This window comes from Pongo pygmaeus, chromosome 13, assembly GCF_028885625.2.
Source record: "Pongo pygmaeus isolate AG05252 chromosome 13, NHGRI_mPonPyg2-v2.0_pri, whole genome shotgun sequence".
NCBI lineage: Eukaryota > Metazoa > Chordata > Mammalia > Primates > Hominidae > Pongo > Pongo pygmaeus.
This window is the reverse complement of record NC_072386.2, coordinates 55,637,225-55,709,313: the sequence shown is the minus strand read 5'-3', so window position 1 is coordinate 55,709,313 and position 72,089 is coordinate 55,637,225. Positions and strand designations below refer to the sequence as shown.

Sequence of the window (72,089 nt, the reverse complement as noted above, 5' to 3'; positions counted from 1 at the left end):
GGTTGGCCCTTCTAATCTCAGATCTAATCCTGTATGTCCTGATGCCATAGTGTACAAACATCTGACACTTCTGCCCCACCAGAGAGCGCCTTATACTACCGCATCTCTGAACTCTACAATGGCTCCCAAATACACTGTAGGTTTTTCCACTCTTTGTCTCTGATCCGTCTGTCCACTCATTCTCAAATGCTGTATCAGCCAGAGTACCAACTGGGAAAATGTAGCACACCCAAAATATTGTCCAAAGGGATATACATATAAAGGGAAACTTTCACAGGAGGGGGAATGCAGGGAGGAGAACCTCAAGGGCTGATGCAGTAACATAGGGTCAGCCACAGTGGAGACGTTACCGCTCATGTGCTGGAAGGGAAAAGGGGAGAGTATTTACTGGGACTCAAAAAGAGAGGTTCCCGTAGGGTCACTTTGAGAGGAGCCATGTCCTTTGATTTAGAAACAGCCAGCCTGAAGCAACTTCTCAAGGAATGAAACCAGCGGAATAAAATATCCTGACCTCACTCTCCTCTTCCACCAATTGCCTGTTTGGGCTACCCATTGACCATCATAACTTAAAGCCAAAGGGTTCAAGAACCTGTCAATATGATTCATCCAGGTCAGAAGTGTGGGATTTGGAGGGGCAAACAGGATGTCTAGCACACATGCCTTTTCCTGACATTTCCACTGCACGTTTCTGCCATCCATTCTGGAAGACAAAGCCCACATGTTACCTCTTAGTGCTACCTCCAGGTCTCCCTAGCTAAGACAGTTACTCGTGTCTCCCATAGTCTTTCTCACCCCTTGTGTCTGCATTATAAATGGTGTACACTCAGGGTATGTTCATCTCCCTATTTATTAGACAATTAGTCCCTTGAGCACATACACCATCTCTATTTATATTCACAATATCTGCACCTGATGCTAGGGAGTTTTTTGCACTGAAAAACATGTGGTTGAAGAAATAAGTGAATGAATGAGCCATCTACAATAATTGGTTCTACATAGATGACACTTTCCATTAGCTCTGAGAACAGGGCATCTTCTTTCACACAGGGGTGTCACATCTTTATACAGGTTTTTATGCACTCAATTAAAAAAATTTTAAGAACCAGACGACTAAATTTTTTTCTATGTAAACTCACCCAGACTTGATTAACCATGAACAACATCCACCTTAACTGGCCATTATATTTACAGAAGAAAGTCTCCAATAAAAACTCCTATTCTTACTCGTCATCCTCCTAAGGAGATGTCAGTGTTTCAAGATGAGATTTCATGTCACTTCTCTTCTAGAAGCCTTAGATAACTGGGATATGTAGAGTTTAATATGATTCTCATATGCAATTAATAATGTTTTTTCAGGCCGGGTGTAGTGGCTCCCATCTGTAATCGCAGCCCTTTGGGAAGATGAGGCGGGTGGATCACCTAAGGATAGGAGTTCGAGACCAGCCTGGTCAACATGGCAAAACCCTAACTCTATTAAAAATACAAAAATTAGCTGGGTGTGGTTGCAGGAGCCTGTAATTCCAGCTAGTTGGGAGGGTGAGGCAGGAGAATCGCCTGAACCCAGGAAGTGGAGGCCAAGACTCTGTCTCAAAAAAAAAAAAAAAAAAAAAAAAAAAAAAAAAAAAAAAATTTTTTCAGCAAAGCTGTGGATTCAGCTCTAGCATAGGTATCTGTTCAAAGCTATTTTTCATTTAATTTAACATTACATATCAGTAAACCAGCAAGTTAGCAGCAAGGAGATTTGTGGCCACATTACAAACAAAATCTTTCTGAGGAAGAGGATTCCAACTAAGAAACTGGGTGTTCCTAGTGTCCACCAGTCAAATAAAAACTGTATTCTCTCCTTTTTGCTGTGCTGATTAAGACAGACCACTAATGAAACAAAATTATGAGTTTAATCCCAATGTGAGGCAGGTAGTTTTGTGTTTATAGATTTGAAATGTCTGAGCTAGAAGGGGTCAGAGAGGTCATTTAATTCAATTCCTTCATTTTATAAATTGGAAATAACAAAAAAAAAAAAACCAAAATGAAAGTCAGAGGAGTTAAGTGACTAGCTCCTTGTCATAATTATGTCTGCAGACTGCTTTTAACCTTGGATCATCACACAACCCATCACTTTTGGAGAAAAAAAATTTCAAAGCACACCTCTATAATGGTGTGCATCCGATGTTTCATCATTAAGCGAGAAGGATAACACATTGCTCTGGGGAAAGATTTTAAGGGCTTACATACAATGGAAAGAGGTACCGAAGCAACATCCTGACCATGTTAATTTCCTTTTGACTCCCTTACATCTTGTTTCTTCAATATGTCCACTAATAAAGGGGCTCATAGCCTCCACACATTGTGCTGCTTTAATGCTTTGAGAGTTCAATAGTAAGCAATGACAAACATGTGATGCCCTGGCTGTTTCCTCTGAGAGTGCATTGGGCCGAAAAAAATGTTCAATCATCAGCAAGCTTCCTCTTTCCTGCACCTGCTGACAAACCCCAGGAGCACCTGTCTGCTGATGGACGCTAAGATCCACAGATAATGCTTTAATCTTACTTTAGCTACAAGGAAGCATGGCTAGGTACTCTATATATCATTCATTTTATTCATACTCTTTGCTTAAGGTGATTTTAATGAGAGAGAAGAGAGGATAGGAAGAGAGGGAGAGGGATAAAGGATTTCTATAGAGGATCTGGAAAAGGAAAGGGGGTTGTGAATTAAATATTTTATTGTCCTGGTCTGTCAGTTTTGTAATTTTGAGAATTTTTTTAAACCATTTGTGTCTCAGTTTCCCTATCTATAAAATGGGACAGATTGGACTAGGTGAATTTAGTTAAAACCCTTTTTTAATTATAACACTCTGCATTTTTCCTTTAGAAAAGAGGATAGCAGCACTAAGTCAGATTCTTCCATAGGTTGCACTGATGACCTGGAGGAGGAAACGCCTTGACTCTAGTTTCCATTTTAATAAAGGGAACTGTAGCTATTCTGCAGTCCTTCTCTACCTCTCTTAACCAAGCACTAGGTACATATGTTTAATGACTTTTGTTATTCTTTTAAGGCTATATTCACACTAGAGTAATGACTTGGACAGCAACAGAAGCCTATCAGATGATACAAGAAAACAAGGAGTGACCTGCAGAAAGACAATAAAACCTTGGCTCTGTAGACTGCAGTGTCTACAACACACACTGAAAAAAGTAAATGTCAAGTGCCATATTTTGGGCTGCTTTGCCTTGTGCATCATCTTGCTCACCATGCAGTTTTTAGCAATTGAAATCAGTTGGCCTTTTCTGTGTAATACCTACATTTCCATATCTGCTATCTTGGCAGGCCTCAGTCTCTTCTGGCGAGTAGAACTAGGTATCTTCCTCCCCACCGCCCACCCTATACTATTTGTATCTACTCCCTAGCCACGGAGACTTCTGGTCTTTGGGTAAGGAGGAAGGAGACATTTTGAGGTAGAGATGCCCGGGGAAGAAAGAGAGATAGGATGAAGGCCACAAAGATGATGACATGGGACAGGCCTTTCTGAGCCTGCCCAAACCTGTCTTCACTCCTGTGGGACAGAGTAAGGAATTGAGGAGACTTAGAAAGACACTAGGAGGCTCTAGGCACAGCACTGGTACATACATGCTTGAAGTCAAGTATGACGCAGAGCTGAGGAAGGGGATGTTTTGCCCACTCTTCCCAGGATTCTGCCTGTTTGGCACCCTGACCATATAGACATCCTGTTACAGAAGACAGTCTTGATTAACACCAGGCACATGGGCAGCTACAAGGCACCTCATGAGCCCAGCAGAGAAGAACATGGGCACATTAGTCGCAGAGGTCATGGAGATAACGGCCAATGTTCGGGCTGTGCAGCAAGACTGAGGTGCTGCCATTAAACAGATCTAGGCTCAGAGCTACTAAAAATTGGCAATTAATGTGATCTCATGTATACACGGAAGCTGCTTAGTGCTTACCAAATGTTCTATGAATGCCCCTACATTTCCCAGTTTTATTTGTAATTTAGTTGCACCACAGGACTAGTTTAAGCCAGTGAGCTGTGGGCAGAAGTCAGATGTGCAATTTCTGGGTCAAATGTTAAGAGCTGGTGTCTTTCCTCCATCTCTGTCTCCCCTTTCTGTAGGAAATCATAGAGACCAGGCATTGGAGATGAAGGATCAGTAGATGGATAAGGCTGCTCTCCTTGAATCACATGAGACTTAATGTGAACCCAAAATAAGCCTTTCTTGTGTTAAGCCATTGAGATTAAGGAGTTATTATAGCATATGCTAGAAATTAAACTATTACAACTGGGTGCCAGGCCTGTAAAGGCAAGATCCTCTTCTCTTTGGAATATAATTCCTGCCTCAATATATCATCGGCACCCAAGTTCCATAAATTTTACCTTTCCGGAGTCTCCATTCCCATGCCACAGTGTGTTAGGGACCTCATACAATAACCTCCTAAAACTATTCTCCCTACCTCCAATCTCCCCCTACCTGTAAGTCATTCTTTATCCCACTATTGGAATTATCTTTGTAAGACATTGCCTATAGTGTAAAACACAACACATTAGATACACAAAGTCACCTTGGAGGAGCCCAGGAACCAGGGTGGCAGGTAGATGGAACAGCCTCTCAGCACGTGTGTCACCATTGTCTCTGTGCATGTCTGCCGGTGGTCCTACTCTCTGGATTCTGAAGTGACTTCCTTGATCACTGCAAATAACTTTCTTGAGTTCAGAGATCAGGAGTCCAAATTCTAATTAAGTGAATCAAGACAATCTCATATTCTAACTCAATTAAATATTTAAGAAAATAACTTCAATTCCCTGTCTCTTCTTTACATGAATATTTTTCTCACTGAAACAAATTAAATTCACACTTGGTATTTAAACTTTTAAAAGTGTTTTTAAATAACGATTTTGGTTTTTAACACAATCTTTAAGCATGTCTGCATTCGAGTAGCTTCAGACAGTATGCAAAGGGGGAGGGCAGTCAACAACTTGTTTTTAAAAAATAGGTCTATATGTATATATATGTGTGCATGTATGTACACAGGTATGTGTATATACATCCACGTGTGTGTTAATTATTGCCATGCCAGCAATGATCTTGCTCCTCTCTGTATAACCTACTGTCCTGCCAGTGATAGTCCTTCCTAAGACTGCATTTCATTAGCATATGTTTAAGAGATGACTAAAATAACTCACTGTGCTTCTTCTCACACTGCAGATGTGTGTGGCCTGCCTCTGTGTAGTGTCCCTGGGGGGCATTTATGGGCCATATCTGTATTTGTGGCTCTGCCTCTTTGTCCCCTAGAGCTTCTGATGTGCTTTTGCTCAAAATGGCTGATGGCCAGCTAAGCCAGTCCACCATTGTCCCTCCTCAGCTGCCTGTAGCCACAGCCACTTGTCATGTGGCTTAGTGTTCTACTTCAGTGCATCCTTGCACTACCCATTTGCCCCCTTTGGTTTGGCAGTAACTGGCTGTATTTTATCAATTAAATGTAGCAGGGCTTTACACAGCACTTTCCCCCCCTTCTGAGTCACTCTGCATGAAAGAGTGGATGAATCAGAGATGACAACACAGTTTCAGGCAGGAGCTGACTGGCACAGAACAAAGGGACCATGCCATACTTTAGGGAGGTCTCTTTTGCCTGGTGATTTGGCCCCTTGGGGACAGGCTGTTTCTTGTTTCTGAGTCAGTGACAGTTATTTTGTTGAACGAGAGGTGTTCTATTCAGTCCCTGGTGACATGAAATCAATGAATCTCAAGATTTGGGGCAGGCTCTAGGGCTTGCCACATCAGAGGAAAACACTGATTAAGAATTAATGTGATCTGGGGAACACCCAAATCCAAACAATGGCATTAACACAGTGCCAATATGTGGCTGGGCTACCCAGCAGCATTCCGGGATCCACTGAGAGCTGGGGCTCTTTGATTTCTAACCTTTGAAGGGTGCGGGGGGAAAGACTTGCTGGAAAGCCTTGATTCATGCTGTGGGTGGTGGTAATAAGTTCAGGATCAAATGACCACTTCATCTTCAAAGACTCCTGAGGCCACGCAGCACTGAAGGAGACTAGGGTAGGAAGTGTTATTTTAATAGTGATTTGATCAAGGGCTCAAGTAACTTGTTCTAAGTGCCTTGTGCCAAGTGGATAGTGGATCTATCTTCTTTGTATAGACCCCAGAACTGTCCAGCTGGAGAAATTCCAACTCAATTTATCAGGAATTGTCCTAGGACTCAATGAAGAAGCTTCCCTATTGAATACGGACATGCTTGTGAGCACCTAAGTAACATGTCTTCAAATATCTATTACGCACACCAAAAGTGTAAGCTCACATATCAAATGTCCTCTCTTCCTCCTTCCACGTGCTTTTGAAGTGATGTCAGATTCTTTGGAGATCCATGCTTTCCTTTCTGACTTTTGAACAGCTATAAGTGAACAACAGAGGTCTCAGAAAATGGTCCTGAAGTGGCATTCAGGATACCTTTTCATTCTGAGGAGGTGTAACCAGGCCATCACTGGAGGATAATTTTATTGATGTAACATTCTTCAGATAAGTTGCCTTCATTCTTTATGGAAGACTCCTAGTGTTTTTTAAATTCTTGATATTATGCCAGGAGGAAAACATCAGATAGATGCTTATATCTATTAACATCCCTCTTTGATCACTTGCTAATCTCCTCCTCCAGCTCAAGACTGGCTGTGGACATCAAAGAACAAGAAATAGTAAACACTGGGATCTGGTAATCCTGACCCCTGTGCACTAGGAGGACTCTTTGAAGAATTTGGAATGGATTTGAGAAATGTTCTTTCTCCTTCTTTTTCTAATTTCATTACTTTAAGAAAGCAACTATTTACTTGACTTTCACTCAGTTTTCTCATCTGAAAAATGGACGGGTTAGGCTGGAAGGTCTCTAAGTATCTTTCCAGTTCTAAACATTCTTAGCATTTTCTACTGAGCATTATTCCTCAGTTGTCACGATCTGCAATATTTACAACATTCTTAAGGCAAATAATAAAAACTGAAATTGTCCTCAGGACTCTTCAATTTAAAAAGCTTATTTATACATGTTATTTCATTTTTCTTCTCCCAGAGTCATGTCCAGTAGGTTGCATAGGTATTACTATCTTTCCCACTTACAGATGGAGAAAGTGAGGCTCAGAGAAGTTAAATGACTGGCCTCAGATCCTGCCTCTGAGAAGCAGAATAAGAACTGGAATCAAGTGATCTAACAGGCAGAATTGAGGCTGGCTCTTCTCTATGCAGCTGCGTCTTGGTTGACAGAGGTTGCCTCTATCAATCTTGTCTATTTCTTAACTTTGTGGGAGAGCATCATGACCTACTTGATCATTTTACACATGAACTAAAACTTGATTGTTAAGACCCTGGGAAATTATAAAAGGGCTGCTAAAATATTCCATAACATCAATTCACTGTACAGTCTGTCAATGCCATATTGCATCTTCACTGCCAGCTCTTTTTGTTAGGTTTTGTTAGGTGGGGGAGGTGGAGAAAAAGCTAAAGCTATCATCTTATTCCCTCCCCTTTAGCAACTGCCTGCAGCCTCCTGGGCTTTCCCTTTAAAAACAAAATCATCCACAAGGCAGAAGCAGTTTGTCATCTTAAGACCTTTGGAAGAATTGCTTGGAAAATGAACTTTGACAGCTCTGCAGGCACACTCCTGCAACAGGCTGCTGCACTGTTCTCCTCCATCAACCTTGCTTTCTTCCAGAACAAAGCCTCAACAGTTGGAGAAAGAGGGGCTTGAGCCAATATAAATAACCACGACCTAAGCACAGGCCTAGGAGTTTACTCTAGGTTTCTCAATGCTTTGCCACTTAGAAAAGATTATTTAGGGAAGAGAGGTGGAAAGTGATTATACCAGGGCTTGGATAAAAGTTGGGCACCAAGTGGGTCAGCATGCAGAGAACTGCCCTCGGCTCAGGCTCTTGAAATGGGGGATAAGGTTTGATCTCAGGCATGCTTGTAGAATAGAAAGTAGTCTAAAATGTCACTAGTCCCTAAATAGTCTAATTGCAAATCTGGACTCTGAAGTCAGCACCAAGAGTTCTGGTCTGCAAAAACAATCTGTGAGCTGAGCACAGCTCTGCCATTAAACTTATTTTTCTGGTCTTCCCTTTTTTCCCTCTCATCTGTGAAAGAAAGGTTTTCAACTAGCGTTCAACCAACGACTATAAGCATTCAACCAACAACTGTAAGACACTGTGTGCCCTCCACTGTGCCAAACACTGATGATACAAAATGGATAATAAATAAGCTCATTTGTTAGTGAATTAATTTCTGCATGTTTTGTTATTGTCAGGCATTTTGATTCTACATGTGTTTTAAACTCCACTATCATCATTATTGTTTAAGACAGTCTATTGTAATTTAAAATTATCCACATTTTTTTTTCGTTTTCATTGATCTTTATTGCAGCCTGCATTTCTGTAATTCCTTTTGAGTTCCACTCTCTTCTTGCCGAAGAAACCTCCCTTCCTCTTTCTTCTCCCTTTTCTAAGTGCAGCTCTGCAAGGGTTGAAATCCTTTCCATTTTTATTTGACTAGAAAGGTCTTCATTTTACTTTCATTTTGGAAGGCTATTTTCTCAGGTGATAGATGCTAGAGTGGCATGCATTTTCTCTCTACACTTTAAAGATGTCATTCTTTTGTCTTTTAGCTTCCATTGTTTCTCTGGGGAAGTCTTCTGTCTGCCTAATTTTTGCTCCTATGGTATAATGAGTCTTTGGATCAGGCAGCTTTTAAAATTTCCTTTACTGTTTGGTAGTTTTATTATGATGTGTCTAGGTGTGGTTTTCTTTATATTGAGCCTGTTTATTAGAGTACATGACTTCTTGAATCTCTCAAAAGTTTTAGAAAATTATCAAACATTTTCTCTTCCAATACTGCTTATTTCCCATTCTCATATCTCCTTCTGTTACTGGGGGTCCTTGCTCCCAGAGCTCCCAAGATGGTGGTGGGCCACTTCCAAGATGGTGGCAAGCCTCTTGTTCTCTGACCTGGGGTTCTTGGCCTCATGGATTCCAAGGAATGGAATCTTGGGCCATGCGGTGAGTGTTATAGCTCTATTAGAAGCCTTGGGTCATGGAAGAGAACCGTGAAACCCAGGGACTAGTGTTCAGCTGGATTAGAACGAACCTGGGCACTTAGCTGTGCAGGAATAATGGCAAGCCTTTAGCCCATTTGGGAGCGGCAATGGGTGCCTCGCTGGATCAGGAGCACAGCAGACACCCTGCTGGATCCGGAGGGGTGGAAGTCAGCAGTGGGTCTGTGACAGCGGCAAACAGCAGTGGTGGATGGTGAGCGAAAGCTCAGCTCCAGCCGTAACAAACACGGACCAGAATAGTGTGTAGTTGAAAGACTCAACAGAGTGAAAACAGAGCTGCCATAAAATGGGAGGGGACCCAAAGTGGCTAGCCATTGCTGGCTCGAATGCCTGGGTTTATATCCTGATCATTGTCCCTCCCTCTGTGCTCTCAGGTGATAGATGATTGACTATTTCTTCACCTCTTGTTTTTGCCTAATTCGCATTTTAGTGAGCTCTCTTTCTTTACTACCTGATTGGTCGGGTGTGAGCTAAGTTGCAAGCCCCGTGTTTAAAGGTGGAGGCAGTCACCTTCCCAGCTAGGCTTAGGGTTTCTTAGCATAGAAAATCCAGCTAGTCCTGTCTCTCACTTCTGGTATTCCAATTATAAATATATTAGACTTTTCCCCTGTATTTTGTCTCCTGCTTTTTTTATATTCTACATTCTTTTTCCATCTCTGATTTAGCTTGGATATTTACGACTGATGCAGCTTTTAGTGAAGTAAACTTCAGCAATGTCAACCATCTGTTAAAATACTTATTGAGATCTTAATACCATTTATATAATTCTCATTTAATTATTTTAAAAAATAGATTCTAGTTTTTGGTAAAATTCTCCATCTTATTAGTTTTCCTGAACATGGTCAAACTGATGTTTGATAATACCAGTATCTAATTCACTCGTGGGTCTGTTTCTCTTTTCTTTCTGCTTTGTCCTATTTTTTTATTCCTAGTAAATTTTAACTGCTTGCTAGACACATTGCATATGGAAAATTGGAGAGGCTCTGAATGATGTTATCTTCTTCCAGAGAGAATTTACCCTATCCTCTGGCAGGCTGCTAGATGAGGGACACTTCACTTCAGTACAATTAGGAACCAAGGAAACATCACGTTACTCCTGATTTTGCCCTACTCCTAGAGGGTTCCTTCAGATGAGATCTTGGGATGCCTAATAGGGTCTATCCTGGACAATGATTTTGGTTTCCCTGGGACTAAGAGACTGCTAAAAACTACACTTTGATTTTCAGACGGTATTAACCTGGTTTTTAAGCCATTCATTCAGTCATCAAATGCCTTGCAGGGTAAACCACCTTCACTTCTTTGCATGTCCCTTCTTTCAGAGCCTGGACTACACAAGTCCTGGATGCACTGGAAGCCACAAACTTGCAGTTTTTTCCTTCCTAGTTCCAGAAGGTTGCTGAAAGCTCAGCTGGCTCCTGTATCTCTTAGATGCCACCCTCTACCTGGCTTCTGACCCATGACAAAACATGCCAAAAAACTACACACACTCCGAGGTGAATGTTGGGGTCACATCAGCAAACTCCCTTCTTCCTGGGGTCTTGGCCCCTTGAATCCTAATTTTCTTGGTTATTCTCTGATGTTTTCAAGCAGATAAATATTTTTAGTACAACATTTCTTCATCCTTGGTTTTGCTACAAGCTACTTCATAGAAGGAAAACAAAAAGCAAAGGAGTACCTAGAAGCTTCCAAAATTAAGTATCAGGAGTGTGTGTCAGATTATGAAAAGTAAGCATTTCTATAAATGTTTCTGGAAAAGAGAAACTTTAAGCAGGATTTTAAAGAAAAGTAGACTATTAAGCGCAAGCCATAAGAGTCTTCAGTAAGGGAAAGCATATATGCACACAAGTAGATGCTTGTCATTCATTTTTCAAAGAAATGTTTATCCAGTTCTTGCTGTATGTCATCCACTGGGATACATGCTACCTAACACACGATAAACCTTTTGGAGCTTACAGGACATGGGGTAATACAGAAGTAATCAGGAAAGTAATCAGGAAATGACAATATGTTATAATAAAGTATGTCAGACAAGGATCTGTTCGTTGAAGCAATGGGGCTAGGTAGAGAAAAATACAAAAAATGAGAAGGTTAATAAAGTATTAGTGAGAGCAAGATAGCAAAAAATGCAGTGGGGTGGTAGGAGGAAATAGGTGATAGAAGATTATGCCTAGAGGATGGCTTGAATTTGTAAGGCAGGCAGTACAGTTGCACTCCAGGTTGAGTAGGGAAGTGTATCATAGCATCATTGTCTTTAAGAAAGGCTATTCCTGATGTAAAATTTTTGGATAGACTGGCAACCAAACTAGAGAACCATAGGGGTGAAGCCCCTTTGATGCTCAGAGTACAACAAAGGCATATCCTGTATTAGTACTTCCCTTACCTAGATTTGTATGAATACTTTGGGTCCTATTCTATTTTAAAATGATGCTAAAATGTCCAGAAGCGATTAGGCCTCTGGCTAATCACAGAGCTAAAAACTGTGACCTTCTTAGTCCTTTGCTCCTCTTTCTCTTCTACTCTCTACTTCATATTCCTTTCCCTTTTCTCTGTCCTCACTTCTTCCCTCTTTCTTCCTCATTCCTATTTTTTTCTTTTTTCTTGCTTTATTACTTTCATTAGAAGCATCATCATTTGACTAGTTTGAAAACCTCTAAGAAAAAATATTCTGGGAACATTTTTATCACTCCTGGATCTTTACAAACAGCACAGGCATGGGTTAGTTGCAGCCCTCAGGATTTACTGTCTTTCGCACTCCATTTTCTTGCTTGGCTAAAAGAACAGCTATTTTTGTGGTGCAGGTTTACCCTGTCTCCGTTTTTCTGTATCCCTAAAGAGAAAGTGTGATAACCGAGGCCACACTGTGATCCCTTCCGAGGACTGACTGCAGCCAAGTTTTGAGAATGTGTCCTCTTGGGTCTGTGTCAGCAACTCACTCAGCTCTGCTGGGAAGAGCACGCCAGGGTCACTCACTGTGCATTAACCTCAGTGGCTTGCTCGCTCCATCTCTCATCAGCTGTTTCTTTTCCGTGAAAAGCACACACAGTTCAGATAATTAAACACTTGTGGGGTATTTTACATTTTCAAGAATCAATCAGCAGTGAATTATTTTTGAACGTGCTCATGCAACGTACTCCAAGTCTCTTAGCTATATTTTGCAAATGAACAGGAGTGGATTTATCATGAAGCAAATGAGGCTTAAGTTGGCCTCTTACGTACAGGGGCCCATTTCAAGGCCCCAGGAGAATCCCTGGTGATTTCATATTTGTAATTTGTATTTTTTGTTAATGATACTCTTCCTTCATCCCCAACACCAGTTTTACAAGCTTGAGATCCCACAGTAACTGAATCTACCCCTGGGAAAACTAAGATATTCTCATTTGGAGAATTATAAAATGAGAAGTAGCAAGAATCTCTTTCTTGTTACCAGGCTAAGTCTTATCATCATGTGCATCAGATATTGCGTTGCCTTTATCACTGATTTCAGATGGACAACTTTCGCTTTGTGGGCAGTTTGTTTCTCATATGTAGGCCAGCTCACTTTTTCTAAAGATCTGTCTTCAGAGTGATGGTGACAGGAATGTGCCTTCTGAACCCAAACTACAAGGAGCTTAATTGATCAAGGGGCCAGCAGCTGAGCTCTGAAAATCCATCGCCTTATTTGTACCAAGGCAGTGCTTCCCAGGAGCTGGCTGCTCATGCAGCAAGAATACTAAGGCAGAGCTAGTCTGGGGAGATGTAGGATTCTTCTGACGGCTGGTTTTGACTTAAGGACTCCCTGACAGTATTGCTGAAACCTCCTTAAACTTCATGGCAGTTTAGTAGATGCTTCTACTTAATTTTTCTTCTGTTTCTCCTTCACTTGGGGTCAGACTTGTATAATGGTCTGATGGCTTTCCCTGGTTTGTCCCCATTTTCTGTCACACAGGCATTTCCCTTAATAAAATTCTTATACTCTGAATCCTGTCTTAGTGTCGCTTTAGAAAATGCAAACTAACACACTGAGTTAATAGGAAAAAATAGGACTGGATGTTAGAATGCATTAATCAAGTCCCACTGAATTTTCAGGGATCTTAGTAAATTAAAATTTGAAAATAAAAATACTCATTGTCATGACCTCCCCATCTTTCACTTTTGCCCACACTCGAAATTTCCTTTTTTCGTATCTAACTAAATCTTGTTTATAATGGGAATCCCAGCTCCAGTCCATCTCTTCCATAGAACCTTGATTTTCTCTCTTCTGAGTTCTTATGGTCCTGGCCCTATGAACTTAAACATCACGGTAATTCTTGATTAAAGGGTCAATCAAATAGTCAATCTTCAAAATCCCCCAAGGGCTAGCTCAGGCTTACAACTTCTATATGCCCTTCTTCTGTAAAGCTTATAGACTAGTATTTTAAAAATTATGTTCCAGTAATAGCAACAGACTATGTATATTTTAAAAGAGAAAGGGTCCATGGTAAAATAAATTTGGAGGAAATACCTACTATGTATATGGCCATTTGTCAGAGACTTAACTGCACACCAGTGCACTAAAGACTTGGAAACAAACTATGGGAATGGTTTCAACTAACTCCGTGTTCCCCAAACCTATTTGATATTGCAAACCTTTTTCCATAAAATTACTGTTACCACATGGATTTATTTTTTAACAACACAATTTGAAAATATGTGTTGATATTTCTGAAGCTATTTCTTTCAGAGGTGCATTTGTATTAAGTCACTCTCTGGATATATTGAATAGAGGTAAGGAGGAGGCAAGTCAATTGGCAACATTGGCAGGTGGGGAAGCTTCTGGACCTCAGCCATGAGACCAAAATGAAAGAGGGCAGGGTAGACTAATGCCAGGTGTGCAAAGCAGGGGCTGGGAAAGCAGGTCCAAGAATGGCCTGAGCTTATTCTTACCAGTTAATGTTTAAAGGGGACAGTGACAGGTTATTTTTCTTTCTTTACAGGAATCACATAATTAGCACCTGTAGGGAACACCCTTCAAAGATGACCCAAGAGCTTCTGGTCAACTGCTTTCCTTTGTAGGCTTTCTTAGCATTTATACAGTTTCCTTTCCAGCTAGATTACAATCCAAGATTAGGGAAAATGTCTTACCATTCTTTAATTTACCTCGGTATTTAGTATTCCTTCATTCTTCCAATAAATCTTTATGATGCTACTACTGTGTGCCAGGCAATGTTCTTGGTGATGGAGATGCAGCAGTGAACCAAACCCAACAAGGTTCCTGTCCTCATGGAACTTACATTCTTATTGGGTAAACAGATAATAAACCCAATAAGCTGAAATACAACAAATATTAGTGGCAAGTGCTATAAAGAAAATAAAGTGGGATAAAGGATTAAAGAGCACATCAGAGACAGAGTAGATACCGAATAAATATTGATTGATTATGTATGACTTTTGAATTGCTTCAGTGATTTTCTGCAGCCCTCAAAGAGAATTTAACAGGAGGAAAGTGCCATTGTGACTTGAGTAGGTGTGATCATTTTTTAAATGGTGGCAAAACCTCAAAAGTGGGCAACAACATTGAGGCCTTGTTTCTGCTATTCATCAGCAGGCAAACGTTCTATCTGCAACTGTCAGAACTACATATTTAGCACAGTTCCTCTTACTATTAGCGTCTTCAACATGCTGCTACCTTCCCCACATCCTCCTACCCATTACCCCCTTGTAATTACTGCAATAATTTCAGATTAAGATGTTAAAGTCCAAAATGTTTGTGAAAAAAAATTGGCAAGCTGTCACCTCCAAATACCCAGCTGAGTTGCCAAATGAATAATAACGCAAAAATGCTTGCTGGAAAAATAATAAATAAAAGATTTTTGTTGTGTAATAAATCCTTTTCTATAAACCACCCCTGAGGAAACTGGCTCTAGGCTTATCACATTTTCCTCCAAGTAAGCGGGCCATTTTATTTCATTCTTTTCTACACTTTATTTTTTTCCAAGAGCTGCTGTATAGTCCTACCCCATTGTTCTTCATGAAATATGAATGCCACAGGAGTGTATGGGGAGAGATGCCAGCTACATTGCTGTTGATAGGTGCCACTAGTGAGTAGAATAAGTTATTAGTTCAGAAAGTGGCAGCCGAAGAGGAAGCGTGCATTGTGGGAAAACAGAGTTATTTTATTAACCATTAGCCAAAAGAGAAGACTTAAAAAAAATAAAAAACCCCGAGAGGCTGGATTTAAGGGCATCCATCTTGCCCATTGCAGAGCAGCTCTGTTCATGAGAAAGGGGAAGAACAACACAAACCACTTGGGCTGGATTTGGATATTCGTGGAAGCCTCCATTATGCTTGGGGCAGACCGTGGGCAAAGCTGTACCTAAGACTCATGTCACAGTTGAGGAATCGGCGAGGCATGACACATAATTAGGCAATAACTAACACTCTGCATATACTACGTTGTCTATATAGGATTGCCACATATATTGTCATCTCATTTGATTCATCAAATAATCCTAGGAAACAGGATTATTTTGCCTATCTTAAAGATGACGCCATTGAAGTTTAGAGATGTTAAGTAATTTTTCTAAGGTTACATAGCCAGCAAGTGGCCGAGCTAGAATTCAAATCCAGGTCTCTCTGACTCCCTAGTTGGGGCTTTAGCCACTCTTCGAAGTTTCCCACTCTTCTTTCCCAGACTCAGAGGAGGCGGCAGAATCTGACAATAGACAATGTACATCCTCCTCGTCCCCACCTGCCCCACGCTCCTACACGAGGCAAGCATTGTGAGCAATCAAGGCCGCTGACACTAGGTGAGGCCAAAGAGGCCTGGGTGAACTGCTCATCACCTACGGGGCATGTTCACCTGCAGCCACAGTACTGGTATGCTCAAAGACACAAAAGGCCCCAAAGATCCAGGAAAGTTTAGCATCGAAGAAAAGTAGATGTTAGAAAAATCCATGGAAGGCCAGGTTAAAAATTCTACTAAGGAGGATCATTGACGGTTAGTGGAGTGCTAGAGTCAAGTATGAGAAGAAAAGAGGATGGCAGGAACCCGTCCTAAAGAATGTTTAATGATAGTTTATTGGAAAAGCAACTTTGGCATGGGACCAATTGGTTTAAAAGCATAGTGTACAAAAACAAAACAAAACATAGTGCACATGAGAAGTGAGACATGCTGGTAGAGAACAGGAAGTTCAGGCTTCTGAAATGAGACATCAGAACTGGTACATTGTGTGTAAGTCAGGTTAGCAGCCAAAGAAACAGCCAGGGAAGGTTGCGGGGGGAGATACCTAAGCTCCACCTTCCTCTCACCTGATTGGGCCTTGAGTGGCTGGGGGTGGGACTAAATTGGCAGATGGGCATTATCTTGGATGTGTGGAAACCAACCCGAATATGTTTTGAGGCAGATTTTCTCCCTCCTCCTTTCCCCCAGATAGTCTATGTGCTCTAGTTTCCAGAGCCTCCACCTCTGTGCCATGCCTAAATCTTTCCTCCTATTCTGAGTCCTAAAAACTCCCCAGGTCTAATGCTAGTAGAAATCCTACTTCTTCACTGCAATAATTTTTTTTTTTTTTGAGACGGAGTCTCACGCTGTCACCCAGGCTGGAGTGCAAGTGGCATGATCTCCGCTCACAGCAAGCTCCGCCTCCCAGGTTCACGCCATTCTGCCTCAGCCTCCCAATTAGCTGGGACTACAGGCACCCACCACCACACCCAGCTAATTTTTTTTTTTTGGTATATTTAATAGAGACGAGGTTTCACCGTGTTAGCCAGGATGGTCTCGATCTCCTGCCCTTGTGATCCACCCGCCTCGGCCTCCCAAAGTGCTGGGATTACAGGCTTGAGCCACTGCGCCTGGCCTGCAAGAACTTCTCTCTACGTTAGCAAGAAACAAACACTTGAGAACTAAGTTATACTGCTGGAGGAACGATGAACGTCTCCTTACTGCCGATTATGTTAACCTTCCCAATGACTTGTTTTCACTTTTTAAATGGAAGCTTGTTAAATTAAAGGAATGCTTTCCTAATAGTGGGATTATAGGAGAGAAGTTTTTTTGAGATTGTGGTGATGGGGCAGGAGCTGTGATGTAAATGGGGTCCCTTAAAACTATTTGGTCTTCTTGTTCAGATTTTGATTCAGCTCATGTCTGTCAAGCCTTTAAATAAGCACCAAGCCCCAAGCTGCTTGTCTTCCTCCCCACCATGATCAAGGTCTAGAGGATAGAGGTGGTTTCTTCAAAGTGAGAAAATGTTTATTTCATATTGTTTTCAACAAGACTAAATTGGAAAAAAAACCCTCAACGTCCTATTAGTGATTTCTACAGTGCTGGGAATTACTGGCTTTTTAAGTCCTTGTCCTCTACTGTAGAAGCTGCCTACTCATTCCAATTGCCTGATGTTTGCTAATTAAGCATCGTTAAAGGAAGAAATTAACTCATTTGCTAAATGCCACCTAAGTTTCTCTGTATATTCAGAAAAAGCATTAAATCCAATCCTGAGACTGTAATTTCAACCTAATTCAAACTCTTGCTTGCTTTAGGGATCAAAATAGTTATGCTGCAGGTTTACTAATATCAACAGTGGCACTGATGACAATAACGAATGATGACCCTGACAATGATCATGATGCTGAACGCTGTTTGTTACTTTTTAAATCCTTTGTTTCAAAAACTACCAAAAATTCTCCACATTTTTAGAAATCTTGTATTGAAGCATTGTCATTGGTATAATTTCTGATCAAATAAATCCATTGCTGAGATGTTTATACAGTATTCTCTGTGCAGAAAATAATAAATAAATATAGATAAGAATCTGATACAGATATTCAGGATGAGACACTTTTTAATTGAGAAAAATAATTGGAGAGATTTTCATTCATTGCACATCTGTTTTCAAATCTATTTACTGTATTTGTCATCTCCCTTTCTCCTTTCATCTCCTTCTTCTCTCCATTGTCCTGCTGTCTTTTTCTTTCTTTGGTTCTCCTCTCATCTTTCACTCTACTTTTCAGCAAACAAATCAGGGAAAGAAACAGCTTCCTAGATAATGAATTGTATTTTAAATCTGGTTTGTTTTCAGGGACTGTAGTCCTGACTTAATGTATCGAACGAAGCTCCAGGATTTAATCAAGAAAGGAGGCCATCAGGAAAAAGAAAATCAACTCTGAAGGTTAGCTGAAAATAATTTGCATTTTGGGAGCTGTGCATTAGGGATGTTTGGTCCAAGCTCTTTCATGCGGAGATAAAATGAAAATGATGTGCTTTATTACTTTAAAAGTCATACCCTTCTAATAACAGGGAGAATAGGAAGCTTTTCTGATTTATTCTGCTGAACCATCACTATCTGGAGTCATTTGCACTCATGGACCATTGGGAGAACATTAATTGACCAAAAAGAGGCTGCTGTTATTGTCGAGGCAGCATTGTGTATCCTTCTGAAATGGCTGATCCTGACCTGGGCTCTTGACTTTGCCCCCTCAGACTCTAGCTTTTAAGGGACTGGATGGATCTACTGCCAGAGGTCAAGTAGTGCCAGACTGAAAAGCTTTATCAATTCCAGAACCTCACTAAGTACCTCCTACTAGGAAATTTGAATGTGAACACCTTGGTAACATCTCAAACATGCACTTGGGAGCTTTTGCCTATAATTCAAAGCAAACCTAAAAAGAAATTATTCCCACTGTGTTGCAAAAATTGAAATGGAAAAAGAACTGTTGATTCTAATTCCTCAACCCAGGATTTCAGATGCCAATAATGATTGCAAAGAATGAACACTGAGTGCATCTCAGAAACTTAATTGTTTTCTTGTTATTTAACATTTACAGTAGTAAGAGTGTGTTGGCACTGCTGGGCTTCTGTAAAGAGCCATTCCTGAAGTCCTCAGTGTTCCCACAATGACGGCTGCACATGTGAAAGGTTAGGAATCCAGGAATACTAACATGGAAAGTAAATTGTTCTTCCCGTTTCTTTTCTGTGCTGCCCTAGAAAGATCTTACACCTCTTGTCCTTTAAGGTAATAGCACTAGTTCCCATTCTTTTGGGTTCCATGTATATTAGGGCATCCACATCTACTGTTAAAAAAAAAAAAAGGAAGAAGGATTTTGAGGAAGACCTTAAAGGAAAGGGGGTATTCAAAGAAGAAAATGCTTCAGGGCAATTGGGGGTTTCCTTCAGAGCAAAAGAGAGATTAGAGGAGAGGTGGGAGAGAGATAGGGAAGGATTTACCTGATGAATAACCCAGAACTTGGAAGTGATTCTGGGTAGGTCTCTCAAAACAGGAGAAAATTATTATATTTAAAAAGTGGGTGGCCCTTGAAGAAGAATCACTGGAAAATTCAGAAGCTACCTAGGTGCTGAATCATTGCTCTTCTCACTTCATTTTTGCAAGAATGAATAATTACACATTCACCCCATTGCCTGTGCCCGGGAATGATGTAATAAAGGACTTCATTTTGTTATATGCAGGACTGACCCTGGCTGTGCACTGGGGCATCTGCTGGCTCCTTCAAATTTATCCCTTATGTATGTGACCCACCCTTTGCACACCCAACTTTGCTGACTATGCATAAAGCCAAAAAAGAAGAGGGGTCCTAGTTACCTGAGGTCTGTGTTATGTATGGGAGAGTTAGGGGTAGAGGGAAACTTGGCCTCTTCTCTATCTGGGGGCTGCTGAATACTTATCACACCCACAAGGGAGGGTCAGTAGCTAATGACCCCTGTGTTAAAAATGAAAAAACTGAAACCCTAGATTGTTAGCCCGTGACTTGCTTTACCTTTGCCTTCTGTTCAGGAGGGATTTAATTCTGCTTAAAGTAAATGGCAACCACACAACCTGCCATGTTTTTGGACCCCTTGGTCACCTAATTTTCCCATTAGCCTTCAGTCCTGTTGGCACAATGAGGCTGGACACTGAGAAGCCACATGGGACGGTGAGAGAGAATGGGAACCACAGTGAAATGTGCATTTTTGGGGAGACTCAATGGAGTGACCCAGAGCCAGCTTATTGCATCTTAGAAAGTTATAGGACAGAAAATTTATATCCTGTAGGTTAGTCTGAAAGTGGGGGAACAGACTATAAACTAGGAAGTCAATGAAGTGCTTTTGAAAAAATATTTGCTGAACATCTTAAGGCGTAGGTTTCTGAGAGTAGGGTGAGTGTTTTTATTTCTTCCCAGATACTCTGCCTTTAAATGCAGATCTAGCTGTCTGCCGTATGCCATCTGAGACAAAGGTTAATTTCCAATGCTTGAATTACCCACACCACTTTCGGCCCTTATCCTGTAGGTGGAATTTGTGAAACATCCAAATAGTCAGGCCTCTGAGCTCAAGCTAAGCCATCATATCCCCTGTGACCTGCACATATACATCCAGATGGCTTGAAGTAACTGAAGAATCACAAAAGAAGTGAAATTTAAATGGCCTGTTCCTTCCTTAACTGATGATATTCCACCATAAAAGAAGTGAAAATGGCCGGTCCCTGCCTTAACTGATGACATTACCTTGTGAAATTCCTTTTCCTGGCTCATCCTGGCTCAGAAAGCTCCCCCACTGAACACTTTGTGACCCCCACTCCTGCCTGCCAGAGAACAACCCCCCTTTGACTGTAATTTTCCTTTACTTACCCAAATCTTATAAAATGGCCCCACCCCTATCTCCCTTCGCTCTCTTTTCGGACTCAGCCCGCCTGCACCCAGGTGATTAAAAGCTTTATTGCTCACACAAAGCCTGTTTGGTGGTCTCGTCACACCGACACGAGGGAAGTTTGGTGCCGTGACTCGGATCGGGGGACCTCCCTTGGGAGATCAATCCCCTGTCCTCCTGCTTTTTGCTCCATGAGAAAGATCCACCTACGACCTCGGGTCCTCAGACCAACCAGCCCAAGGAACACCTCACCAATTTTAAATCGGGTAAGTGGCCTTTTACTCTCTTCTCCAACCTCTCTTACTATCCCTCAACCTCTTTCTCCTTTCAATCTTGGCGCCACACTTCAATCTCTCCCTTCGCTTAATTTCAGTTCCTTTCCTTTTCTGGTAGAGACAAAGGAGACACGTTTTATCCCTGAACCCAAAACTCCGGCGCTGGTCACGGACTCAGGAAGACAGTCTTCCCTTGGTGTTTAATTACACTGGGATGCCTGCCTGATTATTCATCCACGTTTCAGGGGTGTCTGACCACATGGGGACACCTGTCTTATTCCTTCACCCTTAGCGGCAACTACCGCTTTTCTGCGGGGCAAGAACCCCTCGACCTCTTCTCTCCGTCTCTACCCCTTTTCCACTTTTCTGGAGGGCAAGAAACCCCCAACCCCTTCTCTCCGTGTCTCTACCCCTTTTCTGCTTTTCTGGAGGGCAAGAACCCCCCGGCCCCTTCTGTCTGTGTCTCTACCCCTTCTTCACTTTCCTGGGGGGCAAGCACTCCCCACCCCTTCTCTCCATGTCTCTACTCTCTCTTTTCTCTGTGCTTGCCTCCTTCACTATGGGCAGCCTTCCACCCTCCATTCCTCCTTCTCCCTTAGCCTGTGTTCTCAAGAACTTAAAACCTCTTCAACTCACACCTGACCTAAACCCAAACGCCTTATTTTCTTCTGCAATGCCGCTTGACAAACTCGACAGTGGTTCCAAATAGCCAGAAAATGGCACTTTCAATTTTTCCATCTTACAAGATCTAAATAATTCTTGTCCTAAAATAGGCAAACAGTCTGAGGTGCCGGACGTCCAGGCATTCTTTTACACACTGTCCCCTCCCTAGTCTCTGTTCCCAATGCGACTCGTCCCAAATCCTCCTCCTTTCCCTCTCACCTATCCCCTCAGTCCCAACCCCAGGCGTTGCTGAGTCTTTCTAATCTTCCTTTTCTACAGACCCATCTGACCTCTCCCCTCCTCCCCAGGCTGCTCCTCGCCAGGCCGAGCCAGGTCTCAATTCCTCCTCAGCCTCTGCTCCTCCACCCTATAATCCTTTTATCACCTCCCCTCCTCACACCCGGTGTGGCTTACAGTTTCCTTCCTCGACTAGCCCTCCCCCACCTGCCCAGCAATTTCCTCTTAAAAATGTGGCTGGAGCTAAAGGCATAGTCAAGGTTAATGCTCCTTTTTTGTTATCTGACGTCTCCCAAATCAGTTAGCATTTAGGCTCTTTTTCATCAAATATGAAAAACCCAGCCCAGTTCATGGCTCGTTTGGCAGCAACCCTGAGATGCTTTACAGCCCTAGACCCTAAAAGGTCAAAAGGCCGTCTTATTCTCAATATACATTTTATTACCCAATCCACTCCCGACTTTAAATAAAGCTCCAAAAATTAAATTCCGGCTCTCAAACCCCACAACAGGACTTAATTAACCTCACTTTCAAGGTGTACAATAATAGAAAAAAGTTGCAATTCCTTGCCTCCACCGTGAGACAAACCCCAGCCACATCTCCAGCACACAAGAAGTTTCAAACGCCTAAACCACAGTGGCCAGGCGTTCCTCCAGGCCCACCTCCCCCAGGAGCTTGCTACAAGTGCCAGAAATCTGGCCACCAGGCCAAGGAATGCCTGCAGCCGGGGATTCCACCTAAGCCGCATCCCATCTGTGAGGGACCCTACTGAAAATTGGACTGTTCAACTCACCTGGCAGCCACTCCCAGAGCCCCTGGAACTCTGGCCCAAGGCTCTCTGACTCCTTCTCAGATCTTCTCGGCTTAGCGGCTGAAGACCGACACTGCCTGATGGCCTCGGAAGCCCCCTAAACCATCATGGATGCCGAGCTTTGGGTAATTCTCACAGTGGAAGGTAAGTCTGTCTCCTTCTTAATCAATATGGAGGCTACTCACTCCACATTACCTTCTTTTCAAAGGCCTGTTTCTGTTGCCTCCATAACTGTTGTGGGTATTGACGGCCAGGCTTCTAAACCTCTTAAATGCTCCCCAACTCTGGTGCTTAGACAATAATCTTTTAAGCACTCCTTTTTAGTTATCCCCACCTGCCCAGTTCCCTTATTAGGCCGAGACACTTTAATTAAATTGTCTGCTTCCCTGACTATTCCTGGGCTACAGCCACACCTCGTTGCCGCCTTTTCCCCCAGTTCAAAGCCTCCTTCACATCCTCTCCTTGTATCTCCTCACCTTAACCCACAAGTATAAGACACCTCTACTCCGTCCTTAGCGACCGATCATGCACCCCTTACCGTCCCATTAAAACTTAATCACCCTTACCCCACTCAATGCCGATATCCCATCCCACAGCATGCTTTAAAAGGATTAAAGTCTGTTATCACTCGCCTGCTACAGCATGGCCTTTTAAAGCCTATAACCTCCCCTTACAATTCCCCCATTTTACCTGTCCTAAAACCAGACAAGGCTTACAGATTAGTTCAGGATTTGCGCCTTATCAACCAAATTGTTTTGCCTATCCACCCCGTGGCACCAAACCCATATACTCTCCTATCCTCAATACCTCCCTCCATAACCCATTATTCTGTTCTGGATCTCAAACACGCTTTCTTTACTATTCCTTTGCACCCTTCATCCCAGCCTTTCTTTGCTTTCACTTGGACTGATGCTGACACCCATCAGGCTCAGCAAATTACTTGGGCTGTACTGCTGCAAAGCTTCACAGACAGCCCCCATTACTTCAGTCAAGCCCAAATTTCTTCCTCAACTGTTACCTATCTTGGCATAATTCTGATAAAAACACACGTGCTCTCCCTGCTGATCGTGTCCACTGATCTCTCAAACCCCAGCACCTTCTACAAAACAACAACTCCTTTCTTCCTAGGCATGGTTAGATACTTTCAACTTTAGATACCTGGTTTCGCCATCCTAACAAAACCATTATATAAACTCACAAAAGGAAACCTAGCTGAGCCCATAGATCCTAAATCCTTTTCCCACTCCTCTTTCCGTTCCTTGAAGACAGTTTTAGAGACTGCCCCCACCCTAGCTCTCCCTGACTCATCCCAACCCTTTTCATTACACACAGCCGAAGTGCAGGGCTGTGCAGTCGGAATTCTTACACAAGAACTGGGACTGTGCAATGGAGCCTTTTTATCCAAACAACTTGACCTTACTGTTTTGCCTAGCCCTCAAGTCTGCGTGCAGTGGCCGCCACTGCCCTAATACTTTTAGAGCTCTTAAAATCACAAACTATGCTCAACTCACTCTCTACAGTTCTCATAACTTCCAAAATCTATTTTCTTCCTCACACCTGACACATATACTTTCTGCTTCCCAGCTCCTTCAGCTGTACTCATTCTTTGTTGAGTCTCCCACAATTACCATTGTTCCTGGCCCGGACTTCAATCTGGCCTCCCACATTATTCCTGATACCACACCTGATCCACATGACTGTATCTCTCTGATCCATCTGACATTCACTCCATTTCCCCATATTTCCTTCTTTCCTGTTCCTCACCCTAATCACACTTGGTTTATTGATGGCAGTTGCACCAGGCCTAATTGCCACACACCAGCAAGGGCAGGCTATGCTATAGTACAAGCCACTAGCCTGCCTCTTAGAACCTCTTATTTCCTTTCCATCGTGGAAATCTGTCCTCAAGGAAATCACTTCTCAGTGTTCCATCTGCTATTCTACTACTCCTCAGAGATTATTCAGGCTCCCTCCCTTCCCTACACATCAAGCTCTGGGATTTGCCCCCACCCAGGACTGGCAAATTGGCTTTACTCAACATGCCTGGAGTCAGGAAACTAAAATACCTCTTGGTCTAGGTAGACATTTTCACTGGATAGGTAGAGGCCTTTCTCACAGGGTCTAAGAAGGCCACCACGGTCATTTCTTCCCTTCTGTCAGACATAATTCCTTGGTTTAGCCTTCCCACCTCTATACAGTCCTATAACGGACCGGCCTTTATTAGTCAAATCACCCAAGCAGTTTTTCAGGCTCTTAGTATTCAGTGAACTAATGGTCTTTTAAAAACACACCTCACCAAGCTCAGCCACCAACTTAAAAACGACTGTACAATACTTTTACCACTTGCCCTTCTCAGAATTCAGGCCTGTCCTCAGAATGCTACAAGGTACAGTCCATTTAAGCTCCTGTATAGACGCTCCTTTTTATTAGGCCCCAGTCTCATTCCAGACACCAGACCAACTTGGACTGCGCCCCAAAAAACTTGTCATCCCTACTATCTTCTGTCTAGCCATACTCCTATTCACCATTCTCAACTACTCATAAATGCCCTGCTCTTGTTTACACTGCTGGTTTATACTGTTTCTCCAAGCATCACAGCTGATATCTCCTGGTGCTATCCCCAAACCGCCACGCTTAACTCTTAAAGTAAATAAATAATAATCTTTGCTGGCAAGGCTATGCTGAACCTTCTTAGGCACTCTCTAATTAGATGGCCTAGGTCTTCCCAATTCTTAGTCCTTTAATACCTGTTCTCCTTCTCTTATTCTGTTTAGTTTTTCAATTCATACAAAACCATATCCAGGCCATCACCAATAATTCTAAATGACAAATGTTTCTTCTAACAACTCCACAATATCACCCCTTACCACAAAATCTTCCTTCAGCTTAATCTCTCCCACTCTAGATTCCAACACCACCCCTAATCCCACTCGAAGCAGCCCTGAGAAATATCGCCCATTATCTCTCCATACCACCCCCAACATTTTCGCCACCCCAACACTTCAACACTATTTTGTTTTATTTTTCTTATTAATATAAGAAGACAGGAATGTCAGGCCTCTGAGCCCAAGCTAAGCCATCATATCCCCTGTGACCTACACGTATACATCCAGATGGCCTGAAGTAACTGAAGAATCACAAAAGAAGTGAAATTTAAATGGCCTTTTCCTGCCTTAACTGATGACATTCCACCATAAAAGAAGTGAAAATGGCCAGTGCCTGACTTAACTGATGACTTTGCACCACAAAAGAAGTGAAAATGGCTGGTCCCTGCCTTAACTGATGACATTACCTTGTGAAATTCCTTCTCCTGGCTCATCCTGGCTAAAAAGCTTCCTCACTGAGCACCTTGTGACCCCCCACCCCTGCCCGCCAGAGAACAACCCCCCTTTGACTGTAATTTTCCTTTACCTACCCAAATCTTATAAAACGGAGTCACCCCTATCTCCCTTTGCTGACTCTTTTCGGACTCAGCCTGCCTGCACCCAGGTGATTAAAAGCTTTTTTGCTCACACAAAGCCTGTTTGGTGGTCTCTTCACACGGATGCGAGTGAAAGTCACCTGTCCTGGAGCTAATGTACCTGCCCTGATGAGGAAGACAGGCAAAACAGGGTCCGCCCTCTTCCTGCGTGTGAACCCCTGAAAGCGTCACCAGGCAACTATTTGGAGAATGTGCGGGTGAGGGATCAGTGTTTTGATGCCTTTAGTTATTTCAACCAGAGCAGAAAAGAAGGACCCATGGCAACATCCAATTACAAGCATCTATGTTCTTATTTGAGACTGATGGCCATGCTTTTTCTCAATCTTTGATAGAAACATATTTCAAAAAGCAAGCACACAAAATTCTCCATTTTAACAAAGAACCTTTAGAAATAGTGTAATTTTCCAAAATAACTTTTCATCACAGGAACTTTAAACATTGTGAAGTTTTTCTTCTGTAATCAGATAGGATGATAACTGGAATGAGCTCATAGCCTTATCTTTCCTTGCTCATGAATAGGAGACAAAAGTCTGTTGATCTGTTGATCCAGTGGTTTCCATGTGGGGAGAAGAAAAATTCCTATATGGATATGTCAGGGAAGTAGGCCTTAGGACTCCTTCTATCCCCATCCTGAAGACAATTCATTTAGTGCTAGAAAAATCACCTCATTGCCACCTGTGCACCTTGGGCTCTGGGTGCATAAATGCTCATAAAATTATTAGGATAAGCACTGATTCACTGTTAGGCTGAAGCTATACAGCCAAATTTAATATAAGATTCAAGGTTTTTATTGCCAGGGTTCAAATGCTAAAGTCACATTCCACTTTCTGTTAATTTAGAGAAAAAAAATAAGACCTAGTATTTTCTACAAAGTTGGAGGAAGGAAACATTAGATATGGCCTAAGGCATTTTTATCAAATGCAATTAGGTTCAGCTGAATATGGTAGAAAATCCAACATGGCTTAAGATAAGGGTTTTAATTTTTTCGCAGAAAAAGGATATCTAGGCAGGTAGGATGACTCGAAGCACAGAGTGGAAACCCAGATTCTTCTATCTTTATGTTCTACAATACTTAGGGCTTGATTTCTATCCTGAAGGTCATATTCTAGTCACAAAATAGCCACTGTGGCTCTAGCTAAACGCAGTGGTTCTCATAGCGTGGTCTCCAGACCAACAGCTACAGCATCACCTGGGAACTGGTTAGAAAAGAAAATACTGTGGCGGCACCTCAAACCAACTGCATCAGAAACTGCTGGGTGGGACTCACTGATTGGTGTTTTGAAAAAAGGTGCCCACCCCACCAGCTGAGGCACCTCCCTTGAAAGCCCCACCAAATGACTTCCAGATACTTTTCCCTGCACCCTACCCCAGCCTTCCCAAACCTGGAGATGTTGGCTTTAGTTGGTCACATTGTCACCGACAATGTAGAGATTCTGTTAGTAAAGAGAAGCAGCAAGAGACACTTAGTAAGCAACTAGCAGAAGAATCACAGCAATAAAGTGCAGGGATAGGCACATTTTCATTGTCGACGAAAAGAGTCAAACTCTGTAAAATATTTGAAGAGATTTATTCTGAGCCAAATATGAGTGTCCCGCCTGGGACACAGCCCTCAGGTGGTACTGAGAACATGTGCCCACCCAAGGTGGTCAGGATGCAGCTTAGTTTTATACATTTTAGGGAGGCATGAGACATCAATCAAATGTGTTTGAGAAATACATTGGTTTGGTCCAGAATCAATAGAAAGGAAATGATCAGATTAAGATAAAAGATTGTGGAGACCAAGGTTTTTTGTTTGTTTGTTTTTTGTTTTAAAGACAGAGTCTCACTTCATTGCCCAAGCTGGAGTGCAGTGGCATGATCTTGGCTCACTGCAAACTCCACCCCCAGGGTTCAAGCAATTCTCCTGCCTCAGACTCCCGAGTAGTTGGGGCTACAGGCAGGCGCCACCACACCCAGCTAATTTTTGTATTTTTAGTAGAGGCAGGGTTTTGCCATGTTGGCCAGGCTGGTCTTGAACCCTTGACCTCAGGTGATCTGCCTGCCTTGGCATCCCAAAGATTAAGATTCTTTTGCAGTCTCATAGTGGCTGTCCTTAGAGGCAATAGATGACAAATGTTTCCTTTTCAGACCTTTAAAAGGTGCTAGACTCTCAGTTAATCTCTTCAGGATTGGGAGGGCCTGGAAGTAAAAGATCTAGCTATGCTAATAGAGATTCTTTACAGATGCACATTTTCCCCCACAAAGTATGGCTTTGCACGGCTATTTCAAAATGTGGCAAAGAAACATGTTTTGGGGTAAAATATTTTGATTTTCTTGTCACAAAATGTTATGCCAGAGTCAGACTGGAAAGTAAGTCAAGATATATAGGGTTAAATGAAACCCATCTGATGAGAATTTGTGGTTTGTAGGGCATGACTCCCCAGACCCGTTAGGTAGGAATTTGGGAAGATAAGAAAAAATTAGAGCTTAGTCCTCATCATTATTGTTTTGAAATCAGGTATATTGGTGGTCAAACAAATTATTTTGGTGGGTAAATTATCATATGCTTTCAACTTTCAATTTTTTACTGTGACAATAATATCAAATGCCTGTATAGATTATGTATGACAAGATTTAATTCAACTGAGCACGAACATTCAGTGGACCATTTATTAAGTAACAGGGAATTTTTTAAGGTTCAGTAACATTTTCTCTATGTTGACCATTTTATATTTTTCAAACATAGGAAAAGTGAATAATCAAACTCCTAGAAATTTCTCTTGTTTTAGCCTCGCTGTGTCACACAGGCTGGTGTGCAGTGGTGCAATCTCGGCTAACTGCAACCTCCACCTCCTGAGTGGCTGGTACTACAGGCATGAGACACCAGGCCCAAGTAATATTTTTGTGTTTTTAGTAGCTACAGGGTTTTGCTGTGTTGGCCAGGCTGGCAAACTCCTAGAAACTTCTACTTTTGGACGTTTATTCACATGTAGTCAAATATTGTCAATATAGTCTCTATATCCTTAAACGAACTAATTGATTGACTCATGAGAACTAAAGATAACTAAATTAGAGTAAAACCAGTTTCTAACTCATCAGAATACTCTCCACCTCCTCCACCTTTCTTGTCAGTATTCCACTTTTAAAGAGCCCAGTGACAAAAAATGATTAGCCTATGCCAGGAATTTAATTAAAAAATTAACTCATTGATCAGAATAGGTTTGTTGTCATCTTGTACTTCTCTATGTACAGGTACAGGCCTATATAACATAATTTATTGTTCACAATTGCCTTCAGTTGAGTTTACCAGGGTAGAGACTCTGATATTCTAAGATTTGTGCGCAAGAGTTTTATTGGGTACTGCTCTCAGGATCAACACCTGTTGTAAAGTCAGGATCAACACCTGAGTAAAGTCCAATCCCTCACTGTGACCGACAGACCCTACAAGATCTGGCTCTGGACCACTTCTTGATGTTACCCCTAACCTCTCAAACCTCTCCACCCCTGCTTTCTGCTCCTTAAGCATGTTGAGCACCTCAGGGCCTTTGCACATACTGTTCCCTGCCCTGGACCATGCTTATCTCTAGATAACCATATGGCATGATGCCCCTTTCTATCCTATGTCTGTTCAGATGTCACCTCTGCTGAGAGGCTGTTTTGATCAGCCTTTCTAAAGTAACTCCATCCTATAGTTTCTTCATCTTCAGAACACTTAATCACTACCTGACAATATTAATATATATTTCTTTTCAGTTTTTTGTCTGTCCTTCTATAAAGGAAAATCCATGAAGTCAGGGCCTGATATGTTTGGTCAATGATATATAACACCCCTAAAATAGGTGTTATAGGGTCTGACACACAATAGAAATTCAGTAATAAGTGGTGAATTAATAAACTAATTCATTCAAATAAATTCTCTGATGAATTTACTGAAATGGAAGAGGTTAATTTTAGGCAGAATTGAAGAAGGTTAATAATGATCTTCAGATAACCAGATAATTTTAATTAGTATATCACAACCTCACTAACCAGTCTTTTGAAGGAACTGTTACTGTGATAATTTGCATCAACTTGTAATGAATATTGACTAAGTTAGTTTACCTGTAGTGAATCATCTGCATTTTCCATTTGGGATAGTTTCATGTTTCAACAGTTTTTATGCCTCTGTCACCTTAACCAGGTCCAAGAGGGAGAAACAGCTGTGACGAGCTGGCAGGTGTTAAGTATAAACCACAGCTAATTCCTCCCCACTAATCCAAACTTGGAACAAAATCAGGGTGCTAGTTCAATTTATTTTTCTTTACAAGTTAATGAAAACCTCATTTTAAGTTTATAGACTACCAAGGCTGGCAAACGACAGCAGCACCTTTGGCTGATGGAGCTGATGTTTATTCCCTGCTGGGAATTTCTAGCTTTACTACACCTAAGAATGGTGTTTGATGATGCCCTGGGGTCTCTTTTTGCGACCTGGGAAGGTGGACGGAGTGTGTTTGGGACTAGAACAGCTGAGGAGAAGGGAGGTGAAGATCTTGGAAGGGATAGCCTGGTCTCTGTTCCCTATTGGGTCAACTAAATGTCTCTGAGGCATTGCCAGTTATGGCCGGAAAGTAACAGAATCAATTTCACAAGAGAGTTTTTGAGACCCTGGGCCACAGAGAGTAGCTGCTGGGCCCAGGATACAAAGTGCAGTCTCTGGCTTACAGGGCCCACTCCTACCACCTGTTGACGAAGAGTCAAACTACATAAAATATTTAAAGGTATTTATTCTGAGCCAAATATGAGTGACCACGGCCTGTGACACATCCCTCAGGAGGTCCTGAGAACATGTATCCAGGGTGGTTGGGGTGCAGCTTGATTTTGACCATTTTAGGGAGCTGTGAGAATTCAATCAAATACATTTAAGAAATAGTTTGGTTCCGTCCAGAAAAGTGAGACAACTCGAAGTGGGGGTGGTGGGGGCTTCCAGGTTTTACACAGATTTAAACAATTTTCTGGTTGACAATTGGTTGAGTTTATCTAAAGACATGGGATCAATAGGAAGGAAATGTCTGGGTTGCAATAAGAGGTTGTTGATACCAAAGTTTTCTCATGCAGATGAAGCCTCCAGGTAGCAGGCTTTAGAAAGAACGGACTGTAAGTTCTTCTTATCAGACTTAAGGTCTGTGTTGATGTTAATGCCAGAGGTATAATAAGGCATGTCCAACCCCCATTTCTCATCATGGCCTGAACCAGTCTTTCAGGGTAAATTTTAAGAGTGCCCTGGCAAGGAGGAAGTTTATTCGGATGGTTGGAGGGGCCTTAGAATTTAATTTTTGGTTTACATATCTCTGCAGAGCACCTACTGTTACTTTGGCTCCCCAAGAACTGAAAGCTTTGGGATCTTGGTGTTACCAGCCGGGTCCAGGTCCATTCTGCCTGTGTGCAGTAAACCAATCACTGTGGCACAGGTTTTACAAAAGAGAAAAGATTTATCCTCAAGGTTGCCAAGTGAGGAGGTGGGAGAACAGCTTTCATATCCACCTTCCTGAAGATAAGACTTAGGTATATTTATGGGTTAGGGAAGTGGAGTGGTCTAGGTCATGAAAAGGTGATTGTGAATGGGAGAGTTCTCTGACCTCCCTTGCAGGATGCGCAAGAAAGATGTGGCTCATCTGTTAGGCTGCCATGTGTACTCAAACCACATATGGGATGAGGAGCACACAGATGGGCAGGTGCAGGAGCTGGGGCAAGTGCCCCTGGGCTCTGGCCCCACAGTAGTGTCCAGGGGTGAATGCCTGCAGCTCCCAAAGCCCAAGTGGGTGCGTGTTACAGTGCACTCTCTTAGCCTTGCCATCCACAGACAGCTTATGTGTTAACTAGCTCAGTGCCCTCTTGGTACCCAGGTACTTGTCCGGCATCCGGAAAGAATCAGGTTGCACATGGACTTGAGGGATGAATGTGGGGGTTTTATTGAGTGGTGGAGGTGGCTTTTAGTGGGATGGATGGGGAGCTGGAACGGGGGTGGAGTGGGATGATGATCTTCCCTTGGAGTTTGGCAGTCCAGAGGCTGATCTCCTCTCCAGCCATCCCCAGTTGAACTCCTCTCAGTGTACAGACACTCCTTCTCTTCTCTCTGCTGTGGTTCCTGCAGTTCTTCTGCTCTTCTGTTCGTCCTCTTGTCTTCTGTCCATATCATTTGGCAGTGGGGAAAAATGAAGTAACAGATTCATTCTACACAAGCATAGGTGTTTATGCCATTTCATAGGACATATGTACAGAAAATGGCAGCATTAACATGATCTGAAGGTGGAGTTTTTGGCCCTCTGACATCAAAAAGCCACCTCTTGAGTATTTATGCAGGCCCAGTTGAAGGGTTGGGGGTTGATATGGTTTGGCTATGTCCCCACTCACATCTCATCTTGAACTGTAGTTCCCATAATCCCCATATGTCATGGGAGGGACCCAGAGGGAGGTAATTGAATCATGGGGGTGGGCCCTCATGCTGTTCCCATGATAGTGAATGAGTTCTCACGAGGTCTGATGGTTTTATAAGGGGACTTTCCCCCTTTTGCTGGGCACTTCTCCTTGCTGCCACCATATGAAGAAGGACGTATTTGCTTCCAATTCCACAATGATTGTAAGTTTCCTGAGGCCTCCCCAGCCCTGGGAAACTGTGAGTCAATTAAATCTCTTTCCCTTATAAATTACCTAGTCTCGGGTATGTGTTTATTAGCAGCATAAGAATGGACTAATGCCTCAGAAATTGGCATAAGTAACAAGGAGCTGAATGTTAATCACCAAGACAACAAGGAAAATGTCTTCAGGGCATGTCAGAAATGTTCATGGCAGCCCTTCCCATCACAGACCCAGAGGTCTAGGAGGTAAAAATGGTTTCATGGGCTGGGCCCGGGGCCCCCCTGCTGTGTGCAGCCTAGGGACTTGGTGCCCTGTGTCCCAGCTCCAGCTGTGGCCAAAAAGGGGCCAAGTTACAGCTCAGGCCCTGGCTTCAAGCCCCAAGCCTTGGAAGATTCCACACGGTGTTGAGCTGCAGGTGGACAGAAGTCAAGAATTGAGGTTTGGGAACCTCCACCTAGATTTCAGAGGATGCATGGAAATGCCTGGATGTCCAGGCAGAAGTCTGCTGCAGGGGTGGAGCCATCATGGAGAAACTCTGCTAGGGCAATGTGGAAGGGAAATGTGGGGTTGGAGCCCCCACACAGAGTGCCCACTGGGGCACTGCCTAATGGAGCTGTGAGAAGACGACCACAGTCCTCCAGACCCCAGAATGGCAGATCCACTGACAGCTTGCACCATGTGCCTGGAAAAGCTGCCGCCACTCAGTGCCAGCCCATGAAGGCAGCTGGGAGAGGGGATGTATCCTGCAAAGCCACAGGGGTGGAGCTGCCCAAGGCAATAGGAACCAGCCTCTTGCATCAGCATGCCCTAGATGTGAGCCATGGAGTCAAAAAAGATCATTTTGGAACTTTAAGGTTTAATGACTACCCTATTGGATTTCAGACTTGCATGAGACCTGTAGCCCCTTTGTTTTGGCCAATTTCTCCCATTTGGAATGGGTGTATTTACCCAATGCTTGTATTTCCATTGTATATAGGTAGTAACTAACTTGACTTTTGATTTTACAGGCTCATAGGCCTTGGACTTGGACTTTTGAGTTAATGCTGGAATGAGTTAAGACTTTGGGAGACTGTTGGAAGGACATGACTGAGTTTTGAAATGTGAGGACATGCAATTTGGGAGAGGCCAGCAGTGGAATAATGTGGTTTTGCTGTGTCCCCACCCAAATCTCACCTTGAACTGCAGTTCTCATAATCTCCACATGTCACGGGAAGGACCAACTGAGAGGTAATTGGATCATGGGAGCAGTTACCCTCATGCTGTTCTTGTGAGAGTCAGTGAGTTTTCATGAGATCTGATGGTTTTATAAGGAGATTTCCCCCTTTAGCTTGGCATTTCTCCTTGCTACTGCCATGTGAAGAAAGATATGTTTGCTTCCCCTTCCACCATTATTGTAAGTTTCTTGAGGCCTCCCCAGCCCTGTGGAACTGTGAGTCTATTAAACATCTTTCCTTTATAAATTACCCAGTCTTGGGTATGTCTTTATTAGCAGTGTGAGAACAGACTAATACAGTGGTCTCAACCAATTTGAACTGAACAAGAACTGGCCGAAGTTCCTAAAAAACAACTGACATGCTCATTACCCTGGCAACCTATGAATGTTATCTATAAAGTAGCCAGTGAAAGCTAAGTTTCAGCTGTTCAGAAGAGAGACCTTTAGCTTCTGCAGCCTTCAGCTTCATTGAAAAAGAAAAAAATAACAAAAAGCAAATGACCAAAAGCAAGCAGGACAGGCAGACTTGATGGAATTAACTTCTCAGTTTCAAGGAGGGACAGCATGCTTGGTGTTGTTATTGGCATCCCATGAGAGGCAGCAGCAGCAGGGGCAACAGAGTTTCCTTTATGGGCAACTAACCAGGGCAAGTGGGTTGTGGCAAGAGAGAGAACCAGGGAGAGAGATTGTGTGGCACCCATAGTTCCTGTCCCCATGGGCACATGGAGACACCCCTCAGAGCATTCTAGCAACATCCAGGTCAAGGGGTACTCATAATTTGCTTGTGTGACTATGGGACTCCTAGAGGCACTGCAATTTTGGCCTTAATTTAGATGTAACCCTGTTTGTATCCACAGCCAGGTGACATTTGGGTTAAAGAGTAATTGACCTAGAGTCCTTGCAATGTAATTACCCTGGAAAAGCTACCTCTTAAAAGCCTCTTTAAAGGCTTAATTTACATTCCAAATAGAATGCATCTGTTTTTCAGATTCTAATTATTTTAATGTTTCTGCAAAGGGTGATTTCCATAACTTGAATATTTGAAAAATTCAAGTTGTAACTATGTAGAACTGAACCAATATAGAATGAAAGGAAACCCAATGCATTTGTTTGTGAGGCATTGCCCTCAGGAGATATATATAGCTAGAATTTGCACTGCCCTTATTTTAAAAATGTCCAGAACCTCTAAGCTCCTGCTGTTTCCCTGGCTCACTCATAAAAAGCTGCCTAGCAGTCTACTTTTTGCCCTTGTAGTAATGCCTAATTTTCTTTGAACTAAATGCTTTATGCTTATCTCTTTTAATTGTAACCACCTGAAGTAGAAGAGTTTTTTTTTGTTTTTTGTTTTTTGTTTTTGAGATGGAGTCTCACTCTGTCATCCAGGCTGAAGTGCAGTGGCGTGATCACAGCTCACTGCAACATCCGCCTCCCAGGTACAAGCCTGGGAGTAGCTGGGATTACAGGCATGCGCCACCACGCCTAGCTATTTTTTTTGTATTTTTAGTAGAGACAGGGTTTCACCGTGTTGCCCAGGGTGGTCTCGAACTCCTGAGCTCAGGCAATACACCCGCCTTGGCCCCCCAAAGTGCTAGGATTACAGGCGTGAACCACCTCACCCGGCCTAGAAGACAGTATTGATCCCATTTTATAGAAGAGGAAACTGAAGTGCATAGATCAAAGCCACACAGTGAATGAACAGGAAAGTGGGACTCTAAGGCCCCTCCCTAATCTGCACTGTGTACTACATCCCATCAAGAGCCTTCTGTATGACAGACATACCTGACAGCAATAACATAACTTAGGCATATTCTGAGAATGACCCTATGGTCTAAGAAGAATGTGTGTTTGTAGCTGTAAGCTAAGGAATCCAGAAGTAGCCAACATGGAGATTCATTCCTTATCCCTTGGCCCATCCTGTGGAGCACAGGCTGTACAGGGGATCAAGGCTCTTTGTTTTGGGTTAAGTGAAGGTTAATGGGTAGAGGTTCCTAGGAGGAGGGTGTTAAGTGAAAACACTATATAAACTGCCTGCTTTATACAAGTTGTTACAGTTCTCCTGTCTAGTCCACCACCACCGGACTGGACTGCCCTGTATGTAAGTTCCCTCAATAAACTCTATGTCTTGTTCACTGGTTCTAGGTCTTTTCTTTAGCCTCTCAAACACGATGCCATTCCTATTGAATGAAGTCAATAGGGGTCCAGCATGATACCTGCCAGTCTTGAATTCTTTTTATACCATTTTGCAGCCATCCCCCTCCCCCATTCCATCCTTGAGTTCTAACTCTAAGGACACACAGTAGCTGCTCAATGAGCTTTGGTTGTGTTGTCAGTTAATCATTAACAAAATGACCCTCCAGCTCCCTTTTAGAGTATCACCAAAAAGTGTTTTATGAATACACCATTTGCAAACGTTATCATGAATCTGGGCTGGATTCAGAGCCTAAAGGAGGGTAGAGTGCCTGCCTGGCTACCTGCAGAGCACTCACCTGAGCTCTTCAGGAATGATTTCACATGTTTTTGCCAATTCTAGAGCCATTGAAGTCCACAGCAGGTTTCTTTTTTCCCCAGCAGTCCCCAGCCTACCTGATATTCTGACAAGCAATTTGATTTATCTCTTGGCTTTTATGCGGCTCTATCTGGAGTAAAAGTGGCAAGGTATTTGAAAGTAAGTTAGAGTGTACGGTTGCTTTTATTGAGCATAGGAGAACAACTGGAACTGATTTTTTAATTAAAAAATTAAAAAAGGCTGGCCAAGGAGGTAAAGGGCTCAAACAGCCTGGCTTAGGGAAACTTGATTCCTGCTTTCAGCTTGATGGAGTCTCTCCTGAGCATTTCAGACTGTACAGCTGTCCACAGTTTGGAGGTAAAAAATGCCATCACCCTCTTAACCAAGCTTCCTTTTGTCAGAAATTCGGTTTCCAGTCCTGAATCACTTTGCATTTCTGTCTCCACAGCCTTTTTGATATTTCATTAACACACATGAAAATCCTTCTGAATGATGTTCCTGTGCTTTGTAAAACGCATCTAGCATCCCACAGGTGATATAGACAGGAGACAGGGAGATACTGAGTAGAAGAGGGAGGTTTCCTGGCAAGAGCCCCACCCTCAAGCCTGAAGACCCTTGGCCCTAAATGAGGACAGACATTCCTGTTTTTGCACTCAAGAAGTTGCCTTTAGGCCTGCTACGTTCCCTATCCTGTACCCATATAAACCCCAAACCCCAGGCTCCAGGAGTAGACCAGCAGATGAAGAGAAGCAGAGGGATGGCAGAAGGAAGCAGCAGGGAGACAGGAAGAGGAACGTTCAGCTGGGGGTGGTGGGAAAGGAGTTTGGCCGCTGGACAGCCCAGCTCCAGGGGAAGATCATCTTCCCACTCCATCCCCCACTTCCGGTTTCCCATCCATCCCGCCAAGAGCCACCTCCACCACTTGATAAAACCCTGCATTTATCCTTCAAGCCCGTGTGTGACCCGATACTTCTGGGATGCTGGATAAGAACTCGGGATACAGAAAGATTTCAAACTGGCCCTCTGACCTTGCAGAAAGGCAAAGGGTCCATAGAACTGGTTAACACTTAAAGCCATCTGTGGACAGCAAGGCTAAGATAGCATTGTAGCACTGGGATTGCAGGCACCCACCTCGAGACCTTACCATGGGGCTGGAGCCCAAAGTGCTCGCCCCAGCCTCTGTATCTGCCCTTCTGCGTGCTCCCTTTCCCGCAAGGGGTTTGAGAAGCAGCAGGGCGGTGACCTATCAGTCAATCCACACCCCTGTCACAAGTACTGAGAGGGGGAACCAGGAACTCTCCCGTTTCACAGGGGCTCTAACTCACTTCTTCATCACTAAGTTTAGAGTTGCTCCACACTTGCTTTTTTCTTCTATGGGTATAGGGGAGTTGGAGTTGCTAAAATGTGCTGCAGCCCATGTTTTCCCTTTAGCCTGGAGTACTCTTGCGTGATCCATTCCCTCATCCTCCTCTCACCCTACAGGCACACTCCCAAAAGTTTGTCTGGATATGGCTTACTTACTGTACCCATTCTTCATGTTACCTCCTCAAAGCCTTCTTTGAAACTTTCCACCTTAAAGATCAGGTATCCTGTAGTACCGATATATATGTAGTTGGTGCTAAATAAATGTGATTGGGTGGATTAATGAATAGATGGACAGTTGGATGGAGACCAAGCAAGGTGGTGTAATCCCATTCTGTGAAAATTTTAAAAAATAAGAAATTGAACTCACAACGGGACAACAAATATTTTGGTTTCCAAGGAAGAAAAAAGAACATTCTATATGTAGAATGTTTTTTTCCAGGGACTGTTTAATTCCTAACTTCCTAGCAAGGAGTGACCAAGATAGCTTTTTGAGCTATCATCTGGCTCTATGACTGTGGTGTGAGGAGGGTTTGCACTTGGTGCCAACACAGAGAAATCACCCTGTTTAGAGTAGAAGGGATGAAGGAGGAGGGGAGAAATCACATCCCCTGAACTCTCAGCTATGGAAAGGCCTGGCTGTTGGCACAGTTACCAGGTATTACCAGGTACCAATGTCTGTCTTGGATGACTCCAATCCTCTCTCCCTCTACTCTTCCCTTGTCACTCACTCCCTGACCCTCACCTCTCTGGGCATCAGCAGAGGGAAGCAGGGGCCTCTGCCATCCCATCAGCCTGTACATTCCTGCCAGACAGCCTTGGAGGTGATTGTCACTGCAATGGCATCTGGGGAACCCTGCCTTCCTCTGTCTTGGCTCATAATCTTTCAGAGCAGGAGGAGCAGCCACTCTAAGCAGCTCTGCACTTCTGTGCTTGGATGCTCACAGTTCAGACACGTCATCTCCCTCCTCAGCAGAGAACATGCTCACATAGCTGCTGCACAAATTTATGCCTCAGCCTGAACATCCATTAGCTATGCTTCCCTTTTATTTTTTAAAAATGGTAATTATACAAATAATACATGAACACATTTTGGTTGTAAAATTTAAAATCTAAGCATAAAAGTAAAGCTAAAGTCTACTTTCACCATACGCTTTCTAGACCATACCCCTTTCTAGAGGTAACTGTTGTTACCTTCTTTTGTGCATTTAGGCTCATATACAAAAATACAGAAAAAATGGTTTTCATATTTAAAAAATTTAAAAATCATGTTATGTATAGTGTTCATTAAATTGTTTTCTTATTTCACTAATATTTCTTTTCCTATTAATATATACAGATTAACCTCATTCTTCCTAACTGTTGCATACAGAATGGCTATGGATATAGTAGCATTTATTAACCCATTCCTTATTCATAGATAGACTCATTAGAGTTTTTTTTTTTCCCACTAGAGACAACACAGCTACGAAGATCCTTGTGAAATCTAGTTTGTGCGTGAGTGGTTCCCTGAAACAGCATGGTAGGCACATATGAAATTTTAATGCATACCAGCAATTGTCCTTTAAAAGTGCTAAAGCAATTTACATTCCACCAGCAAGATATTTAAGTACAATTTAATACATCCTAAGTAACACTTGATTATTTCATATATTAAAATCTTCATATTTGGTATACCTTTATTATTATTATTCCTTTAATCATTCATTGGCTTATTCAACAAACGTGTATTGAGTTTCAGATATGTATCACCCACCAGGCAACAGAGTTGTAAAGCTAGCAGCTCTGCAAACAGCAACCTGCATGATGATTTCAGTGTCAGGAAAGCCTCTACACCAGAGCAGCCCCCTTCTTCTGCTTGCTGTAAGTGTCTTTAGCAGGGGATCTCAGCTCCCCTTGCCCAGTGAGCCATTAGGCTGTCAGTGCAAACCTGCTCATGGGAAGTCACATTCACTGGAGTCACTCATACCATGCTAGAGTCCCCACGGGATCATTCCTGAGAGAGGGCTGTGTTGGAGGAGTTAGGAAAGGAGGAGGGAAAGCTGCCAATTGTAGGCAGGGGTGAAGATGGGAGATCTTGTCTACTTCAAAGCTCCCCCTTGAATCAGCAGGTTGCTACTATATGTATGGTGGCACATTAGTGTGTTTTTTCTTACATTTTAAAGATAATTTACATGGATTGTTATAAAGGGCCTAGTATAATAATGAGGAGGATGATGATAATAATCATGTTTCATTGACTCTTAACACTCCATTGATTGTGACATGAGCCATTATTTTGTTAGCCACTGAGAAAAAAGTCCGGAAGAGAAGCAGATAATCACCTCTTGCAAGCCAGTGAAAGCTGACCCCAGAACAACACTAGATAGATTTCATTATTATTACCATTTTAGAGATAAGATAACTGAGGTTTAGAAAGATTAGATAATTTGTGCAGGACTATATAGCTAGTAAATAGCAAAGCTCGCCACTTCACCACTGCATCCTTACAAAACCCTCACTAATAGGGGCATGAGTAGTATGGATGAAGGACTTGGAATCATTCTTACAACACCCTGCTCTGATGAGCAGTCAACTTCAGCTGACTCCTAAATCCCACTGCTGGATCATTCTTGGGGGTTATGGGAACAACTGAGTTCTGTTCTCATATAGTCCCTGCCCTTTTCCCTCTGTGGATATATTTGTTCCTTCTTAATTCAACACAACAAATATTTATTGAGAACTTACTGTATGCAAAACATTGTCCTAGGCACCATCCCCTTGGCTTCCAAAGGGCATGGGAAGGCACACTCTAACTTCCCAGTGGAATCAGAAGAATAACTGCCTACTAAATATTAGAACTACCGAGAAAAACACATGAAATTATCTCTGAAAGTTTTGAAAAATAAATCAGGATTCTATTAGTGTTGAGATAGAATAATAGAACATTTTTAGCTAAGAAAGAAAATTAAAACCTGCTTCTACCATATACCCTCCTCCTTCCTCCTAAACACTTTAATTAAGCTCTCCATGAGCGGTCACCAGGATGAAGACATAGCAGCTCTGACTTTTCTCATTATCCATCTCCTAGAGACTAGCATGTGATTAGACTGACTGAATCTTTTGAGCCCAGGAAAGCATCGTGAAATTTGTGGTGTCCCTGAAAAGATATATCTGAAAAGATATTATCATTAGTTGTGCAAATATCCCAAATAAGGGAGCACTATAGAGAATTTAAACTTTGCAAGTTCACTGATGGATAAAAATTCTGTATGTGTGCATCTGTCACTTCTTGGATATCTGACTCTGCTTCCAAAGAGTAGACTATATCCAGATGGGCTTCTGTCACCTGGCTACAACAACAGCATGCAACATTTTAAATTTATTTATTTGCAGCCATATCCTCTGTTCTTTTGTTTTCCCTGGCTATTTCCCGCATAGCCCAGAGGCAGGTGTTACAATCCCAGTGGCCTGATCCTCTTGTAAGAATACCACCAGTACACCAGGGCATGACTGCCTAGGCTGCTGCCAGATGGGGAGATCTTGAATGGAAATAGTCACACATTGAAATGGTGCCAAGTAGCAGGCAGTCTTGCAAAACCAACATGGCTTTGGAGACACAATACCTCAGATGAGTGAGAGGCGTGGTGGTATTTGTGGAAACCCAGCTGTTGCAGATGGTGGCATTAACTTGCCCACCTTTGGTGACAGTTGTCTGAGTTTGGGATCACTAAACCTTAATATAGAATTTTTTTTTGGCCCTAGTATTCTCTGCGGGTAAACCATAGCCTTGGGTATCAGCTGCAGCTGTATACGATATTTCTAAAGACAGACTTTTCCAGTTCGACTAGCGAGAATGTATTAAATCACATGGCCATGCGTTCACTTCTAAACTGGAAATTCAACTTTAGTTGGGAACTGGCCTAGCAGGAGAACAAAGGCCATATAAAAGTTTCAAGGAAGAGGAAATTGTTCTCTTACATGACTGTGGACCCACTAAATTAAGCAATGTTGCAAGATTCAGCTAGGAGGTTGAGTGAAAACAGAAGCCTTGGGCTGCCTTCTGGCCACTTTGAACAGAGAGACATAAAGCATGTTTAGGAGGAAGGAGTGTGGATTGAGCTTTGATCTTCTGGACACTGTTAAACCCACTCTTACATCCAAACATAAGAAGGGCTGATTATCTGTTAACTTTCTCTAGTTTCCTTCCTCGTTCCATCTTCTCAGTGGGAAAATGAGTGGGTTTATTCTCAACTCCCTTTCAGCCTCATGACTTTTCAAATGATTTATTGGATGCCTGTCCTTGTGCCCAGCCATGTGCCAGGAGGACTGAGTGATATAAAGGACTTCTATTTTTGAGAAGTCGAACAATGAAATATGCACTCACTGTACAGCACCAGTAATAAAAGTGAGGGAGAGAGGGGAGGCTCACTTAAGTGTGGTCTAGTTTTCTCGCTGTAGTGATGGCAGGCTCTGATTAGCCTCTTTTTCTTCTCCCTTTAATTCCTCTGTTCTTTCTTTCTATGAGACAGGAGCAAGAATTAAATGAATGACATGAGGTAGGATCTAGAGAACTCCAGAAAATTGAATTGTCTGAGCTGTAATGGCTTGACTGGCTGGCTGAGATAATCAGTCCTCCAAATTGATCCTGCAATCTTAAGCTAGGCATTGGTGGACTGTGCCAAACCCACACATGGTTTTCACTGATCTCTCTATTTGTTCTCAGTTTCCACCTACCTCCCAATTCCTAAGCCTTTTCCCCCAGATGTCCATGCCCCAGGCTCTTTAAAATTACTGTTTAGCTTCCATTTACCAAGCTCTGAAATGTCCCATGTGCTATGTGGGTGCTCCATGATGTTCCAAGGGGGCAGTGTTGTATCCCATTTCAAAGGTGAGAAATATACTCTGCCTGAATATCCAGTAGGTGCTGGAGTTTTAATGGAAACTTGGAATTGCCCATTCTTAGAGCCTGTGCTCTTTTTCTCTTGAAGTTTGTACAATGTGAGTTTTTGTAACACAGGGAATGACTAACGCTAAAATACTCACAGGGCACATCTGAGGCTTTGCCTGGCAACTTACTAGGATGATAAGCTTCCTTTGTTGCAGTTTCTTTAGATCTCAGATTCCCCAGTTATGAAATAAGTGGGGTTGGACTGGCTGATCCCATTCCAACCTCTTAGAGTCTGTGAGACCTCAGGACAGAGCAATTATATTTCTGTTAATCCTGGGAATTCTGCCTCTTAGGCCGGAGTCCTGGAAACTTAGCTATTGGAGAGTAATCCACTTCAGACAATGAGCCCTCTAAATGAGATTTTTTCAGACTAGATTGTAATATTTCAGCTCTTTGTTCCCATGAACACACACATGCTTGGAGGTCCATGAGACCAGATCTGTTCTTTGGGAAAGATGATATCCCTCTTTCTTTGGGAAAGATAATATCCCATCTTTGGGAAAGATATCAAATGCAGGAATGTAAGCAATTCTTGCATTTGAAAAAGACCAAATTTGGGGTATGTCCTGGGGGAAACTGTATTTGAAGAAAAAAGTTTATTACAAAGCTTTATGGAAGGAAAGAAGCTTAAGCAGTTGATGTAGATGAGCTCTAAGGCACTGCTGAAATAGGGGCCTAGGAAAGAAAAAGTGATTTTACCTGATCATATGGAACAGAGGTAAAGCAGCAGCACTTTTACTGCCAAGATAGATGAAAGGGATGAAGAGAAAAAAGCCAAGGGCATATTACAGTAGGCTTGATAAATGTCATCCTGAAATCTAACTCAATATTTGAATGCTATAAATTGTGTTAAGAAATATAAGGCCAAATAAACCTTTGGGACTGTTTGTGACTGATTCAAGGCGACTGAGTTTAAACTGCTGCTGATGAAATGGATGAGGGTAGAATAATGGTATTAGCAATTTAACAAAATCCTAATAAATCAGAGATGAAACTTGATTTAAGTTACACAGAAAGCCTTGCCAGAGCACATGGCCTCAACTCGGCTGAAGCCTGTGATTAGGATGGGAGCTGAAGTTGGAGCATGGAATCGCTGCTATTTTGGATTCACTTCTACATCCTAAGGAGGTTCTGTCAAGTGATAACAGGGAAGGCATCTGCTCTGAATTCACTCACCACATTTGCAAGGCTTGTGTTTTTATCACATGTGAATCTCACCTGTGTACTCCCATTTTATCAACTCTCTGGTTTGAAATCATCTCATCCATCCCTCAGTTACCACCTTAGGAGCAAAGGTTTCATCTCCAGTAAAGAAAGGACCTGGGAAGAAGGTAATAGGAAGTGAATATTTTGTCAGCATAAGAAAGAGCTTTCATCTTATTTCTTAACCTCTGAGAGCCCTGTAATGTCAATATTTGTATAAAACATGAAAACAATGTTTGTAACATATATGCATATGAAGGCTAATAATTTAAAATACAATTTCTGAAGTGTTCCATCTCCTAGAATGATGGTTGCCCTGGGGCCTTCCACTCATGAAGCAATGGATTTAAGATCTTCAGGGAAAGTGTGGAGACCAACTCTAGCAATAGAGTTATTCCTTATCTTTGACTAGCAAATAGGATTTTTGAGTCACTAGCAAGATAATAGTTTTCAAAAGTCAGGCTTTGGTGAAGAGAAATAAATTTCTAAATTCCTTGAGCTCCCATTAACATGTCAGGAATCATGGCTGGCGGACTGGCTCATAGAGTTTCTATAAACCTTGAAAGAGAAAACTTAGCATATAATGTAAGGGAAGCCTTGGCTACACTGGAAAGGCAGAGAGAAATCTTGCATCTTTAGGCTTCAGGAATTGTGGGTAGAAGATAGGAACCAGAGAACAGCCAAAGAGTTAAACACATGTGTTCACAGTTTCCCTTCTTGGGAGAATCTTGAGTGAATCCAACACTGAAGTTGGTGGCCTGCTACCTTCACTGGAACCTCTGTGCTTTGCCACTGCAGGGGCACCAGTTACATTGTATTCTTTGTGAACAGCCATTCCTGGAGTTGTGTAATGCTGTGGCCCTTTTTTCAAGCATGGCCTTATGAGGACTTCAGGTCTCTAGGAAAAATCTGGTAGAAGGATATGGGGCAGCACCAGTAGAGGAAAGTGGCTTGAGGGACAAGACTCTGGAAGCTCTCTTGGCTCTGCTGAACTTTGGTGTGTTGGGTGAAAGGTCTGAAGCTTGCTTCATGGCCTGGTGAGAACTCAGAGCTGCTAAGAAGGGCCTGACATCAGAAATAAGCAACTACCAAGGACAGGAAAATCAACAACAAATGCCAGCCATGAGCATCAGATGATAAACTTTATGCCGTAAGGCCAGGTGGAATTGTCAGAATTGGCAAATGCCAATCCTGAGATCCGATCGACACCCCATGCCAGGTCAGCAGAGAGGGGCAGTACCCAGGCCAGCTTTCTCTCACCACCTCAACCCCCTTCCTATGTCTCCACTCCCCCAGTTATCAGAAATACTCTCAAGCTTTCACCTCCACCCAGAAGCCATCTTGAAAAGCAGGAAGAAGAGGGGGGAAAACAGCTCTGTTCAAAGAGTTTAAGTTAAAATTATATGAATGTTTGTTCCCAAAAAAGCATTTGCATATGTAGATACTATTAATTTCCAAATTCTGCCCTTATTCTCACCCCATCTCCCTACTATCTAGCAAGATTGGGAGGGAGATTGGCAGTTAATAAGGAAGACTGGATCAGTTAAAGACTATAAAGAAGCTTGTATTTTGTTTTGTTTTGTTTTTGCCAGCTTAGTGAAGTATGCATTTGCAATCCTGTTCTACCATGTTGGTGCATAGCTCTTAGTCCTTTAGACAAACAGCTCTTAAACTATTCTACTGTGATTTATCTGAGATTCCTAGAAATCTCCTACCTTCCAAGTAAGGAAGGGATTAATGGCTGAGTACACACACTCTGGGATGGAGTTAAAGCACCAGGCTCTTGGGGCTGGAGCCATCTGGGAGACCATCTCATTAATGAAAGATTTTATTTTCAGAGAGAAAACTGCAACCCAAGAAGCTTCTACTTCTTGTCTTCTGGAACTCTATCTGGGGTCTCTGAGTTGCTGAAAAGAAGCCTGACTACCCACCTACACATGCCAGAGAACATCTAGACACTCCATTCCCACCAATGTGTTAAACATTGAGTGAGCTGTCTTAGACTCATTCACCAGATGAATTCCACCTAGTGACTTCAGCTTATATCACGTGGAGAAGAAAAATTGCCAAACTGAGCCCTTTCCAAATTCCTGATCCAAAATTATTAGATAAAATAAAATGCCAGTTGTTTTAACTGGTTACATTTTGGGATGGTCTGCTATCCAGACATAGGCAATTAGTGTAGTAGAAAGAAAGTGCAATAGGGTGTTAGAAAAGAAGAAATTAATGCTAATTTGGGAGATCTCTGGGATAGGGGGAGGTAGGGTATAAGTATAGCTTTAGAAATGGCCAGACCTTGGGCAAGTGGTGATGGTGAGAGGCATGGGGAGGAGAGTAAGAAAGCTGTGGAAGTGGAAGCACATAGAGAATGTTCTGAGCTTGCCCAGAGTGACTGGAGTGAGGCTGACATGAATGGGAGCAGCAACAGGGAGAGATTTTTGAAAAAAAAATCACTGGTTAATGCCAAGACTGTGCATGAAATTAAGGATGCTTGTTACTACCAAAAAGGAAGTTTTAAAGTGAAAGCCTTGTCTCTGGTTATTGCTCCAGTGTCAGAAGCTGTCTATTGAAATATGTCATAGTGATAAACAAATAGGTTCATGGGTTCAGCTTGAACCCTAATGTGAGTTTTCTTTCTCCAGTGGAAGTACTAAGCTCTGGCTTACACTAAATCTATATGAGCTTTGGGTGGTTCTCTGGTCATGAGTTAAACCTAAAAACTACATCCTCAAAAGTCCCAGAAAGAAAATCTGATTTACCCTTTATCAGTCTATTCTCACACTGCTATAAAGATACTATCTGAGACTGGGTAATTTCTAAACTAAACAAAAGAGGTTTAATTGATTCACAGTTCTGCATGGCTGGAGAGGCCTCAGGAAACTTACAATCATGACAGAAGGCAAAGGGGAAGCAAGGCACATCTTACACGGCAGCAGGAGAGACCGAGCAAGCACGAAGAAGTGCCACACTTTTAAACCATCAAGATCTCATGAGAACTCCCTCACTATCATGAGAACAGCATGGGAGAAACCATCCCCATGATCCAATCACCTCCCACCAGGTCTCTCCCTCAACATGTGGGGATTACAATTCAAGATGAGAGTTGGGTGGGGACATAGAGCCAAACCATATCAGAACCCTTGGTTAATCTCCCTGCAATGTAGGGATGGCCATTCCTAGAGCTGTGCAATTTGTACAATTCTGAAATTCCAGCTATGTGTGTAATTCTGAAATTCCTGTATTAATGGCCATTCCTTTTCAGGTTTCAGAATCCCCTTATTAAAGCATCACCATTCTGCTCATTTATTTGCTTAACAAATGTTTCTTGATAGCCTACTACTATATGCCAGGCACAACTTTAGATACTTCCCAACATTGAGTAAGATAGACAAGCCTGTGGTTCTGGGAGGAACACCATTGGAGGAAACCAATGGTAAACAAGTAAACAAGCAAGCACACAGGATAATTGCAAGAGCTATAAAAAAAGAAACCAGCACATATAACACAAAACCAGCACATGTGATGGAAGACAGGGTACAATATTTGATAAGAGATCATGAGTACCTCTCTGGGGAGGCAATGTTTGAGTCAATATTTGAATCATAAAGAAGAAACAGCAGTATGAGATCTGGAGGAAGGGCTTTTAGCAAGCAGAAACAGTCAGTGCAGAGACCCAGAAGCTGGAACCAATTTTGCCTGTCTGAAGAACAGAAAGAAAGAGAGTGTGCAATAGTGAGTGAAAGGGGGACAGTCAGAACAGATCAGAGAGTCAGGCAGTGTTGGCCATGGAAAGTCTGTGGGGCCTGGGCAGAAGCTGGTTTTCATTTCAAGTGTAGAGGGAAGCAGCAGGAGAGAGCATGAGTAGGTTTATTTTTAAGCAGATCTTTGGTTGATGAAATGAATTGTCAGTATTAGTTATGAAGTTACTGGGGATTCAACCAGAGGTTGGCATACTTGTTTTCTGTAAAGGGCCAGAGAGTAAATATTTTAGCCTTTGGGGCAATTTAGTCTCTGTTGCGACTACTCAATTTTGCCTCACAAAAGCAGCCACACACAAGATGTGTAATTTTAGTTACAAAAACAGGTGGTGGGCTAGATTTGTCCCAAGGGCTGTAGTTTGGAGACCACTATATTGGATAATGGGGTGTGGGAAAAGTAGGCAGTTGAGTGCACCAAGCAGAGTGGGGATGTATGGTTAGTGGGAGCATGGAGAATTCTAAGAGGCAAGGCCACAGGCTCTGAGAAAAAAGGCAGGTGGAGGAGAAGGATGTCAGTGACAGATTTTGCATTTTCTAATTTCGCAAGGGCTGACCCCCCATGAGCATGTGTGTGCATGTCTGTGTTCAGCCTGGTGGCAATATGGGCCAAAAGCTCTGGTGTACTGGGGCGGTTGGTTTTGTGGGCCATGAAACTTAACAATATGGGAGTGCTCTTTAAGAAAGTGAATATAAAATTACAAATCCAAAATTGAGGACAGGGCCTTGGAAGAAACGTAGGCAAGTGACAGGCCCTGAAGCATGAGGCTTATTAGCTCCAGGGTAAATTTACCTCTGCTAGTGTATACGTACTCCCTCCCCACAAGCTCACAGCAACAATCTGAGCCTCATTAAGTCAGACTGTTTCAAATAAAACCTCTTTTAGTGACATCTGGTACATGACCGATACTTTGAAACACTCAGAATCCTAAACAAGGAAAAGGGCACCTGCTCTGGGTCCTGCTGTGTCTGATTTGTCATCACCAGGGTGCAGGTGCTCAGGCCCCGCCCCACCCCACCGGCCTTAGCAACACAAACAGCAGTAACTGGAAACCACACTGCAGCTTGTGTGGCTGATGTTTTTTTTATGTCCTCATACTTCTATTACTGGAAATGACACTGGAACCCAGAAAGAATGTATGCTGGTGCTTTAGGTGATGAAATGGGAGAAATTTTGTAGATTGTGTTTATTCTATCTTATCCTGAAAAATTTTGTCTGTGAGACAGCCCCTCCTCTGGATTCCACAGATCTGTATTGGGAAAATACTGTAATAAGCACCTGCAGTGGGAGATCAGTCTCCAGTGCATTTAGGCATGAGTGGAACTGCCCTGTGGAAGGTTGGAGGAGAGGGCGTGCTTGGTAGCTTAGGAGAAGGAGAGAGAGGTAAGGGCAAGGGGGAGAGAGGGATGGAGCCAAAGGATGGTGAAAGGCCTTGCCCTCTGCAGTGTGAGCTCCCTTCAAATCTCTGCTCTGTCCTTTCCCTATTATGCAAATTGTCAGTTAAATTTATGAAGTCAAGGAAGGAAGGAATGAGGAACATAAAGTGCTTGATGTGCATGATTTTCTTTAGAAACAATAGAAGTAGCTGAATTCTTCAGCAAGCATGTGGAGGAGGATGTTGGAAGTGGGTGAGTGGTAAACAAAATGGATAAGGAGGATGGAAGCCATGGAAACTCGTGGGAATTGTGGGGGAGGCTTAGGTTGCCACAGCTCTAGATTTAAGGTTGGTTCCAAATTTAACCACATCTATGAAATACAGAGGGGCCCTGCCTGAGAGCTCTGGTGGTGGCAGATGGCACGTGCCTGGGTCGCACAGCAGCCAGCAGGAACAGCCTGTTGATGAGCACGTGTGAGACATCCCTTTAGGCCTCCAGAAACATTGGGCAATTTAGCAAGGGGCTGATTTTCTGTGTGAGTAGATGGGTCTATGGAAATCAATGAGATGTGGGTATAAAAGTCCTGTGACCTCATTGGAGACCACAGAGGAGAGAGGCCTGGGGACATTTAGGCTGCCATGGGTTGCATATCTACCTACCCCACCTGATGTAAAGTCACTGAGGCCACAAACCTTGTCTTATTCATTGTCATAACTCTTCCTGTCCCCCAATCACCTTTCCCAACTTACCCAGTGCCTAGCATAACCCCTGGCATATATTGTATTCACTCAGTGAATAGATGTGCAATGAATAAATGAATAAAGAATGCATGAAGAAAACACTCTTATGCAGGAGGCTGTACCCTGGCCCATGCTATCCTTCACGCTTGATCAACTCTAGCTTCTTCCTGGACTTTTGGTCTCTATCTGCCATGAGAGAATTAATGGTGCTATCACAGCATCATTCAGGCTGACATTTAGAATTATAGAATGGCAGAGCTGGAAAGGACCCTACAGCAGAGTCCAGTGCTTTTGATGAAATCTGAGCTCCCTAAAAGAAAACCCAAGTGACTTCCATTTATCTGAAATCAAAACAAGCAAGAAATGCAAATGACTAGAATATTTTTTATATACCCTATTTGTAAGAATACCTTATATATGTGGAGGTTTTTATGGGATATCAAATTCTCTCACTTACATTATCTCACTGGATTTTCATAGCATATTTTTAAGTAGTCATTGATCTCCATTTTAGAAAGAGTGAGTGACTCAACCCAGATCATTCAGCTGGCTAGTGACAGCCGGCGTTCAAAGTGGTTGTGTTAGTTCTTTCTCATACAGCTACAAAAAACTACCTGAGACTGGGTAATTAATGAAGAAAAGAGGTTTAACTGGCTCACAGTTTTACAGGTTGTACAGGAGGCATTCCTAGGGAGGCGTCAGGAAACTTACAATCATAGTGGCAGGTGAAGGGGAAGCAAGCAAGTCTTCACATGGCTGGCAGGTGAGAGAGAGACAGAGGGAGAGACAGAGACAGAGAGAGAGAGAGAGAGAGAGAAGGGGGAGGTGTGACACACTTTTAAACAACCAGATCTCATGAGAACTATATCGTGAGACAGCACTAGGGGATGGTGCTAAACCATTAGAAACTACCCCCATGATCCAATCACCTCCCACCAGGCCCCACCTCCAACGCCAGAAATTACAATTCAGCATAAGCTTTGGGTGGGGACACAGAGCAAAACCATATCAGTAGTCTACTGATTCCAGGTCCAATGTGATATCCACCATCTGGCAGGAAGCTTACCAGTTCATGGATAACAAATAGGCAAACTGATCTCAAGCATCTCTTTGGTAAGAAACACAGCTTCTAGGTGCTCTCAGTCTCCTGTTTCTTAGATAGCTCCAGAGCTATATGGCAAAATTCTAGATAAAAGACACATGCTGTTCCACTAATTCTGCTGAGTTGTGAGAGAGTCTGAGTTTCCCATTGCCCCTGTAACAAATTACCACAAACTTAATGTTTTGGAAGTCTTATGGTTCTGGAAGTCACAGATCTGAAATGAGTTGTACAAGGCTAAAATCAAAGTGTCAGCAGGGTATATTTCTTCTGCAGCTCTCAAAGGGGAATCTGTTCCTTTCTCCTTTCAGCTTCTGGAAGTTGCTGGCATTCCTTGGCTTGTAGCCCTCTCACTCCCATCTCTGCTTCTGTCCTCACATAGCTTTCTCCCCTGACTCTCTGACTCCTCCTGCATTCCCTTTATAAGGACTATTGTGATTACATTAGGCCCAGAATAATCCAGGATAACCTCCCCATTTCAAGATCCTTGATTTAACTATCTTGGCAAAGACCCTTTTGCCATATAAGGTTAAATTCACAGGGTCTGGAATTAGAGCATGAACATATTTAGGGGATATTATTCAGCCTACCACAGGGAAGAATTTTATTTTTCTAATGCGTCAGGTTCAGCAGTTTTAAAAGAAAGATTTAAAAATTATACTTGCCAATGGGTTTATCTGAGAAGAGAATGGGAAGATTATGGTATAAAAGCCACTGTACTCCCAACAATGAGAAAGAAGGTATCTTCCTCAATTTCTCTAGGGCATGGACTGTCCTCCCAGGTACCCTCCTTAGTCTCTGAGTTCAGAGTAGAGATGGAGGTAGCCAGACTGGTATCTATGAATAGAGACAAATTTTTTCAGTCTTGGCTTTTGAGCCTCTACTACCTATAGGTATAATGAGTGCCAAATGCCAGTATTTACATGCATATTAATCAGTCTTTGGTATCAATGTGTTTTTCAATGTGAGGTTGTGGGTCTCAGCTTGAGAACCTCGGCTGTCTCTATCCTAGGATTTAAACCTGTCTGAGCATGTCCAGAGGGCCCAGCAAAGCCCTCTTTGCCTGTGGGATCCAGGAGCCTGTAAGATGAGACAACAAGAGCATGGAAGCTGCGTGCTTGGAGCACAAAAAGTCTAAAGGCATTGGAGAACAAGGGCCATGTCTCTCACTAAGAGCACCCCTTGCTCCAGCTCTATAGGCTCACGGCCAACAAAGTTAAACAATGAGTACAAGCTAAAAGGTCTGTTTCTCTAAAATCCCTGGGGGACACTGAGAATGCAGAAAAGCCTTCACTGACTTGGCAGCATGGTGCTGCTGGTTTGAGCAGCAACAGGAAATGTAATAGGCAGCTTTTATGGTGGCACCTCATGTTTTTAGGGTTTAGAAGGCAGTTAGTAGGTGTATTAGTCCATTTTCATACTGCTATGAAGAAATACCTGAGACTGGGTAATTTATAAAGAAAAAGAAGTTTAATGGACTCACAGTTCCACATGGCTAGGGAGGCCTCACAATCATGGCAGAAGGCAAAGGAGGAGCTAAGGCATGTGTTACATGGTGGTAGGCAAGAGAGTGTGGGCAGGGGAACTGCACTTTATAAAATCATCAGATCTCATGAGACTTATTCACTGTCATGAGAACAGCATGTGAAAAACCTGCCCCCATGATTCAATTACCTCCCACAGAGTCCCTCCCATGACACATGCGGATTATGGGAGCTAAAACTCAGGATGAGATTTGAGTGGGGACACAGCCAAACCATATCAGTAGGGGAGGAGAACAATAGTAAAAACACATTTTAGAATTCCCCAAGGATGAGTTGAAGGGCTGAAGAGCTTTGAAGATGAGCTGAAGCTCTTGAAATTGCTAGTTGCAACAAAACCAGAGAATATTTGTGGCAGAATAATATTTTTAAATATTAACAGGAATCATAATTTTCCTATTATTTTCTATTACCCTGTAATCCCATGACCCATTTTTGTTTCAAGCCCAGACCCAGACTTGGAGGTGTTGATTACCATGGACAATTGATGTTATTATAAAAGCAGAATAAAGGCTTTGAGTTTCATAAGCCTAGACTTGAGGGCACTTAAGGCATAAACAGTAGATTTGCATTAATATCTGATGAGTTAGAAAAAGGTGGTTTACTTCCAAACTAGAAAAAGATTCCCTGAATTTGGGGAGAAGGGGATGGTGGTGGTGGCGATGGTGGAGAGGAATAAAGGGGAAGCCAATAATGAATGTATGTAGTGGATTTGGGGAAGAGGATATGGGAGTTTATTCCATTCTACTCTATCTGTTACTAACCTGGGAGGTGAAAGCACCTCCCACTCGATTAGGGAAATCTGAGAACAAAGATGCCTTGAGCCTCCCTGTCTTAAGTAGCTCCCTAGGAAAGAGACTACACCCCACACTACGCTCCTGCATGTTGTTTTGGTACATGGGGTTCTACATAGCCTTGTGGATCTACCATGGCTCAGCGTGGTGTGGGAGCCCACAGAATTGCGCCCCGTCCCTCAGCAGAGCATGGCAGTAGGCATGAAGGACAACCCAGTGATTGCTTTCATGGGCAATTGATGTACTGATGGAAATAGGAATGTCTCAAAGGATGTTGATCTGGAGAGATGATGACACAGAGTGCCTCCTTCTCACAATGATACCATTTAAACCCCCTCCCCAGACTTACACACAATTTCAGGGAAAAAGTAAATCCAAAATAGAATGTGATTCAGTCTATGCTATTTTGGCCTAAAGAGAAATCGAAATAGAAATCATATTGTTCAGTTGCAGAAAAATAAATACAATTGTACTTTGTTGACATCTGAGTGAGGGGACCACACTTTGCATTCTCTACATTCTGTAGATGCATTTGCAGGTGACATGAAACTCCCTGGTGTATAGCAAGGTATCATTTTGATGAGGCAAGAATTTCAATGCTTCATGTATGGTAATGAGATATTTATCTGAAATGTGCTTCTATTTGATCAGTAGCATCTCAGTGTTGCTCTTGCATATGAAGTTACTCTCAGCGAGGGTCTGAGCAGATTACATAAAATTTAATTTTTATTTACCTAATATATTGTCCAGGACTTGGGGGAATGTGATCACAGCAAATTCTATTCTGTAATGATTTTGTTAATCTGAATATTTGGAACAGCTTTGGGATATATTTAAGTCATTTGTGATGTTTGATGTCCTCAAAAATTGATCAGCAGTAGAGAATATTTAGAGAAAATAGATTATTTTTTGAATGTGTTATGCAAAGTTTTGAACATATCCCAAATAAGAGAGAACAGTATAATGTTCCCCCATGTTCCCATTCTCCAGCTTCAACTATTAATATTCTGCCAATCTGGAAATACAGAATTTTAAAACGGGAAGTGCTTCATTTGAAAAGTGAGGAAACAGAGCGGAGGGGTACAAGCGATCTTTCCACTCACACATCAGTGACCTTTCTGTTCTGAAGTGAATAAAATTATGCACTAATCAATATTTAATAGCCATAATATTTCATAGTTCAGCCATTCTGAATATATGGGAGATTGCCCCCAAATCTTGATTGAGCCTGAATCCTCTGCAATTTCTGAAGAACTCCCAAAGTGAAGGTGGTTAAGCACAGGGTTGCCAAACACTGGGACTAAGCTTAGGCAGTGAGGCACCTAGGACACAACATTTAAGGAGCCCTGAGTCTCAGGTTCACCCATACACAGGGTCAGCACCTCACTCACTCCATCCCATCCCTTGGGCTACCACATGCTCATTCCAATTTCTGACTCATATTAATCCCAGGATCCCCAAACTAACTGCTCAACCGCCTTGACTCTTGGGATCACACACTTTTGTGAGATGAGGTGGTCGACAAGGCACGACTGACTCCTCCTGCACTCACAAATTCACGTGATGTGAAGTATCTCCTGGATGCCAGAAATGAGGCTAGATGCCAGGGTGTGAAGATGAATAAGTCAATGGCCTTGACTTTGAGGACATTGCAGTCTGCTAGGGATTCTCTGTAAATGGTTTATTTTTCCATTTGCATTTGAAGCAGTAAACTCTAAACCAGTATTAATTCCAGGGAGCACATGGACTATGGCTGAATGGAAACTATTTATTCCTGGCAATTTAGAGGATGCTGGAGGGGGTAGTAGCAGTTGACAATACATTTTTCCTATAGTTGTTTATACTTGATTCTCACAGCAGTTCTGTGAGATGGGTATTATCTCATTCTTTTAGAATTGACAAAATATTGGCTTAGCAGTATTGAGTAATTTGCAAAAGATCCAGCAACAAATGTTTCCCATTGAGGTTTGAACGCTAGCCTAGTGCCTCAAATTAAATGTCTTATGACATGGTAACTACAGCAGTCAAAAGGTCCCCACTAGAAATGACAAAGGAATACTGGAAAACTGGGGACTCGGAAGGAACATGTTACAAAGCAGCTACCAAGGTGGTGAGAGAGGCCCTCGGGATGGCACAGACACGCCCAAATTCTCATCCTCACCTGCAGTTCTTCCCTCGCCATCCTCAGATTATGATCCATAAAGCCTCTCTGAAGAGGCAGCCTGCAGCCCTGTGCTTGCTAACAACCTGCGTATCCTCTGAATAGTATCTGCATCCTCTCCTGACAGTGGGGAGTTCCTGTTACTGTCTGCTGTTAGAGGCAGGAAGCCACGGGAGAGAATGGCTTCTTCCTAGCTTCAATGCTTCAGTTCCATAATGGAGCTGACTTCCAGGCACTGATGGGCCTGGGCTAAGAAGCAGTGTGGAATGGGGACTCTTTCCAGGAGGGAAAGGATGCTGGGATTTCATATTTGAAAGTGAATTCAATTCATCCCAGTGTCACTGATGACTAGTAAAAAACCAATTTTGGAGTCTACTGGGTTGGGAGGGTGGGACAGTCCTCACACTCTTGTGGAGCCCTGAGTTTGGTGTCAGAGATCTCTGAATGAGATCAGACATAAAGCCATAGCGGTATGCTAGCAGACTCAGAGGAAGGCTATCATACAGCTCTAACCTGCATCCACATTCTTTGTGGTGCTCTGTGAATTAAAAATACATAGAAACTCTGTGTCTTTAAAATAGCACAGATATGTGTATATTGTTAATTTTAAAAATGGCAATATTTACTGCATTTTGTTACCTTCTTTTGACATTTCTTCATTTTAATCTTCAGAAGTATCAAAATGTGAAATTGGTCTTTTATGACATCTGAAGGTCTTGCCTAGCCTTAATTTTTTAGGAGGCCTAGTGCCAAGAAAAGAGTATTGTTTCATAAGCCACTGATGTATTCAGGGTCTAGATTTTATTTAACATCTTCAAACCACATCAAGAAATTACTTAATAAGCTGTGTCTACCACCGCAGAATGACTTTGAAGACTTTGAGGCAGTTGCCTGAGTTATTATAGTCCTAAAAACTGTTCATCTCAAATATGCAGGTAGTAGACACAAGGAAGACTTCACCTTTAACTGGGTAATTGTATCAATTGCCCTGTAAATCACAGTAAATAAATGTATTATATAGGTGTGTATGTATAACACTATAAAATATATAACATGGCCTGGCTCAGTGGCTCACATCTGTAATCCTAGTACTTTGGGAGTCTGAGGCGGGCAAATCACTTGAGGTCAGGAGTTCGAGACCAGCCTGGCCAACATGGTGAAACCCCATCTCTACTAAAAATACAAAAAATTAGCTGGGCGTGGTGGCGGATGCCTGTAATTCCAGCTACTCAAGAGGCTGAGGCAGGAGAATCACTTGAACCTGAGAGGCGGGGTTGCCGTGAGCCTAGATCATGCCACCACACTCCAGCCTGGGCAACAGAGTCTCAACTCTGTCTCAAAGAAAAAAAAAAAAAACACATATATATATATATATAAAACATTGAATAAAATATTTTTATACTTTAGTACTCATGTTCATAATCAGTTCTTAATGTTTAAAAAATAATGCATTGTAGGTTATATAAACATTTCTCCTGCTTTCTTTTACATCCTGTTTTCTAGTCAACGTCTTCCTTGTTTGGTTGTTTAACTTTGGAACATGTGCTTTGTTGGTTCAGTTCAGGATTCACGTGCCCAATACCTAACCTAGTCATGCAGTGATGTGTCACAGTTTCTACATCTAGGTCCCTGTGATGGTCCTTGGTGCTGTTCACCAGCTATTTCCAGGCATTTCCTGTTTGCCTTGTGATGGGAGGGCCATTTGACTTTCTCTGGCTGAATTTTAACTGGAAGCACATGTTCCTAGGCCAGACCATTTAACTCCTGACATAATACCTCTGGAGCTTTCTTTGCCATTTCTGGGGTAACTAGGAATCTTGCAGACTATGGCTGCTTCATCAGCTTAAGTCTTGGAGTTAAGATGATCTGGAACATAAAAGACAAATAAACCTTTTGTTGTATTAAGCATCTGAGATCCTTTTTTTCCCCATAACATAGCCTACTCCATCTTGACCAGTAGATAATGTACTACATTTCTTTTAATTTTTAAAAAAACATTTTTATTTTGTGGATACATAGTAGGTGTGTGTATTTAGGGGGTACAAGCGATGTTTTGGCACAGGCATGCAATGTGAAATAATGGTATTATGGAAAATGGGTATCCATCCCCTCAAGCATTTATTCTTTGTGTTACAAACAATCCAATTATACACTTTTAGTTGTTTTAAAATGTGCAATAACATTATTATTGACTACAGTCTCTCTGTTGTGCTATCAAATACTAGGCCTTATTTATTCATTCTAGCTATTTTTTTTTTGTACCCATTAGCCATCCCCACCTTCCCAGCATGCCTCCCTTCCCCAATACCTTTCCCAGCCTCTGGTAACCATCCTTCTACTCTCTATCTCCATGGGTTCAATTGCTTAATTTTCAGATCCCACAAATAAGTGAGAACATGCAATGTCTGTCTTTCTGTGCCTGGCTTATTTCATTTAACATGATGATCTCCAGTTCCATTCATGTTGTTGCAAATGTTGCAAATGACTGAATCTCATTCTTTTTTTTATGGCTGAATAGTCATCCATTGTGTACAAGGACCACAGTTTTTTAATCCATTCATTTGTTGATGGACACTTAGGTTGCTTCCAAATCTTGGCTATTGTGAACAGACCTGTAAGAAACAAGGGACTGAAGACATCTCTTCAGTATGCTGATTTTCTTTCTTTTGGGTATATACCCAGCAGTAAAATTGCTGGATTGTATGGTAGCTCTATTTTTTATTTGCATTTCTCTGATAATCATTGATATTGAGCATGTTTTCATATGCTTGTTTAGCATTTGTATGTCTTATTTTGAGAAATGTCTATTCAAATCTTTTGCTCATTTATTAATCAGATTAGATTTTTTCCTGTAGTGTTGTTTGAGCTCTTTGTATATTCTAGTTATGAATCCCCTGTCAGATGGGTAGTTTGCAAATATTTTCTCTTATTCTGTGGGTTGTCTCTTCATTTTGTTGATTGTTTCCTTTGCTGTGCAGAAGCTTTTTAAGTTGATGTGATCCCATTTGTCTATTTTTGCTTTTGTTGCCTGTGCTTGTGGGGTATTACTTAAGAAATCTTTGCCCAGATTGTTGTCTTGGAGAGTTTACCCAATGTTTTCTTGTAGTAGTTTTATAGTTTGAGGTCTTAGTTTTAAGTCTTTAATCCATTTTAATTTGATTTTAGCATATAGCAAGAGATAGGGGTCTAGTTTTATTCTTCTAGGTATGGATATCTGGTTTTCCCAGCACCATTAATTGAAGAGGCTGTCTTTTCCCCAGTGTATGTTCTTGGCACCTTTGTCAAAAATGTTCATTGTAAGTGTTTGGATTTGTTTATGGATTTTGTATTGTGTTTCATTGGTCTATGTGTCTATTTTTATGCCAGTACCATTCTGTTTTGGTTACTGAAGCTAGGTAGTATGATTTGAAGTCAGGTAATGTGATTCTTTCAATTTTCTTCTTTTTGCTTAGGATAGCTTGGCTATTCTGGGACTTACATGGTTTCATATAAATTTTAGGATAGGTTTTTTCTACATCCGTGAAGAATGTCATTGGTATTTTGATAGGGATTGCATCAAATCTGTAGATTGCTTTGGGAAGTATGGACGTTTTAACAATATTGATTATTCCAATCCATGAACATGAAATATTTTTCTATTTTTTGCTGTTCTCTTCAATTTCTTTCATTAGTATTTTATAGTTTTCATTATAGAGATCTTTCACTTCTTTGGTTAATTTCTAGGTATTTAATTTTATGTGTGGCTTTTGAAAATAGGATTATATTTTTGATTTATTTTTCAGACTGTTCCCTGTTGACATATAAAAATGGTACTGATTTTTGAATGCTGAGTTTATGTCCTGCAACTTTACTGAATTTGTTTATCAGTTCTAACAGTTTTTTGGTGGAGTATATAGGTTTTTCCAAATATAAGATCATACCATCTGCAAACAAGGATAATTTGACTTCTTCCTATCCAATTTGGATACCCTTTATACCTTTCTCTTGTCTGATTGCTCTAGCTAGGACTTCCAATACTATTTTGAATAAGAGTGGTGAAAGTAGGCATTCTTACTGTGTTTCAGATCTTACAGGAAAAGCTTTCAGTTTTTCCCCATTCAGCTGTGGGCCTGTTGTATATGGCCTTTAATATGTTGAGATATGTTCCTTCTATATACAGTTTTTTGAGGGATTTTATCATGAAGGGATGTTGAATTTTATCAAATGCTTTTCAGTATCAATTAAAATGATCATATGGATTTTGTCCTTCATTCATTTGATATGATGTATCACATTGATTGATTTATATATGTTGAACCATCCTTGCATCCCTGGGATAAGTCCCATTTGGTTATGATGAATAATCTTTTTAATGTGTTGTTGAGTTTGGTTTGCTAGTATTTTTTCTTAGGTTTTTCATCAATATTTATCAGTGATATTGGCCTATAGTTGTTTTTGTTGTTGTTGTTGTTGTTGTTTGATGTGTCCTTTGTCTGGTTTGGGTATCATGGTAGTACTGACCACTGAGTTTGGAAGTGTTCCTTCTTCCTCTATTTTTCTGAATAGCTTGAGTGGGACTGGTATTAGTTCTTTAAATGTTTGGTAGAATTCAGCAGTGAAGCAATCAGTTCCTGGGTTCTATCTTATTGGGAAATTTTACTTATGGTTTTGATCTTGTTACATGTTATTGGTCTGTTCAGGTTTTGGATTTATTTATAGTTGAATCTTGGTAGGTCATATGTGTCTAGAAACTTGACCATTTCTTCTAGATTTTCCAATTTATTGGCATAGAGATGCTTGTAGCAGCCACTAATGATCCTTTGAATTTTTGCAGTATCAGTTGTAATGTCTCCTCTTTCATCTCTGATTTTATTTATTTGGATCTTCTGTTTTTTCAGTCTGGCTAAAGGTTTCTTAATTTAGTTTAAGTTTTTGAAAAACTAACTTTTAGTTTCATCGCACTTTTGTATTGTTTTCTTCATTTCAATTTCATTTCTGCTCTGATTATTATTGTTTCTTCTATTAATTTTGGGCTCAGTTTGCTCTTGCTTTTCTAGTTCTGTAAGATGCATTGTTAGGTTGTTTATTTGAAGTTCTTCTTCTTTTTTGATGTAGGCATTTATAGCTATAAACTTCCCTCTTCGTACTGCTTTTGCTGTATCCCATAGGTTTTAGTATGTTGTATTTCCATTATCATTTGTTTCAATAAATTTTTCAAATTCCTTCAACCCATTTATGCCTAGTATTCCATTACTGGGATGCTAAGCATGTGGAATTATTTATATTCTACTGCTCAAGGTCATCGCCAAAGTCTGATTTTTCAAATTAAAAAAATTGCAACCTTAGGAATAAATGGGTTAATTTCTTCATGAATCTACTGGTCATTCAGTACCATAATGTTTAATTTCCACGTATTTGTATAGTTTCCAAAATTCCTCTTATTATTGATTTCTAGTTTTATTTCATTGGGTTTAGTGAAGATGCTTGATATTTCAATTTTTTTAATGTTTTCAGACTGGTTTTGTGACCTAATATATGATTTATCCTTGAGAATGATCCATGTGCTGAGAAAAAGAATGTATATTCTGTAGGTATTGGATGAAATGTTATGTAACTATCTATTAGATCCATTTGTTCTATAATGTAGATTAAATCTAATGTTTCCTTGTTGATTTTCTGTCTGAAAAGATCTGTCCAATGCTGAAAGTGGGGTATTGAAGTCTCCAGGTGTTATTGGGGTCTATTTCTCTCTTCAGCTCTAATATATGCTTCATATATATCTGGGTGCTCCAGTATTGCATGCATATATATTTAAAATTTATATTGTCTTGCTGAATTCACCCCTTTATCATTATATGGTGACTATCTTTGTCTCTACTCATAGTTTTGGTCTAGAAATCTATTTTGTCTAATATAATTACAGCTAACTCTGCTCTTTTTTTTGTTTCCATTGGCATGGAATATCTTTTTCCAACCCTTTATTTTCAGTCTATGTATATCCTTATAGATGAAGTATGTTTCTTGTAGGCAACAGATCAATGGGCCTTTTTTTTTTTTTTTTTAATCCATTGAGCTACTCTATGACTTTTGGAGAATTTAGTCCATTTACATTTATTGTTATTATTGATAAATAAGGACTTACTCCTGCCATTTTGTTATTTGTATTCTGGGTGCTTCGAGGTCTTCTTTTCCTTTCTTTTTCCTTCCTGTCATTCTTTAGAGAAGGTGATTTCCTCTGGTGGTATGATTTAGTCACTTGCTTTTTATTCTTTTTGTATCCGTTGTATGATTTTTGGTATGAAGTTACCATGAGGCTTCCAAATACTATCTTATAGTCTGTTATTTTAAGCTGATAACAACCTAACACTGCTTGCATAAACAAACCAACAAATAAGCAAAAGGAAAACTAATAAAGACTCTATGCCTTAATTTCATCCCCACAGCTTTGTTAATTTTTGCTGTTACTATTTATTTCTTATTGTACTCTGTATGTCTTAAAAAGTTGTTGTAGTTATTTTTTGTTGTATTTCTTATTTTTTGTTGGTTAATTGTTTAGTCTTTCTACTTAACATAAGAGTAGTTTACACACCACAGTTACAGTGTTATAATATTCTGTGGTTGATATGGTTTGGCTGTGTCTCCACCCAAATTTCATCTTGAATTGTAGTTCCCATAATCCCAATGGGTCATTGGAGGGATCAGGTGAAGACAACTGAATCATGGGGTGGTTTCCCCCATCCTGTTCTCATGATAGTGAGTTAGTTCTCATAAGATCTGATGGCTTTATAAGGGGCCTTTGCCTTCACTGGGCACTCATCTCTCTCCTGCCATGCTGTGAAGAGGTGCCTTCCACCATGATTGTAAGTTTCCTGAGGCCTCCCCAGCCATGCAGAACTGTGAGTCCATTAAACCTCTTTCCTTTATAAATTACCCCACCTCGGGTATTTCTTCATAGCAGCATGAGAACAGACTAATACAGTTAATTGGTACCAAGTAGTGGGGCGCTTCTGTAAAGATATCCCAAACTGTAGAAGTGACTTTGGAACTGGGTAACAGGCAGGTGTTGGAACAGTTTGGAGGGCTCAGAAGAAGACAGGAAGATGTGGGAAAGTTTAGAACTTCCTGGAGACTTGTTGAATGGCTTTGACCAAAATGCTGATAGTGACATGGACAATGAAGTCCATGGAGATGAGGAACTTGTTGGAACTGGAATCAAGGTGATTTTTGCTATGCTTTAGCAAAGAGACTGGAGGCATTTTGCCCCTGCCCTAGAGATCTGTGGAACCTTTGAGCTTCAGAAAGATGATTTAGGGTATCTGGCGGAATAAATTTCTAATCAACAAAGTGTTCAAGAAATGACTTGAGTGCTGTTGAAAGTATTCAGTTTTATGTTTTCACAAAGATACGGTTTGAAATTGGGACATATATTTAAAAGAGAAGCAGAGCATAAAAGTTTGAAAAATTTGCAGTCTGATGATGCAATAGAAAATAAAAACCCACTTTCTGAGGAGAAATTAAAGCCAGCTTCAGAAATTTTCATAAGTAATGAGGAGACAAATGTTAATTGCCAAGACAATGGGGAAAATGTCTCCAGGGCATGTCAGAGGTCTTTGCAGCAGCGTCTCCCATCACAGGCCTGGAGGCCTAGGAGGAAAAAATGGTTTTTTGGGCTAGGCCTAGGGCCTTGATGCTTTGTACAGTATCACGACTTGGTGTCCTGTGTCCCAGCTATGCTTAAAAGGAGCCAATGTACAGCTCAGGCCATTGCTTCACAGGGATCAAGGCCCAAGCCTTGATGGCTTACATATGGTGTTGGGCCTGCGGGTGCACAGAAATCAAGAATTGAGGTTTGGAAACCTCCACCTAGATTTCAGAGGATATATGGTAATGCCTGAATGTCCAGGTGGAAGTTTGCTGCAGGCGTGGAACGCTCATGGAGAACCTCTGCTAGGGCAGTGTGGAAGTGAAATGTGGAATCAAAGACCCCACACAGAGTCCCAACTGGAGCACTCCCTAGTGGAGCTATGAGAAGGGCAACACCATTATCCAGACCGCAGAATGGCAGACCCACCAACTGCCTGCACCATGTGCCTGGAAAAGCCGCAAACACTCAACACCAATCTATGAAAGCAGCTGGGAGTGGGGCTGTATCAGGCAAAGTCCCAGAGGTGGAGTTGTCCAAGGCCATGGGAGCCCACCTCTTGCACCAGCATGGCCTGAATGTGAGACATGGAGTCAAAGGAGATCATTTTGGAATTTTAAGGTTTAATGACTGCCCTATTGGATTTTGGACTTGCATGGGATCTGTTGCCCCTTTTGGCCAATTTCTCGTATTTGGAAAAAGTGTATTTACCCAATGCCTTTACCCACTTTGTATTTAGGAAGTAACTAACTTGCTTTTGATTTTACAGGCTTATAGGCAGAAGAGACTTGCCTTGCCTCAGACCTTGGACTTGGACTCTTGAGTTAATGCTGGAATGAGCTAAGACTTTGGGAAACTGTTATAAAGGCATGATTATGTTTTGAAATGTGAGGACATGAGATTTGGGAGGGGCTGGGGTAGAATGATATGGTTTGGCTGAATCCCCACCCAATCTCATCTTTAGTTGTAGTTCCCATGATCCCCACATGTTGTGGGAGGAACCCATTGAGAGATAATTGAATCATGGGGCAGTTATCTCCATGCTGTTCTTATGATAGTGAGTGAGTTCTCACAAGATCTGATGGTTTTGTAAGGGGCTTTTCCCTTTTACTTGGCACTTCTCCTTCCTGCCATCATGTAAAGAAGGATGTGTTTGCTTCCCCTTCTGCCATGATTGTAAGTTTCCTGAGGCCTCCCTAGCCATGCAGAACTGTGAGTCCATTAAACCTCTTTCTTTTATAAATTACCCAGTCTTGGACAGTTCTTTATAGCAGCATGAGAATGGACTAATACAGTGGTTTTCTGTGTACATACTATTACCAGTGAGTTTTGTACATTTGGATGATTTCTTTTGCCTCGTTAACTTTCTTTTCTTTCTGATTGAAGTATTTCCTTTAGCATTTCTTGTAGGACAGGTCTGGTGTTGATGAAATCTTTCAGTTTTTGTTTGTCTGGGAAAGTTTTTATTTCTTCTTCATGTTTGAAGAATAATTTTTGTAGATACACTATTCTAGGGTAAAACTTTTTTTTTCCTTTAGCACTTTAAATACATCATGTCATTCTCTCCTGGCCTATAAAGTTTCCACTGAAAATTCTGCTGCAAGATGTATTGGAGCCCCATTGTATGGAGCTCTTGTTGCTTTTAGAATCTTTTCTTTGTCCTCAACCTCTGGGAGTTTGATTATTAAATGTCTTGAGGTAGTCTTCTTTGAGTTAAATCTTGGTGTTCTATAACCTTCTTGTACTTGGGTATTGATATCTCTAAGTTTTGGAAGTGCTCCGTTATTATCCCCTTGGATGAACTTTCTACCGCATCTCTTTCTCTACCTCTCTTTAAGGCCAACAACTCTTAGATTTTCCCCTTTGAGGCTATTTTCTAGATCTTGTAGGTATGCTTTCTTGTATTTTATTCTTCTTTATTTTGTCCCTTCTGACTGTATTTTGTAACATCCTGTCTTCAAATTCACTAATTCTTTCTTCTGCTTGATTAATTCTGTTATTAAAAGACTGTTGTATTCTTCAGTATGCCAACTGCATTTTTCAACTCCAGAATTTCTGTTTGATTCTTTTTATTTCAATCTCTTTGTTAAATTTATCTAATAGAATTCTGAATCCATTCTCTGTGTTATTCTGAATTTCTTTCAGTTTCCTCCAAACAGCTATTTTTAATTCTCTTTCTGAAAGGTCACATGTATCTGTTTCTCTAGGATTGGTGCCTGGTGGCTTATTTAGTTCATTGGAGAGGTGATTTTTTTCTGGATTATCTCAATACTTGTAGATATTCATCTGTGTCTGGGCATTAAAGAGTTAAGTGTTTATGGCTAGGCGTTGTGGCTCACACATGTAATCCCAGCACTTTGAGAGGCCAACGCAGGCAGATCACAAGGTCAGGAGTTCAAGACCACCCTGACCAACAGGGTGAAATCTTGTCTCTACTAAAAATACAAAAATTAGCTGGACATGGTGGCACGCACCTGTAATCCCAGCTACTCAGGAGGCTGAGGCAGGAGAATCGCTTGAACCTGGGAGGCGGAGGTTGCAGTGAGCCGAGATTGTACTACTGCACTCCAGCCTGGGCAACAGAGAGAGACTCTGTCTCCAAAAAAAAAAAAAAAAAATAGGTGTTTATTGTAGTCTTCTCAGTGTGGGCTTTTTTGTACCCAAACTTCTTGGGAAGACTTCCTAGATATTCAAAAGGACTTGAGTTTTGTGATCTAAGCTGTATCTGCTTTAGGGGGAACCCCAAGCTCAGTAATGCTGTGGTTCTTGCAGACTTGTAGAGGTACCAATTTGATGATCCTGGTTAAGATCCAGAAGAATTCTCTGGATTGCCAGGCAGAGACTCTTGTTCTCCTCCCTTACTTTCTCCCTAACAAATGTTGTCCCTCTTTTGTTTCTAAGCCACCTGGAGCTGGGATTGAAGTGACACAAATACCCCTTTGGCCACCACCTCTAGCACCATACTGGGTCAGACCTGAAGTGAGCACAGCACTGGGTCTCTCTCAAGGCCTTCTGTAACCACTCCCTGGCTACCACACGATCACTCAAAGCCCTATGGCTCTACAATCAACAAGTGGCAAAGCCACCCAAGCCTATGTCCTCCCCTTCAGAGCAACGAGTTCCCCCAGTCCCTGCGTAGGCCCAGAAGTGCCATCCAGGATCCAGGGACTAGAGTTAAAAATCTTAGAAATTTACCTGGTGTTCTGTTGTACTGCAGCTGAGCTAGCACTGGAACCACAAGATGCAGCCCTTCCCATGCTTCCCTTCCCTTTCAAAAACAGAGAAGTCTTACCAAAGGCAGAAGAGTCTCACCTCATGGCCACTATCACCTCAGGCCCATCAGGAGTACTGCCAGACTACTGCTGATCTTCCCTTAAGGCCCAAGGGCTCTTCAGCCAGACTGTGGTAAATACTGCCTGGCCTAGGACTCACCCTTCAGAGGAGTGGGGTCCCCTCTGGCCCAGGGAAGGTCCAGAAATCCCATCCAAGAGCCAAGTCCTGGAATCAAGGACCCTAAGAGCCCACTTGGTGCCCTACCCACTGTGGCTGAGCTGGTACTTAAAGCCAGAAAGTCTCGGTGTCTCATCCAAGGCACTCAATGTACCTGGGCATTGCTGCTGGTTATTCAGGGCCCAAGTGCTCTTCAGTTAGTAGATGGTGAATTCTGCCAGGACTAGGTCTTTTCCTTCAAGGAAGCAGGTTCCCTTTGGCCCAGGGTGTGTCCAGAAATGTCTAGGAGCTAGGGCCTGGAAAGAGAGCCTCATGACTCTGACTAGGGCCCTATCCTGCTGTGGCTGAGCTACTATTTCAGGTGCGAGACTAAGTCCTTCCCTCTCTTTCATCTCATTTCCTCAATCAGAACAAAAGAGTCTATTTTGAAGTTGCAAGCTGTGCACCCTGGGGTTAGGGATGGGGTGATGCCAGCACTCCCTTAGCCATCCAGGCTGGCTAATCTTAGTAGATCATGTGTGTCTTCCCCACAACACCCCACCCAGTCCACTGTCTTTGGGCCTAGTTCAGCCCGAGGACTCACCTAGGTGTTGCATTCCTTGTGGCCTAGACTGCCTTTCAAGTTTATTTGGGGTTTCAACATACTTTATCCCATGTTGGTAAGGCTTGTGGGAACTCAAGTTCTGACCCTGGGATCAGCTATTCCCCTCTGGCTAGGGCTAGTTTAGATGCTTCCTCCGTGGATGAGTGTCAGCTAAGTTTGGTCTGATTTTGTTTTCTGCCATAATAAGGGCAGCACTGAGTTCAATGCCTTACAATTGCTGGCTCTCCCCAGGGCACAGAAATGCTCTCCATACCATGCTGCAGAGGGAGGGATGGCATGAGTGAGTCAAGACTGTCTTACCTATCTCTTCAATGCCTCTTTCAGTGATACAAGTTAAAACCAGGTACTATGAATGGTCACCTGATTTTTGGTTCTTACAAAGGTTTTTTTTGGTGTGTAGATAGTTGTTAAATTGTTGTCCTCGGAGGGATGATGGTGGAGCCTTCTATTCTGCCATCCTGCTCCACCCCTCCAGTGCTATATTTCTTAACGAAAACATTTAAAATCACTTAGGTGGCTTGCTAGTCTGAAAGATTACACAATTTTACATTCTTTTTATATATTTTTATCTGTATCACATCAGGACAATCATATAACATCACACTAATACTAATGAGCAGCTTTTTCTTATGGATATGAATAATTACATTTCTATCTACATTTGAACACCTCTCATCAATATTCAAATAGGGTCTACATTTTATTAGCATTTCACTTGTTTTTAAAGCCGCGTGCCTCAGTTTCCATCAGAGTTAAAGGCTGGGAGATGAAAAGGTTTCATGGGGGGAGGTAGGTAGTTTTAAATATGGGCTGTGCCACTGTAACCAGAGAAGCAGGTCAATCATCTCTGTACGTTGAGCTTCTGTGTAAATTGTGGTTGAAGAGAATATTCTACTGTGTGAAATAATCCCATCATATGAAACAAAGTTTGAAGTCTTTTTGATGACTGTGACAATTATAATTCTTAATCTTATGCTTACAGAATATTCTAAGAAACACATCGTGAATTAAGGATAGTGTACAGTGGAACCATACAGACCTGGGATCAAATTCCAACTACTAAACTGGCTAGTTGTGTGGTCTTAGGCAAGCAGCTTAATTCTTTCTTTTTATTTATTTATTTATTTATTTATTTATTTATTTATTTATTTTGACGGAGTCTCACTCTGTCACCAGGATGGAGTGCAGTGGTGTGATCTCGGCTCACTGCAACCTCTGCCTCCCGGGTTCAAGTGATTCTCCTGCCTCAGCCTCCCGAGTTAGCTGGGACTACAGGCACACGCCACCATGCCCAGCTAATTTTTGTATTTTTAGTAGAGATGAGGTTTCACCATGTTTGCCAAGATGGTCTTGATCTCTTGACCTCGTGATCTGCGCGCCTAGGCCTCCCAAAGTGTTGGAATTACAGGCGTGAGTCACCGCCCCAAGCCTGGCTTAATTCTTTTATCCTTACTCCAACAACTGTAAAAATTGAGGTAATAAGATGCTATTGTAATGATTAAATGAGAGATTACCTGTAAAATGCTTAGCACACTAGGTAAGCATTTAATCAGTGGTGTTACTTGTTTTTGTTATTACTATTATTTGTCAGATTTATGAAATGAAAGCAATACTAAGGTAGAAAACTCATTTTAAGAAAACAAAGGAGTAGAGGCTGGGTAGAATCTAAACCTATTTGTTTTGGAGTGATTGAGATATCCAATATCAGCATTGGGGTGTGTAACACAATACAATCTTCTATAATGAAATAGCTTGTTTCAGCCAGGGGGTAAAAAAAAAATAGAATGAAGCTGTGTTGGCTCTTCTATTGCCTCTAGTGAAACACATTTGTTGAGCACACAGGACAGTGCAGTAGAGAGAGGAAGGTATGCAGAATTTAGAAACAAGCAGCACTCCTCAGTTTGAGTCCTAGTCTTTCCTCATCCCAGCTGTATAAAGTGGAAGAATATAGTTAATTTTCTTTTCATCTCAGTAACTCTCTTCTGTAAGGAGGTATTGGCAGTCCAGTTGGAATGCATCCCTCCAATTCAGCCCAATTTGATTGGGATGTTGGGAGTATTAAGAATGGCCAATATAGAGGAAATACTTACTAAGTACTTATATGTATTATTGCATTCACTGTGAACCCATGAGGTAAGTTACTACCCCAATGAGACAGATAAGATGATTGAGGCACAAACATCTAATAAGTGGTAGAGCTATGCTTTGAGAATGAGACATTTCCAGAGGCTGTGCTCTTAACCACTAGCCTACATTGCCTCTCATGGTAAGTGAATGCCAGGTCAAGTATCCTATACACAGAAGCTCTTCCAGAACTATCCCATAACTTCTCTCTCATGGGAAAATCACTTTGCCTGTCTCTCACACATTCTAAACATCAATCAGGATGCAGTCAAAGGCCACTTTCTTTATGAAGTCTTCTCATATTACCTCAGCCCGCTCAGCTCTCAGCTTCTCTTGAACCCCTGTGATACTCACTAAAATGCTAAAGAGATCTATTAGTCAGAACTATTTCTATTTAAGGAGGCTTAAGATCTATAGGTCAAAGCCATTCTAAATATTCAACATGTAACACATAAATTTGGTATTATGAATGACTCCAACCTCTTAACAGCTGGAGGAAGACAGTCTCATCCCAACAACCGAGGGTGCACTTTCAGTCTGATGTGGCACCTAACAGAAGGTTCTGTGACCTCTGGAATGAGTGCATGCTCGTGCTGTTTCAGGGGCTTTCAGCCTGGAGTTGATGGAGGCTCGGATGAATTATTTTTTTTATATTTTTTAAAGTTCTAAAGGAGCCATAATGAGTTATTGGCTCTCTGACACAACAATTTTTCTATGTTTTTGGTAGGAATTATAGCCATTTAATGTCTACACTGGACACTCTGATTGGCTGTTGATGACTGGATTTGTGAAACATGAATGATTAGTGGTCTTGACAGGGTTATTGGAGCCAGGATCAGGAAGTGACGATACCTGACAGCATGCTTCCAGGACAGGTCAAACTTGGACAACACCCCAAATAAAGGAAAGGGTAGCAGTGACTGCCCAGAGTTGGTTTGCTTACTTGACTTATTGCGTACTAACCCCGCAGTCCAGCCAGGGTTTACCTGATTTCACAATATATCACCACTTTCTTGGAGTCTTAGTTGTTTTGGCTGCTATAACAAAATAGCCTAGACCGGGCAGATTAAACAACAGAAATTTATTTCTCAGTTCTGGAGGCTGGGAAGTTCAAGATCAGGGTGCCAGCCAATTTGTTTCCTTGTGTGGACCCTTTGCATGCCAGCTGTCTTTTTGCTGTATCCTCACATGAGTGGTAGAAAGTGTGGGAGAGAGAGAGGGGGAGATGTGGAAGGGAGGAGGGAGAGAGGAACTGGAGGGAGAAGAGAGAAAGAAAGAGGGAGAGGAGGAGAGGAAGAATGAGAAGGGGAAGAAGAGGGAGGGATATGGGAGGTAGAGGAACAGAGAGAGATTAACAGAGAGAGGCAGAAAAAGAAAACACTAGTCTCTTCCTCTTATAAAGACACTAATCCCATGATGGGGGTTCCATCCTTATGACCTCATCTAAACCTAATTGCATTAAAAGTCCTCACATCCCCAAAACCCCCTCATCATACACATCAACATATGAATTTTGGCGGGACACAAACATTCAATCCATAACATTTTGTAATTATGAATCCTTATTGAACATTGAAATTATTAATTGCATTATACTGGTTTTCTCTCTTTTCTCTCATTCCCTGATCCCTGAGTTTCAATCCTCTCCCTTCTTTGCCCTGCCCTTGCTCTGAAAGGCCAACCTTAACAACTGCAACACCTGGGCACCCTGAATCACCATCAGAAGATTAGAAGGTGGAAAGAGAAAAAAAATGTGGTATTTTTTTCTACTTCCTCACCCTCTTTGTGCTGTTCTGGGAATGCCTGCTTCCCTCTTTGACCATAACTTCTGTTAGGCAGTTCCCTATTCCCTCACCTGGATCTCACTTGGGTGTTTGCAACACTGTTTCATTTCTCCCCCTCAGACCTACGGGTGGTAATGGCTTCCTCCTGTTGCTAGGTCCTGAGCACCTTATCATCTTTTGTCTGTTACCTTAAAGCAGGATTTCTCAACCTCAACGCTACTGATATTTTGGGCCAAATAATTCTTTGTTGGTGCAGGCTGTTCTGGGCATTGTATAATGTTTAGCAACATTCCCAGCCTATGCCCACTAGATGTCAATAGCAACCACCCCAGTTGTGACAATAAAAAATGTCTACAGATATTGCCAAATGTCCCTCAAGGGGCAAAGTTGAGACCCACTGTCTTAAACTTATCTGTATTTCTGTAAATGGTCCTTTCATTTAAAAACATGTCTAAATATTCCAATTGTGTTGTCTATTTAAATATTCCAATTGTGTTTTCTAGGATGCAGATGAAAACATGGGTAAATAATAATAGAATCAATGGAATTTATTTATGACTTATTACATGTTGATCAGGATAAGAATCTTTCAAAATGTGGGATCCAAAACTGAAAACAATGTGAAAAAGGGTATTGCTGGTGGCAAGCCTAGAAGTACTGATCATCTCAATGGCACAACAGCCATTGATGGTCTAAATGGTTGCCACACTGAAGCTGTGGTTTCAAACAGGGGTCACAATACAGGGAGGAGGTACGTGGTCTAAGGCCTTGGTTGCATAGTGATTGTGATCGGTGCTCTTGGATTAGACTGCTCAGATTCAAATCTTCATCCTATTGCATGCTAGTCCTGTGATGGTGGGCATGTTAATCTCTCTCAGATGGGATGTAGACAGAGTTATTGGTGTCAGTGGTTCTTTTCTTATCTGAAAAATGAGTCTAATATTTTCTCATATTATTGTGAAGATTAAGTGGTATAATGTTTGTAAAGTGTTTGGCATAGTGCCTGGTACATTGTAAGATTTGCAGTAATGATCATAATAGGATTATTTCTGAA

General features: G+C 41.9%; 2 long non-coding RNA genes across 3 annotated transcripts in view; one reads left to right on the top strand and one right to left on the bottom strand.

Moving 5' to 3' along the window:
• Nucleotides 1–32,126: 32,126 nt before the first annotated feature.
• On the bottom strand, nt 32,127–52,515 carry LOC134737896 (uncharacterized). Its single transcript, XR_010123308.1, has 3 exons — nt 52,440–52,515; nt 44,001–44,102; nt 32,127–32,318 (listed from the first exon to the last, which is right to left on the bottom strand). It is a non-coding gene; the product is annotated as an uncharacterized LOC134737896 (long non-coding RNA).
• Nucleotides 52,516–62,242: 9,727 nt separating this feature from the next.
• Nucleotides 62,243–72,089, top strand: part of LOC134737968 (uncharacterized) — a 15,464-nt gene continuing 5,617 nt past the window's right edge. The window contains exon 1 of one of the 2 annotated variants that reach the window (XR_010123446.1): nt 62,243–62,327. This is a non-coding gene — a long non-coding RNA (uncharacterized LOC134737968). Of the gene's footprint in view, nt 62,328–64,077; nt 64,250–72,089 lie in introns of those variants that run through there. The other variant, XR_010123445.1, reaches the window with a different exon arrangement.